This window comes from Neovison vison, chromosome 5 (assembly GCF_020171115.1).
Source record: "Neovison vison isolate M4711 chromosome 5, ASM_NN_V1, whole genome shotgun sequence".
Taxonomy (NCBI): Eukaryota; Metazoa; Chordata; class Mammalia; order Carnivora; family Mustelidae; genus Neogale; species Neogale vison.
The window spans coordinates 137,391,939-137,464,027 of record NC_058095.1 but is presented as its reverse complement, the minus strand read 5'-3'; the positions used below and the strand labels follow the sequence as shown (position 1 = coordinate 137,464,027).

Below are 72,089 nucleotides of genomic sequence, written 5' to 3'. Positions count from 1 at the left end.
AAAAGCTACTACTATTATCCTTACTGAATAAAATGAAAGTGGCAGAGGAGGGGGAGGCTTTGAAAGCAGGATAAGATTCCTCATGACTTCCCTTGTGAACGCGGGCCTCAGATCAGCCTGCAGTGGACATCAGAGGGATTCACGTTACCCCAGTGTGATAAATAATGAAACACAATGCATAATTGTCAGCAAGTTCTTAGAACCTTCTCAGACCCAAGCTACCATGCAGAATGCATTACCTCAGGCTCCACAGGGTCACGAGGGAGGTAACCAAGTGTTGAGAGGAGTAAATAGACAGCATTGTACCAAATTCCTGTCGTTATAACAACCCTCTAGAAAAACTGGAATTCCATGTTGCTCAGCTGCTTTCCCGACTCTGTTGGGACACAATAAATGGACTTTGCAAACAGCAATCCTAAGCATGTAAATTTAGCTTCTACTCTTAGTTTGACCATAGACCTGACTGCTTAACTTGTGAAATAAATACTTTATCTTTTATTCTCACCTAAACTGAAAATACTTTCGTAATGTGGAAAATGCATGAGAAAATGAAATACTTACCAAAGAGAAGTAAGGACACGGAAGGCCCAATTATGTTGTAGCTGTTTAACCATGAGGGACTCTGGTGCCCAGAACAGAAGCAGAACTGAGTGCTTCTGTTGAGACAAATGTCTAATTCTCCTACTTTGGGGACCAGGGAGATATCATAACTTTAAAGTCGTCCCAAACTATGGACAGGTGAGGGAAGTCTGCTTCCTGTTCCTCCTGCCTGTTCAACTTCGAGGGGGATGTGGGACCTGAAAAAAAGTGAATGTCATTTCTCAAAGAGCCCAACTAGTTTTCAGGAGCTGTTCACAACTGTATCCATCTAGCAGTGTACAGCAGTTAACACAGCACCAGCTCAGGAGGCAGAAGATGTGAGAATGGCCGTGACTCACCAATGACTGCCTGATTATGTGACCAAAAACCTTGGCTAATTGTCCTATTTAAGATCATTCTCCACTCTTCCTTAACTCCCAAAATGCATTCTCTTTATTTGTTTTGTAATAATACAACTTATAATTATTTTTACTTCCTTACTTGTCTCTACCTCCAATACATAAATTACATAAAGGCAGAGAGCATGTCTGTCTTGTTCAGCTTTCTGTTTTCCAGTCCCTGCCTGGCACTTGTCTAGTACAAAATAAAAATTTAGTGAATATCTGTTGAATGAATGAGTGAATGAGTCTTTGAACTCATTTTTCTCACTTGTGAATTGGGGGAAGGGAGGGTACAATCTGCTTCACAGGGTTTTTATAATATCAAATAAAATAATACATCTAAAGCATATTAGGAAGGAAAAGTATGATGAAAATGAGCTGTTGTTACTATTTACTTCACAGGAACATCTTCTTACTCCAGAGAAAATAGAATTCCTTTATCTATAACCAATAAACAAATATTCTTAATGTTGTTTACTGTAACAGAGGGCTGCTAAACATAGGTTTCTGGTAAAGTAGTGTTCAAAATTTTAAAAAATAGATAATTTAATTACAGTAAGCAAGTAGATGGGAGAAAATTGCTTATTAAGACTTTAATTGATATAGTATTTGACTTAATAGAATGCAATACCACCATCAGGCAATCTATTATCTGAGTTCACACACAATTCTTGATGAACTGAGAGAATGAAGTTGTACTACCTACGGCACACCATCTTTTTGTCTCACGTTTATATAAAAATGCATTTGGATGACTTTTTAGTCAGAAAACAGATATTCAATTTGAATTCAGTATCTCTTTGGAAAGGAAAGACATTTAAAATACAAACAAGTTTTTTGTTGTTGTTTTGTTTTGTTTTTTTGTTTTTTTTTAAAGATTTTATTCATTTGACAGAGAGAAATCACAAGTAGGCAGAGAGGCAGGCAGAGAGAGAGAGGGGAGGAAGCAGGCTCCCCGCGGAGAAGAGAGCCCGATGCAGGGCTCAATCCCAGGACCCTGGGATCATGACCCGAGCCGAAGGCAGAGGTTTTAACCCACTGAGCCACCCAGGCGCCCCCAAACAAGTATTTTTAAGCCACATTTGCTAGTGGATGGACTATTTAAAGATTTCCTAAGAGCTTTGAATAATAAGAAATTATTTGAATAATAAAAAATCCAAAAAAATCTTTGTTGTTCCTTTGGGAATTCAAACTATCTAGGGTTACATAATACTACTTCAATACATATGTAGTTGACTGTTAATAAACTGCACAAATGTCACCCTTTCAACTAGACATTCTCAGAAGAAAACATAAATATCTAAGATAGGAAAATAATTTTATTGCCACAACAACCCCAGCCAGATCTACACTTATCTATGTTGAAAGACCAACTGCGTAAAGAAGTTCCAAATTTTATTTTTAGGAGACTATGAGAAAAGCATTCCAAAGGACATCCATGGGACATTTCTCCCACATTTTTATTTAAAACTGTTTCATTGCTTGAGAGTTTAGTCATTTTGTGCATTCTGAATAATATCATTTTGAGAAATGCTTATTGCAATGAGTTGTATTTTATCATTAAAATCTAGTTTGAGTCAATTCCATTCCATTGAAGAGAAACATTTATTGAGCACTTACTAGGAGTTAAGCATTGCTCTAGATATGGGATAGGGGATAGCACAAAGACGTTTGCACTGTAGTGGGAAGAAAAATATATACTTGATGTTGGGACAATGTAGTTTGGGCACTACTTCAATGTCCTCAAACTGAGCACATTAAGAAATACTTCCAGGGGCAAGTCCATCTTCCCTGTGTCCTGGAGGCCAGATTCTTACTCAGCTCCATATGGTCATTATGATCAAGCAATCCCATCACGTTCTCTAACAAAGCATTTCCTGATTACATTTTAAAAGCCCATTTTCAACATTTCGATCTTTACATTTCCCCCTCTCATGTTCTCCCTACCTATGTAATGATTCCAGGCACAATAGTTCCAACACACGCAAATCAATAATCTATTTCCTCACCACTCCTACTTTTCATTAAAGGAGCTAAAAGAACAAAGTTTGGTTTGCCTTTGGTTTGCTTTGCTCTCATGATTGCTACTCGGGTTGCTGGAACCTCCAGGACACATTTAAAGAATCCTGGAGTTCTGGACAATAACAGAATTATATTTACTAAGCCTCTGCCCAGTTCTCTGGTTATTCTCATTGCTGCCCTCTTCCCTCACTTGACTGTTTCTCCTCCTGTTCTAAGCTTTGATCACTCTGCCTACACACAACTGCAGGATTCTGGGACATTCTTGTCCTCCTCAAAAAGGTTGAGAAACATGAAACATGAAAAGAGTATTTTTGACTAATGTTCATACTTATCTCTAATGCTTACCTTTCACAAAAGCTAAGATCAAAACATTCTTGGCTTCCGACACTTTGCACAGCAACAGCTAATGGTGGAATGAAGCTGAGAAAAAGTAGCCGGTGATTTGAAGTTGTGAAAACTGGCAGCCTAGTGATGATTCCAGGAGGACTGTAAGGAAAATGATAAGCAAAACTTCTTGAGCCTGAGGACATGTGCATTTTTTTGGAAGAAAGATCCATAGCTCTCATCAGATTCTCAGAGCCGTCTAGAACATGGGAAAACGGCTAAGAGTTAGTTGATCAGAAGTCATGATGCTCACGTAATTCAGAGCTCTTAATCATCTATATAGTGATCCATCTTTCATCAAGTCCTTTCAGTACTTATTTATTTTTTCTTTCTGGTGTTAATTTTTGCCTCCTACTATTCATGAGAGCAGCCCAGGAGCCAAAAAGCACATAGGTGATAGCAAATCTGCATGAGACTCAAGGAATGATGGAGGGTGACAGAAAAGAGACTTAACTACAGAAGGACCTATATTATCCATGCTCTTCTACATGTCCCTTCATCAGTAATTTGGAGTACCTGCAGAGGATCATATAGTTCCTCTTCCCCTGAACAATGCTTTGCCTCCACGAATATTGCCCTTCAGCTTCAAGCAATACACAGCCATCTTGTAAGTATATATTCTATACTGCACCCCCTCAAAGCACTCAGATCAGATGGGAACAAAGTAGGAAGATGGCAGTATTGTGGAAAATACACTTGAGCATAAATCTTCACATGTACATGGAGTTCTTCCACCACAGCATCACCTCAGGATGGCTAATTGCTTGAAAGCCTTGTGGAACATCTTCAGAACTCATTTAGACTTATTAGTACAAAGCAAAGGTTCTCAACATTGGCTACATTTTGGAATCCCCAAGGGAGTTTTAAAAAGGGCTGACACTAACATTCCAACATGAACATTCTGATTTAATTATGGACTAAAGCAATGGTTCTTACTCTAGGTCATGTATCAGAATCCTTCTGGCCTACATAGTATTATTATCCCCAAATTAAAGACTTAAAGATTTAAGTGATGCTTTTGCTTCTCAGTTTCATAGAATTTGATGCCTAAATAAAATTGTAAATTACTAGTTAGCACTGACTTTCAGGACAAAAAAAAAAAAAGCCAGAATCCTGACCCTTATGTCTATAAATGCCAAGAGTTAACTGCTTACCTCTAGTGAATATGTTAAAATACCTGTCTGTTAAATCTGTTTTTTGTATCACATGAGTCCATTGCCTTCCAAACCTCAAAGCCCATGGTGAGAAAGAGACTTTCCTTCTAAAAGTGTATTTCTTTCTTACTTCCCCCAGTAGGACTACAGGAGAACACTTAAGATGCAATTCAAAGGAAACTTACAGTGACTCAAAATTTCTAGAGAAGTAGATTCATGTTTAAAGAAAATGCACACACATCATCCAGTCTGTACTGACAGAATTCATTGTTTATTGATTTATCAGTATTATCACAACTGAATCCATATTGACTGGAAAAAATGTATTCACCTGAATCACAAAGATGCTATTGTTGTGGTCTACAATGTCTCCCCAAAGATGTTCATGTCCTAGTCCCTGGTACTGATGACTATGTACTCTTACGTGGTTGAAGAGACCCTGTAGACATGACAAAGGTTAAGAACCTTGAGATTGCAAATCATCCTGAATTATCTGGATGGGCTCAATCTAATTGCACGAGTCAGTAAGTGTAGAAGAGATAGATAAGGGGACGTGAGAGATGTGGTTTGAAAAAGATTCTACTCATCCTTGCTGATTTTGAAGATGAAGGACAGAATAACTAGCCAAGGAGTGAGGGCAGCCTCTAGAAGACAGTAAAGGAACACAGACCTGCTGACACCTTGATTTGAGCCCAGTGAGACTTCTAATTTACTGTACAACAATAAATTTGTGCTGTTTTAAGCAATCTAAATGCGTTGACCCTTTGTTCTGGCAATAATAGAAAACAAATACAGATACTGTCCTTGTTCTGCCATCAAATCACTGTTAACTGAAATCTTCACCATTAAAGAAATTTTCAGATCACAGTGTTTTCAACTCTAAGTGGAGATGATGTTGCAGTTTTCAGAATAAATATATCCCTTTATTACTTCTGGTGGTTTTTATTAATTATACTCTACTCTTTACACCCAACTAAAACGATCATCAGTTGTAACACCAGTGGTTATATGGTCATTTGTTTAAATTCAGCCATTATTTGAACTCCATTTTTATTGTTATTTCAATGGTCCATTGAGTAAATGTTCACTGAGGGCCTGTACCTGCAAGGCATTTCCATTAGATATAGATGGAGGATTCTAACCTGTAATTACATATTCCATAAAATAGTGTTTTTGATCCCAAATAGAAGAAACTTAAGCCATTATCTTGAATTTTTCTAAGTTCCATCTATGTAGCTAGGACTATTGAATGGTTAGTAGTTTCTTCAGCTCTTGTTTATTTAAAATAAGAATATGTACCATGAATTTAAAACACTCATTTTACAACATTGATAAATTTTAGAAAATAATAAAAATGCAAAAATATTTTGAAGCAAAAGTTTAGTAAAATTTATTGTGACCACTGTTGAATATTAGTGTGGCAAATTATATATAAAAATAAGGGAGCAGTAGGTGAGGTTATATACAGGCAGAATTGGTTGCATATTGATGTTGGGTAATGGATTTATTGGGGTTCATTATAATCTTCTTTTGCTTCTGTGTAGGTGTGAAATTCTTCACAATGTGAAGTTTTGAAAAATACTACACATAAGAAAGCATGACCATGCATTTTTTTAGTTAATGCCAATTTATAAAGACTTTATTTATTTATTTGACAGAGAGAGATCACAAGTAGATGGAGAGGCAGGCAGAGAGAGAGAGAGAGAGAGAGAGAGAGATGGAAGCAGGCTCCCTGCTGAGCAGAGAGCCCGATGCAGGACTCAATCCCAGGACCCTGAGATCATGACCTGAGCCGAAGGCAGCAGCTTAACTCACTGAGCCACCCAGGCGCCCCAGTTAATGCCAATTTAAAAGAAAGTTGAAAACAACTAATTTTTTCTATAAATTGATTCTGAAGTCTGTCCTCTCCTTTTTTATTTTACCCATCCCTCTAAATAAGATATTTATTACTTGGTCCCTAGATTCCTGCAACCAACTCCTACCTAGTACCCTTTATTTCAACATCTCCCCAAATCCATCCCTCTACAACAGTTGTGCTATGCTTTATGCTATTCTAACACTGATAAACATTTAAAGGATATTTTGTATGTAAATTCCTCTATCTTATTTTTAAAATTTTCCCACCCTTTTGGTCCAAACTCTTTATTTCATTTCTGTCTAACCCAACAGATTCTAGAAAGTCCAGTTTCTTTATTGTTCCAAAAACGCCATTCATTCTTGTCGTACATGGACAATCTTTCTCCTCTCTATGTATTCTAATTCTACAAGTCTCATAAGATTGATTCATTTCCCTGAATAATTATTTAATTTTTGGACATTGAAATAAGCAGATTATAATATATATATGGATATATATATAGAGATATATATAAGCAGATTATATATCAGATAGATGTATAAATTCAATAGATTATATATATAAATAAGCAGATTATAAAAGATATATAAAATTATATCATCTAGATTATATATATATAAATAAGCAGATTATAAAAGATATATTTATGGATGTATACACACACACACACACACATGATATATATACTTTTTATCTTAATAGGTCTATGGTATTTACTTAATTTGACCAACTTTTTTGACTATCAATTACTAAAGAACTGGTCATTTAATTAAGCAAAATGAAGGGACCTAATAGAGTTCTTTGCTTTCTTCAATCTACTTTTTGGCATTAAATCTAAACCAAACCTGATAAATTCTATAATTTTGAGGTATTACATAGAGGTAGTGTTTTACTTTTTGATTGTTTCCAAGTATCTCTAAAGATAAACAAATAATAAAGATGATGAAAAAATGTAAGATAGATGTTTTTATTTCTTTCTCTTACAGTTTGGAATCCAATGCCCTTTTGAGATGTTTTTTTGCCTGCTGAGGACTAAGGCTGCCTAGAAAGTGTTGAGCTGGCTGGCTCCCTAAGCATTTACTTTGGGGCCATTATCCCTGGTACAGTGCTTTCCAGAAAGCCCTACTTGGGTTAACCTCAAAGGAATGCAGTTTGCCTGGGGCCAAGACCTCTGCAACACATCCATGAAAATCAGCAATGTAACTGGGTATACAATATCAATCTACAGAGCAATACAAGGGCCCCTTGATAAGATTAAAAAAAAAAAGTCTTAGGTCCAGGGCATCATGAGATTCAGGGTAAAATTGGATTTGTACTTTAAATTGCAATCATATTATCAAATAGTGGGTCTCTGTCCTCATTACAAGATTAATACAGAATGTTTGTACTCTAGAAATGCTAAATATTACAGTACTTTATATCAAGTTAAATTGGCTTTACCATTCTTTGCTTTACTTGAAGACTTGGCTGCTCAAATAGACAAAGACGTAGGAAAATTTGTGAACAACCTTGGAATTTATGTGCTCATAGGCTACTTTGGAAACCTCTATGTAGTCTGGGTGTGACTTCCACACACAATTTAATAAGATCCCTCTCCCTCATTCCCTTCCCTTTTGTTTATAAACTCTTCCTTTAGCATCTCTGAATTACTCTTCTTTTTCCCCTACCTCTTTCACTTCAAAATGCTTTCTCCATTCACCCATTCATAGGGTTTTTTAAAGACTATGGTCCTTGACCCAAGACCCAATAAGTTCTTCCACTCTGCTCATTTTTTTTTAAGATTTTATCTATCTATTTGACAGAGAGAGATCACGAGTGGGCAGAGAGGCAGGCAGAGAGAGAGAGGAGGAAGCAGGCTCCCCGCTGAGCAGAGAGCCCAATGTGGGACTCGATCCCAGGACCCTGAGATCCTGACCTGAGCCGAAGGCAGCGGCTTAACCCACTGAGCCAACCAAGTGCCCCTCTGCTCACTTTTCATTTCTTTTCTACCTGATCTACCAAGCACCCCATGTTTTCCCAACCAGCTCTCTCCTGGTCTCATTCCCTACAGTTTTGTGCTCAGATAACCCTGAGATACTTTCTCACTCTTACTCTCAATACTTATTCTTGCTGGTGAGGATGTGGAGCAACAGGAATTCTTATTTACTGCTGATGGAAATGCCAAATGATACAGCCACTTTGGAAGACAGTTTGATAATTCTTACAAAACTAAACATACTCTTACCAGGTGATGCAGCAATCATGCTCTTTGGTAATTATTCAAATAAAGAGAAAACTTACATCTACACAAAAACCTACACACGCATGTTTACAGTGTATTTATTCATGATTGTCAAAACATAGACGCAAACAAGATGGCCTTCAATGAGTGAATGGGTAAACAAACTGGTACGATGGATACTTTATTCATTGATGAAAAGAAATGAACTACCAAGTTTACTAAATAAATGAGGGAACAAACGAATACAATGAAAAACAGTGTGGCAACCCCTATGTCTTACCTCCAAAAGTGTATTTTTTCATCTTTGTGAGAACACTATAAATAATAAAGAAAGTCCAATTTCTACTCTGACTTCCACTTTCATTAATTCCATATCACCAACAATTTGACTGTAGTTTTCTTAGCAGTAGAATGTAGAGTCATGACTGCCACAATTCCTGAGATTGAACAAAAGAAACCAGAACATCAATATTTGTAAAATAAAGATACTTAACTCACATAGACAGGGGCACAGTAGCTATTCTAAACCTTTTTTTTTTTTAATTGCTTTGTTGTTGTTGTTGTTTTTAAAGATTTTTATTTATTTATTTGACAGAGATCACAAGTAGGCAGAGGCAGGCAGAGAGAGAGAGGAGGAAGCAGGCTCCCCACTGAGCAGAGAGCCCAATGTGGGGCTCCATCCCAGGACCCTGGGATCATGACCTGAGCTGAAGGCAGAGGCTATAACCCACTGAGCCACCCAGGTGCCCCTATTCTAAACCTTTATTTCAATATTCATTACACTACGCAGTCTTTTTTTTTTTTTTTTTTTTTGGCTTTAAAAATATTTATTTATTTGAGGAGAGAGAGCAAGCAGGTGAGGGGGAGGGAACAAGGGAAGAAAAAGAGAGGGGGAGGGGCAGAGAGAGAAGCAGACTCGCCTGCTGAGAAGAACCCACCCCCATGTGGGGTTAGATCCCTGGACCCTGAGATCATGACCAGAGCTGAAGTTAGACACTTAGCTGACTGAGCCACCCAGGCACTCCAATACAGTCTTGATAAGCTCCTGCTTCATTGAGAAGATAGAAGCCATCTATCAATGTGAACTCCTTCAGTTCCCTCATTATCTATCATCCATTGAAAATCTCCTTAAAAACCAGTGGCATATGAAGGCAGGGAGAATTGCAGAAGTAACCGACACTGAGCACCTTCTCAGGTACCAAGCACTACACTGCACAATTACTCCCAAGCTCCAATAAGAATGTGGACCTCTGGGAAACTATGTGGGCATCCAACCCAAGGTAAAGTCTATTTTTAGAACAGAGATTTGAGCCAAATTTCTTGGACTACCAAACCCAAGTATGTGATTTCCACACCATTGACTCTATTCTAAATTTTTTTTTTAAAACCCAAAAGAAATGTACTTTAGTCAAAAGCAAATCTTATTTCCACCTTTCTAGAAGATTTTTATCGAGAACTTCAGAGACTTGGGCGAACTGGACTAGTTGGTCACTGAATGTAATAGTAAATGTGACTTGGAAGGCACCACTGAGTAGTCCAGTTAAGGCTTATATATTTTTAGGACAAAAGCAGTTAAGTATTCTCTCACAACTAGTAACCACTCCTTTCTAATTGCTATTAAGAAAGTAAGAAGTTTAAAAAAAATAAAAAAGAAAGAAAGTAAGAAGTTCACCAGATATTGTTGGCAGACATATGTTTAGAATGTTCTATTAAAAAATTTTGAGTTGGTTATCCAGATAGGAAATCCAATTAAAAAAAAAAAAAAAGCAAAACAAAACAAAACCCCAAAACCCAACCTCTTTATTCTAAAGACAGCATTAAATCAATGAAGTTATCATTAGTGTCATTATTACTATTCATGTGGCCACAATAACAAAGGGCTTAAATAAATCCCAGTTTAAATACATATTCTTTAATCTGTCACACTTGGAATTGTTTCCAATGTTGATTTTAATAGAGTGTCTTTTTATTTAGAAAAGCTTACCATAATTATGTTGAGGTCTTTAAGCATGGTCTTAAATTGCCTTCTCTATCCTGCATCCCCATAGGACTTGTTTGAAATTTTCTTTCAAGTAAATGTTCATTTTAAAGAACCGTTTCTCACTCTTGCATGTGTGGCAGTAAATCATTTGTATAAACTTGAAACAGCCTGGTGTGATTTTTATGGAAATAACAGTGGCAGTTCAACAATGGAACCCAGGGTGGGAGTACCGGCTGTTATAAATACATCACTAATAACGTCAGTGCATTTCCCTTGTCTTCCACACAAGTATCTCTGGGGAAATAGCAACTCTGCTACATGCTAACCTGAATTCCTGTCATTGTACCCTACACCTCAGTCTCTCAAGACTCGTACTTATGGCTTATGGCTGAGGTTATCATCTTAGTGAGCCACACATGGTCACTGGCATAGATTGGAAATCAACAGAAAGGATTTTCTTTTTCTTATATAGGAGAGACAAAGGATTCATGAGCTCAGCAATAAATCATAATGAATCAAAACAACTGAGCAGTAGGACAAATCTTAGCTGGAAAAACTGGAGGTTTCCAGGGAAAGCAATATTAAATATAAACCCTTTCCTATGTGTTGATAATTATATTGGCTTCACGATTCTAAATCACTGAAAGTGATGACAAATCTAGCTTTACAACAGGCCAAATGCATCATTTCCTTCCCTTTCCCCTCTACACCACACCCTCCCCCACGCCAGCATTTAAGAAAAAAGCTGAGGACAGCAAACACAACCAGATTATACTCTACAACTTCAGTCTTGCTTCTCCGAGATTTTGCCTTTTTTCCAGGTAACAACTGTTTTGTAGGGAAGCAGGTGTATGATTTCTCTGACTGCGGACTTTGCTTTCTGTGATGTTTCTACATGGATACAGTAGTTCATATACTTGTAGCTTTTAAGAGTCTTACTTTTTAATTATCAATGCTTTGCACATGGTTCAGGATACATGGCACATAAACCTCAGGGAATGACTAGTAATGCCAAACAGTGATAAAGCATGACTATCTGATTAACTCCAACAATTGTGTCATATCTGAATCTGGTTCTGGAGCCTGCTTTGTCTCTTCAGACTGCTTTTTTTTTTTTCCTTAGTTTTCCTGTGCCTTATAGTTTGTTTGTTTTGTTGTAGCTAAACATAATATATCAGATAATAGGAACTGAGAGAAATAGGCCTTTAGTGTGAGATTTTTGATTAACCAATTCAGAAGCTGGGCTATCTTTAGTACTTGCTGTTACCATAGGGGACAGAGGATTGAAATTCCCCTCGTATCCTTGATTCTTGTCTCCTCTCTTGACTTGGGCTTCCCTAAGTATCCTTCCTGAAAGACATTCTGACTTTTGCAGCTCTCAGCTGTAATTCACTGCTGTTAATAGGGAACTCGGTTTACGCGACTTCTCTGCTAGGGAAGAAGATACTGGCTATGCCTCTCTGGATTTACCTACCTCTCCAGATTTTAGTGTGTCAGATTGTCCTGTGATTTATCTGATGGATTCTAGAAAAGTTGTTGACTTTCACTTTCTTTGCCTTCCTCTTGCTGTTAGGATGGGAGTAATGACTTCCAAGCGCTTTTCAAAATATTGGCGCTGAAACCGTTAAGTCCACCTATAGTCTCGGAAATCAGCAAATAGGTTCATTTGTTTCTTTAATTTTGCTTTTAGCCATAGCAAGAAGGATTTCTAGGTTTTCAAAGTTAAAAATGAAAATCAAGTATATAAATGCGTGCACACACAGAAACACACACACACACACACACAAATCATTAAACCTGAAAATCTCTGAGATCAAAGGTATCAAGACAGGACAGTACTATCACACCCCCTAGTTGTAATTCAACACCCTTCTAAGACAAAGAGCATTGAGCTCACAGTAACCCCAAAGCATTCACTCAGTCATTCAACAGCTGTACCCCCTCCAAGATCTCACACTTGGAAATTTCCCTACCACAAAACCCTTCAGCCCACTAACACTTTCACTTCTTTACTCCAGGCAGCTATATCCTGGCTTTTTAAATGCACTCCATGGCCTAGTAGTTAGGTTAAATTCATCTTGGTTTCTAGGGTTGACTCCCACCCAACTCGTAAGCATCAATCCTCTAATATCTAGCTACAGTTGATGATTTGTTGTTCACTAAAATATGCCTTTGCTCTTTCATTCATGTAGCTTCCACTGTCTGGAAATCTCTTCCACTCTACCTTTTGAAGTTCTATTCATTATGAACCCACTCAGTTCTGTGATTTTCTGTCTATAAACTACACAGCCCTTTACTTATACCTCTATTATGTACTCGCCATATTCTGCCTTTTATTTAAATTTAAGTGCACCAACTTTGTCACCTCTAGAAAGTGAGTTCTAATTTCTCTAATTTCATGTAATTATACATGGTGACTTATATGTGGTAAAAAAAAATCATCAATCTAATGAATTAAACAAAGATATTAAGTTTATACTGGGAACAGTGAGTTACTAAGGCTCACTGAGTTACAGAATTTCAGAGTTAGGAATTGCAGCATGTCCAAAGCAACATATTAGATTAATACATTCAGGGAATGGGTGCTACTGATAACAAAATCCCTGTTTTAGATTGGTTCAATATCCAGAGCCAAGAATTCTCTAACTCTCTTTGAATGACATTATTCTCGGAGTATTGTTGCTCATGCTGGGACTCCCTGAACAGAGAGCCCAATGTGGGGCTCGATCCCAGGACCCTGGGATCATGACCTGAGCTGAAGGCAGAGGCTTTAACCCACTGAGCCAACCAGGCGCCCCCTCATAGGCCATCTTTTTCTTCAATCACACAGCCTGATAAATCTTCCCTAAGTTAACTCCCATAAGATTAGCATTTTAATCATCCAAAAGATGAGGAAATTTGAAATTTTCAAGATTTCACTTTGTCATCTGTTTAATTAAGTGTGGAATAAGACAGGTTTTTCCGTGAACACTGTTTAGATCCTCTTAAGTGATCAGTTAGCCTGAGCTTGACCACCTCTAGTGAGTGTCAGGGTTTCATCCTCTCAGGTTTTCTGAAATTTCCTGTGTCTCTATCAGATTTGTTAGAATGTAAAAGAGAAGTTCTATTATAGAAATGTTAGCAAAGTGCTCTAACTGTCTTTTTACAAACTTTGTAGAAAATATTAAAAGAAAATTTCTAGAAACTTTCTAGACAAATCTATTTGCTTATTCAAAAACAACGACAAAAATTATGGATATGTTTCAGTTTGCTGGAATCAAGAGATAAATAAATAATGAAGCTGGAAAAGTTCATGGAAGAAAAGTTAAGATAATGAAGGGGAAGTTGAGGTTTCTGTGAGGAAAGGCCAAAAATAATTAGATATCATAAATCTGGAATGATAAGGGCCAAGAAGAGGATGAGATAAAAATGCATAAAGTCACTAGGTTATTGAATAGACCAAACATGACTGAGTGACTAAATTTTAGAACAATAAACTAAGGAATATCTTTTGAAGTTTCATTGAAATCAAAAGCAGTACTAGTTAGGAAATATTTAAACTGGTAAAATTACCTCAGTAGACCCACAGGGAAATTAAATAGGCTAAGCTTGAGTTTCAGTAAAGCAATACATGAAGTCTAAGGATTATAAAGAAAGAGATGAAATCCATGTGTATGTAGGAAGTGTCCATTATGGAAATCACTCCAAACGGTTAGATTTCTCTAATGCCATGGATTTTAACAAGAGTTGAGGCCCTACATAGATATTTAATCTGATGAAAGATGGATCATTTAATAGGTTCAAGTCTATATACTAGGGATAATTTAGGTAAGTTAGTGTTCTCAACTGTTGTATCTACATAGTAAAATACTGCTCTACAGGACAGACTGTTACACATTTTTAGGCAAGTTTATTTGTTTATTTTTTTAAAGATTTTATTTATTTTAAAGAGAGAGGGGGAGAGCACACCTGGGGGGGAGGGGGCCGAGAGAGAGAGAGAGAGAAGCAGACTTCCCGTTGCAGGGCTCCATCCCAGGATCCTGAGATCAGGATATGAGCTGCAGGCAGACTCTTAACACACTGAGCCACCCAGGCACCCCCATTTTTAGGCAAGTCTAGTCAAAGAATAGTTTTTGTAGGAGAAAGAGAAGTATTTAACCAAAATGTAATAACTACAATATGTAGCAATTTTTTAAGTCAGGAATCTATTTCTATTTTAGACTGATGTTGCCTTACATGGCCGGTTAGCCATTTCCATCAATGAAAGAACTTTTATACAAGCAATGACAACTTATATCAGGCAGATATTTTCAATGGCATAATACTCCCTAAACTAGTATTATCCATTGATATGAGTACTGTAAAATAATTTGAGGGTAATTAAGTCTGTTAAGAAAAAGTTTGTATGATTTAGAAAACAACTAGTATTGGTTTAATCACAGTATTTCTGGAAATGCTTCCAGTCTCAATTTCCCTTTCTAGTTGATTTGAGTTGGCATCTGCCCAACTACTTAGATATCTTCAATTAATAGAAAAAAACTTAACTATATTTCAGTTTTTATCTGGATGTTAGATAATACCTGGAACCTGATGATTAATCAATAAGTATTTCATGAATGCATGAATAAATTAATGAATAAATAGCTGTAGTAATTGTTAATGTCAACATGGTGTGCGTTTCACAAGAATTTAGGTCTGTATGTGAGAATTTTAAGACTGATGTGCTACCAGAATTTAAAAAATTATCTGAGGAAGAGAGTCACATACCTGTATTGAGTGATCACAGTGTCCAATTATCTCATTTAATGTGCACAGCAATTCTTTATGAAAAGCATAATGGAGGATCTGCAATGTACAAGACACTTTGATTCATGACCTCATTGATTCTACCAACAAATCTGTGAAGAAAGTATTATTTTGCCAAATATACAAGTGATGACACTAAAGCCCAGAGAGATTGGAAAATTTGCTGCAGGTCACCCAAGTTAACTACGCCAAGTTCAGGATTCCAACCTAAGTTCTCTGTCCATAAGAATAAATGTTCCACAAGTTAAATTTTGAAGTTCAACCTTTCCATGATATCACAAGGGTTTTGAAATCAGCATTTGAGTTGCTAGCATTTTGAAATCACTACAGAAACAAACATTTCCAAAAAAGGATATTTCAGAGCCTTTAAAATAGCCCTATCATCAACATTTCTTAAGTATACATAATGCAACAGAAGAGAAATTTGATGTTTTAATACTTGGCAAAACATCAAAGTTTGCTTCTTTAATGTGATGTATCTTTTAGTTGGTCATGACAGATTTATCACAACTGGATATTTTCCAAAAGTCATTATACTTCTTGATCTATTCGTTTTAATCTTGGAGAGATTTGAATTGAACTCCAAATTTGTATAATTAAAACATTGAAGTTGAGATCTGTCTAAAAAAGGACCGAAAGAAAAACCGTTTTGACAAAAAATTAATCATTAGAAAGATTCACTTAATAATTTGGGTTTTGATTATATTCCTTGTCTTTTCCAGTAAGTATGTCAGTGGAAGACCGACAAGGAAGCTGTGAATAGATGTTGACATGCAGTGTCAATGAGAGTATGATCAAAACATTTGGTTAAGAACGTGGGATTGGAATCAGATAGATTTGTCTCGGGTTCTCAGTCTGTCACTTACTTGCCCTATGGCCACAGGCACGGATTTGCCTTCTCTGAACATCAGTTATCTGCATCTTTAATGCTGGGGAAATACCTACCTCACAGTGTTTTTGAGATAAGACGCCTGGGTGGCTCAGTTGGTTGGACGACTGCTTTCGGCTCAGGGCGTGATCCTGGAGTCCCGGGATCGAGTCCCGCATCGGGCTCCCGGCTCCATGGGGAGTCTGCTTCGCTCTCTGACCTTCACCTCGCTCGTGCTCTCTCTCACTGTCTCTCTCTCTCTCAAATAAATAAATAAAATCTTTAATGAACTAATACAGATAAGGAAATTAGGTGACTGATACATCATTGAGATGCCACTCAATAAAGGGAAATTACTTCTATCATTATTTTAAACCTTCCTAAATAAGCGACAGAGAATGGTGTTTCTCATATCTCTTTCATAGGTCCTAATAAATTGGATAGAGGGAGAAACACTGAAAAGACTGGAAAAGAGGTCAAACTGTCTCAGATATCCACTCTACTACAGAGTCATCTGCATCTTTGAGCGTTTTTGTCCCCATCACGCACCCCATTCTGGTTTCTCCCCCTCATGCTTATACCCTCTTCAGCTTTCCTTTTCTGAGATAAGTAATACCTAAACTTTAACATTTCTGTCCCTACCTTTGGTTCTATTCCTACCTTGTTCTCAATGGCTCTCTCTTCACATTTTCCTGATAATCTAATTCACCAAGATAGTTACATCTGTATTTCAAAACTGGACACTGATGTTGTTTTGTTTTATATTTTATTTAAAAAATGAATCTTCCAGGACACAGTTGTATAAAAATTAGCTTGTGAGCTGATACCTCTTATTAAGGAGAGTTATTATTGTATGATCCAAGCTCCTCTAGCCATTATATCTAACTAGAGATGATTATTTATAGATGATGATGGGATATTTAACTCCTATTTACTAAAAATGTGGAAATTACTTCATTTTATGGAGAAATAACCAATAATCCTCTATTTTCAGGGTAGAAAAACCCCACATGGTTTCTTTCTCTCATTTTTTTTTTCTTTAGCTCTTAAATACTGAGAAAGCAGCTCTTAAAAATAGGGGCAGAGACAATACTGAAAAAGCACTAAAAATCAGATATACAGAAGTGCAAACAAATGTCACCCATTTGAATAACTGAGAGACTCCAAGAAGCATTCAGAAGGGAGTTTGATGCAAAATTGCTGTGAAGAGTCGGGAGGTAAATCCTAATTGTGTCAAAGATTTGTCACAAAGACATATTTCAGGATGAGTTAATAAACAAACATGCCGATGGATAGCAATGGTAAGATCATGGTCAAGTGTTACTAATAAGGTAGAAATTAGTGAACAGATTCCAACTATTTCCTACATGCTTATTTCTTTAAATATTTGTTTTATAAGAGGATATTCTATGCCATTTTGTGTTTTCTCCACTCAGATGTTTAACTAATTTTATTTTCAATTTTTATAAGCTGAGGACAATTTACTGTTTTATCAGGGGAAAAAAATCTACTTGTATCATGGGTCACAGAACCTATGTGGTATGTGAGCTGAGAATTCAAAATAAAATTATAGAATGATAAGGGAATTTCCCATTTGAAAATTACCTAATACAAATCTTTGTAGGAATTTTCATAAGAGTTTCTTCACAGTGGAAGAAACATCTTAACATCTTAAAGGCCAGAATCTTCCAAATATCATTTATGTCCTACAATGTTGTGTCAGGTCAGGTCTCTGTCCCCTCATAACACCCTAAACATAGCCACCCACTCTTCAAGTTGAACCTTGATCAAAGGACTCACATTTGTGATTGGACATGGTTTTCCACCAAAGGTAAAGAAGAAAGAGAGAACCTTTGAAATCTAAAAATTTTCAAATATAGGATATAATAAAGATACTCCCAAATATGAACTTAATTAGCATTATATAAATTGATTATCTTGCAGATAAATTGACTTTTTCTCCACATATTTTAGTAAGTGATCAAAAGTGACACAGAATTCAGTCCTGAAAAGAAGCATCATCTAACTCAACATGCACCAAAATCCACTAGCCAACAATAAGAGACAAAAAAATCCTCATCAAACCAATGAAATAAATAAGATCTAATGACTGTGGGAGTCTGCAAGCTTCTAACCAAGAAGGAAGTGATCCTACATAAAATGTTAGCAGAGATATGAAGACGCAACAAAGGACACATTAAGAAGACTGTAGTGGAAACTCCTGAACAGCCTGGACCACGCCTGACTCCATCTTATTCCTACCGTGCATTTGGATAGTTAACACTTGTTTACTGGAAGCATGGTTAAAAGAAGAAAATGGGGGAAAGGGGTCTGAGAGGATGGCACCCATTAATTAGCTAGTCAACCACTGCCCAGGTTCAGAAAACAGAATGATATTAAAAATAAATGAAAACAAAAACTCCCATCTGTGTGGTTTTGGTAGCTATAATAGTTGGAGATCTTCATAACTAGTTAAGTTGGCTTTATTGGTTTTATTGATTATCCAAAGTACTCAGGACTAGGTAGAATCTACTTGCAAACTGGGTTTTCCCAGATAAGAAATGATCATTCCAAATGGCAGGGCATGGACTCTAACCTAGAGTAGATACAGAGAGAAAAATGCAAAAGAAAACATATAAAGAAGTAATATCCAATTAGGAACAGTGACATAAATAATTATTACCCTGACAGTCAGAATGGTCTCAGAAAACACTCAGAATAAATCAGTGAATGAGTCGAATGAATATATGAGCTGGAGTCAATTCAACAAGAATTTTATTAGGAATTTAAGCATCAAGGAAAAGAATTATTATATAAAAAACAAATTACAAAGAAAAAGTGTAGCAAACCATTCCTTTCTCAGATATGAGATGTGATTTAAAAACTGGTAACCAAGTTATCATTCAAACACCATCCATGCTGATGTTCCCCCAACCCACAATGAGGGTAACCCAACATACAAAACAAATACACACATTCATTTTGTAATCCACTAATATTTCTGAGATAAATACCTCCTCCCAAACCCTAGAAAAGAGATATGCTAATAACTACTACCTTTAAATTTAGGCAATTTATTCACTTAACCAATATTCCTGAAAGCCTACCATATGCCCAAGGCACAATGAATATGGTGATGCTAGTACTGTTCTTACTCATGGCTTTTGTATCACTCATAATTATTTTGACTACTATATTTGCCGAAAGATACCATGCTGAAACTAATGTTATAGTTTTGTAATTCTGTACAAAACTGATTTTGTAAAAATACTCCACTATGCCAAGCCCAAGGAAAATGAGGGCTATAGCTAGGCTTCAAAAAAGTCAGGTGGATAAACTCAAAATTAAAAAATATCTTCCCCACCTCTCTCAGCTAGTTGGCTACATTATCTTAACTGTGCACTGGCTCCTGTCATTTAATAGAGGACACCGAGATCACCTACGAAAAATTATTTCCCTGATCTATTTAAAACAATAATCATCACTGCAAAAACAACAACAAAACTACAAGGAGGCATTGCTAGGACCGCTTGGGTCTGGTACTCCCCCATCAGTCAGCGACGGCTACCAAGGGAGGGTCATATGGTACGAAATGGACATTTGGATGATCTTGCCCTATATGTTCAAGACAGTTCCCAGAGAGGAAGAGACATGTGTGGGTCAGAACGGGTCACCAAAAATATCAATTATAATCAGGTTGATTAAAAATTGGGTTTTTTTTTTTAAATAAATGCCTTGCTATATAAACTTTGAGAATCATCAAACTGTGAGGAGAGTCAGATTTGGGGTCAAGACTTTAATTATAAAGTCCAATAAAAGTAGCCCCTACATCAATGTTTTTATAGTATTTAAAGTTTCGTTTTATTTTAGGCTCAGTTGTGCATGTAAGTATTTTAGATGTCCTATTAAAAAATAGAAATCTGGCTTTACATAAGGGCTTTAAAAAAACAGACTGGAATTAGTCAACAACTATCATGACATTGGGCAGCAACTATTTAGATGCTGCTTGTCAAAAACAGCATCTGGAGACAGAATTTCTGTTTGTCTTTGGCTTACAAAAATCATTATTTTGCTGCTAAATATAGGCTTATGTATAATACACATTTAGTTTTGGTCTTTACCTTATAAGGTAAAAGTAGGTGTGGAAGTGTCATAAAATAGATAGTGTTACAAATTCCACTGGCACCAATAATAAGACCCAGCTGTGCATGTTTAACTCCTCAAAGACCAAAGTTTAGGCACTGCATGCGTTTAGCAAAGTCTCTTTATTTCTGAGAACAGCTCGGAATCACTAAAAGCTCTTTTTTGGCACATAACAGATGAATCAATAAATGCTGGTTTTTTTAAAATAGCTTTTTGTATGTACTTTTCAAAAGTTAGTAAGCTACAAACTATTAAAATTTCTGACATGATTTTGGTCTCAGATAAGTCCTAATGTGGACGGTCTATCTCCACCATTGTGGAAGTGTCTATTTGAAACGATTTCTCCATCACAACACTATTGTCTTCCTGAGAACAAACATCCAAAGTATGAAGAAATCATTTATACTAATTTGTGGTGCCATGTTATAGATGCTTAGTAATAGTAAATATAAAATCTTCTGAAGTAAAAATCAGAACTGATACCATTGTGCTCTGGTTACCTATATATTCCTCTCCAAAAGTATCTTATTGGGAGAATACTTCATGCACAGTAGTGCATTTTAAGAACTCACTGAAATTAACAAGGCATCTGAATCTATAGAGCTTCATAACTGATGCTAAATATGCTATTTATATAACTACTTTTCACCGCTCTCCCTTTTCTTGATGGGTTTTCCATTGGTTATTGTGGAGTTGGTCATAAAGACCTCGACCCGTGGAATAATCACTGAAGTGGTCAGTCTTTCTCATTTCATGATTATCATATAGCTGCTCATTAAAAGAAGGCACGCCAGCACAATAGCCAATACCAATGATTGTGCAGATTTAGCTATCAATCAATTCATAAATACTATCAAGCATATATAAGCAAGCTCTTGCTAGAGACTCCTTTATGCAGTTTGACAAGTATTAGAAATTGTATAAATAAGAATGATCTCTGGTATTTCCTAGACAGTCATTTGATTCCAGGCACCAGACTGAATGTTTTACAAACATCATAGAATTTAAACTTTTCAGTGGAGGCACTAGTCTTTTTTTTTTTTCTTTTTTAGAGAGAGAGAAAGAGCAGTGGCGGGGAGCGGGGGAGGGCAGAGGAGAAGGGAGAGAATCTTAAGCAGGCTGCATGCTATGTATCCCTCCATCCCACCAGCCAGGTCACCCACCATGCAACCCGCTATGCATGGAGCCTGAGATGGGGCTTAATCTCATGAGCCTGAGATTGTGACCTGAGCCAAACTCAAGGGTTAGACACTTAATTGACTGAGCTGCCCAGGTGCCCTGGTGGAAGCACTTGTCTTATTCTTCCTTTTACTCAAGAGAGGCTTCTCAGCTAAGTAAATGACCAGGATTTAGAGTTGCCACAGTTCATACTCTTTTCCCTTTTCCAGGCCATGTACCTTGAAAAGGGTCTTGCATCTCTCCTGCTTCTAGTCCAGAGGTTAAAAAAGGAAGGTTGTTATCAGAAAGGCATTGGAAAATTGGCCTGCCATACACAAATCACTTTTAAGGGCCTTAACAAATATCTAGCCCACATCTCTTGGAACATTGATGTCTCATTCCTCCAAGATAGATAGATCTTAGTCCAACAACTTAATGGCAAATACTAGCCATAGAAGAGAAAGTCTATCACAATGTGCTTTAAAAAAAAATAAAGGTTGCTTAAGAGAACAGAAGCTATATCATAAGACCAAGCTGAAGCCAATATAATGCTAAATATCAAAGAATATTCATACATATATACATATGAAAAGGTACATCCTACCATGACCAGACTTTATATGTTTATCTTACCTTCTTCCCTGACACATTTGTCACTGGGAAGATAGAGTCCTATATATTTTGGTCTTCTCACTCACATGCTATGAGAATTTCTAATAATCAAAACACTTCATGGTATTAGGCCCCACATTATATTTGCTCATGCCACAGATAAGACTTTTGCTTGATTATTTCCCTTGTCAGCCACTTCCAGATATCGGCTGTTAAGAAGCAGCACAATGACAAGGACAGGAAATGAATAACTAGCCTTTTGACCTTTGTCAGTGTCTGCACCTTAACAACCTAAAATTTAAAGCTGTTGCTCGTTGAAATATAACTGACTTTTTCAAATAAAAGTGCTTGTTGTTGGATCGATCATTATTGCCTTGGATCCTACTTCATCATTGCTAATGGACAACCTATAAGTAAATTGACACAGAAATTAATTTAAAAGTTGAAGGCTCAAAAATGGTTGTCATTGTTCAATTAAGCATTAGAAATATTTTAAGGAATCCGTAGGACATTGTACTTCACATAATTTGGTGAAAATGTTACTAAGACAATGACATTTTTGCCTTTGCTTCTTATCCCTACAGCAAATTCAGCTTTTCCCTGGAGTAAAGGTAAGGACAGCATTGTTCTCAGACTTTATTTTCTCTTGATTTCCCCAGAAGCTGTGCTATGTCTGGAATTCCAAAGGAAAAAGGGCATTTTTGTTTTTCAAGCAAATTCATTTGCATTTATATACTTCAGATTAAACAATTTAAATACGTGTTTTTAGAGCTAATTTTAAGCCAAAACACACTGTCCATGCCTCCAGTGGTAAACATTTTCAGGAAAAGACATTCCCCTTGAAAACAAAGCTCCTTAAAATATCATGTGCTCTAGCTAATTTTACACCAAAACAAAACAAAACAAAACACTGTCATGAAAAAATACATATAAAATATTTGGTAACAATACTGAAGCCACCACTGAAGTTTTGTGGTGAACAAAAGAGATGAAATATTTCCTTAGAATATTTCTAGTTGGTAAATGAGGACCACCAAAGATCAGGTCACTTGATTCTTGACACAAGATGGTGGTTAACATTAAACCTTTGAAAATATGACACACTACAGCAATATACAGTATTAAAGCCACACATATATGTATATATAATAGAAATGATAACTTATTTATCCCCCAAATTTTTATGAAAGATTAACTTAATTGCTTGTTTACTTGCTTGCATATAAAAGATTAAATATACCTAAATAACTCTATTGGTTTGCTTTTTTTTTTTATAAATACTTGACTCCCTCACAACATACGGATTACTCATCCTGAATATTTACATGGATGGAGGGATAAAAGAAGAAAAGAAATTATGACAGTCTTAGAATATTATAGCTTTTACTCAGGATAAACTTTATCCAAAGCATCCCAGTGATGATAATCATCACCTAGTTTTTCAACTACCTTGGAATTGGAAAAATATTATGAAAACTTTTCTATGAAGTTCTCGATTGTCAAATTTACTAAATGCCAAGACAAGTCTCTTATCAAATTGTCCAAAAGGGGGAATTTGTCCTAAATTTGCCTTGAGGACCCTCTGTGCCACCCCAGCCCCCCCCGTGGCCCTTGACCTAGTTCATAGACACAGACTTCCCCAATCCTCACCCCTCCCCCAAGATGGGTCAGCTAACACCCTTAGTGTGCAATTTCAGGTCTGCCCAGTTCCTACACCAATCCAGAACAAGGCAAGATATAGTTGAGGAGCCTAATCCTCAATCTAAACCTGCCTCAATTTAGAAATCTCTAAAGTCACTCCAGCTCCCAGATCAAGGACCCTTGATCACTGCCCCCACAGTGATCCTTGACTCTCAGACTTCTACCATCAAGAATGGAGAACTAGTTAATGAAGAACAACCTTTCTTTTGAAGATAAAAGACAGATAGATGATAAATAGATATTTATCTTACATGTGTGTGAATATATTTTAATTAGCCTGAAGCCATCAAAGTGTTACTAAAGCAATGAATTTCCCAGTTCTAAGAGAACTGGGACACTGGGAAATTCAGAGAAATGAGCCTATCATTTTGAGATTGCTTTTGTTGTCCCAGGTATTCAGTCCTAAAAAGAGGCAGGGCCAGGAAAACAAAAGTTGGAGTCCAGGACACATTATGGGTGGGAGCCCTGGTAAATGGCCCCATTTTGGGTGTGACTCAGAGGTGTTCTTTCTTAAGAGTCAGAAGTAAATAAGCTCTCACAAGGGCTGAAACTCAACTTTAAATCATGTGCCAACAGCATGCACATAGAACACCAGGGTCTCCACTGCCAACCCCCCACCTGCCAACCTCAGGGCAAGTTTTGTTGAAACCCTAGCAAATAATTTCTGCGGATAAGTTTTGGTCCAAGACTTTTTGCTCCCCAGTCCCTACCTGTGTTTTCCTGCTTGCCAACCTCAACCCATCCTCTCCCCAGCAGGCTGATGCTTCCTGCTCACCAAACTTGGCCAGTGATTGTGGGCCATCTATGGCCCAGGATGACACAGTGAACTTCTCCACCACCCACTGAGCCACAGTGACACCCTGCACCTTGGGGAGGAGCCCTCCTTTCTTAATGTTGACCTACGTTTGGTGCTATCGCTCAGCCCAATAGCATTCTTCAGAGTTCTCTTAGTAGGTGTCATGGCAGCCTTGAAAACGGCTCTAAATCACCCCTACCTCTTTGTCCATACCCTTGTGCAATCCCTTCCCTGAGAGTGTGAGCTGGACCTAGTGCCTTGCTTTAGTAAATAGAATACAGAATAGGTGATGAGATGTCACTTGCCATTTTAGCTTACAGAAATACCGTGAGTTTCATATTGGACACTGTCTCTCACTCTCTGGCTTGCTCACTCTGAGGAAAACGAGGTTCCAGGCTGTGAGCTATGCTATGGAGGAGTCCACATGGCAAGAAACTGATGTCTCTAACCAGTGTTGGCTGTGGCCTGCCAACAGCCCTATGAGTGCCCTTGGAATTGTATCTGGGGTGGGGAGGGACACTGAGTGAGCTGGAAGTGCATCCCCCTCCAGTCAAAACTGGAGATGACTACAGTTCCACACAGCCCCTTTGTGGTCCTGGTGGGAGACTTGGAGCCACAAATAAGCCATCCTTCAGTTCGCCTCTACTGTATCCTCCCAGCCTGCCTGGTCTATGGCACCTACACCTCGAGGAGTATTCTCAAACTCCATTCTCACATCATTCGACTACTGTCTGGCTATAGAGTGGAATTAATTTTCTACCCTTCCCCCCATCCAGCAATTCTCTTTACTTTCTCAATAGGAAAAACCTGGTCTCGAGAAAGGTTCATAAGTGTCTTAGTTCGTGAATGTGGAATTCCAGACATCAGGAAGTCAGAGGGAAAGGTATGCATTTGGATGGCAGTGAGGAGAAGTGGTAAATCTTCTCAGAAGTCCTGATATTAGCATACCATATTATCAAGTCCATCACAGGCCACACTGCCCAAGGGTAAAACCCTTCCCATCGCAACAGCCAAAAGATTTTCTTTTCTCATGAAAACTCTGGAAGATCCTTCAGGAGTGTTGCTGCAATTTACATTGGAAATTAACTTACTGATTTGTTAATTTGTTTGGCATCAATCTTTCCCACTGTATCAGAGTAGGAAATAAGGGGGGGGGACTGCAGTTTCAATCCTGATACATTCAGAGATAGGTTTATTATGTCATTTTATATCTTAACCATTCACGTTTTTCTATTTGATGATATTATAAGCTATTTTCTGAAAGAAAGTTTACTTTAAAATATAAATATTATAATTGCAAAATGGTACACTGCTATGGAAAACAGTATAGCAGTTCCTTAAAAAATTAAAACTTCTGTATTATCAAGCAATCCCACTTCTGGGTGTGTGTCCAAAAGAATTAAAAGCAGGTACCCAAAGAGATGTTTGCACACTCATGTTGGAGCTATTATAACAAAAATACCGTAGACTAGATAGCTTTTAAATAATAAGACATTATTTATTTATTTATTTAAATATTTTATTTATTTATTTATTTGAGAGATAGACAGTGAGAGAGAGCATGAGCAAGGAGAAGGTCAGAGAGCGAAGCAGACTCCCCATGGAGCTGGGAGCCTGATGTGGGACTCGATCCCGGGACTCCGGGATCATGACCTGAGCCGAAGGCAGTCGTCCAACCAACTGAGCCACCCAGGCGTCCCAATAATAAGACATTTATTTCTTACAGTTTTAGAGGCTGTGAAGTCCAAGATCAAAGTTTATAGATTCAATATCTGCTAAGAACCTACTTCTTGGGGTGCCTGGGTGGCTCAGTGGGTTAAAGCCTCTGCCTTTGGCTCAGGTCATGATCCCAGGATCCTGGGATCGAGCCCCGCATCAGGCTCTCTGCTCAGCAGGGAGCCTGCTTCCTCCTCTCTCTGCCTGCCTCTCTGCCTGCTTGTGATCTCTGTCCGTCAAATAAATAAATAAAATAAAATAAAAATTAAAAAAAAAAAAAAGAACCTACTTCTTGCTTCATAGACCACTGTCTTATTGTATCCTTACTTGGTGGAAAGCACAAAGGAGCTCTCTGAGATCTCTTTTATAAGGACACTAATCCCATTCATAAGAGCTCTACCTCCCAAAGGTCCCATTTACAAATACCATCACACTGGGGATTCAGTTTCAACATGTAAATTTCAGGGGCACACAAATATCCAGTCCATAACATATATTCATTCTAACGCTATCACAATAGCCAAGTGGTGGAAGCAACCCAAATAGCCATAGACGGATGAATGGATATACAAAATGTAGGAAACATGCAGATGATGGACTATACGGAATATTATTCAGCCTTAAAAAAGGAGGAAGTCCTATCGCATTCTACGATATGGGTGAACCTTGAGGACATGATGCTAAGTGAAATAAGCCAGTCACAAAAAGACAAATACTGATGGCTCCACTTACAGAAGCTATCTAAAGTACCCACATTCATAGAAGCAAAGTACAATGATGATTACCAAGGCCCACAAGGAGGGACAAAAGGGGAATTGTTAATTCATGAGTACAGAGTTTCAGCTCTGCTAGATGAAAAAGTTATGGAGGTCTATCACGCAACATACTTACCATTACTGATCAGTATACTTACAAGTGATTAAGGTGGCAATTTTTTTACCACAATAAAACAAGCAAACAATACCAATGCGGGTGTTCAAAAGATGAACCATGCATCTGGATTTGCTATTGCTATCCCTTCCTGCTATGTGGTACCCAGTATCTCTGCAGTGGCCCCTCAAATACCAGCCTCACACCCCCCGGCTACCCTTAGAGGAAGCATATCTCCTGTGCATTTCCTGTAAGATCATGTGAACAATTTCATTTGGATAATCCATAGCTACTGAAGCCTTTTCAGAATCTCTATCTCCACAGGTAGCAAAAAATGTTCTTCCCAGAAGGCCTGAAAGAGAAGAGGCATTTTCCTGTACATGCATCTCTAAGAGACATCCCTAGAAACAGTCTGATAAAAGCTGGGCACAGCTTTGAAAGCCCCTGACGATCCCTCACCCTGATAAAAAGACACCATAACTCTGAGTTACTTGTTTTGGATGAAGCTGGAAATCAAAGTACTTGTCTTATGTACAATAGAGAAACTTTCAGGAATATCACCGGTTCCCTTGACATTTTGGTTCAAGTAGCTCTATCTTCCTACAACTAGATCTTAAAAAATAAAAAACTTTCTAAAGATGTCAGCAGATTTTGACTAAAAAGATTCCATTAAATTCCAAAGCTTAACAATTGGAGTTATTAAAAATAACTCACTGATGGGGCACCTGGGTGGCTCAGCCAGTTAAGCATCTGCCTTTGGCTCAGGGCATGATCCCAGGGTCTTGGGAGCAAGCCCCAGGTTGGGTTCCCTGCTCAGTGGGGAGTCTGCTTCTCCCTCTCACTCCACCCCTCCCCCCGTGTTCGCTCACTCCTCAGTCTCTCTCAAATAAATAAGTAAAATCTTTTTTAAAAAACCTCACTGATAAAATACACTTTTTTTATTATTTTTAATTTAAATTCAATTAGCCAAGGTATAGTACACCCTTAGTTTTTGATATAACATTCAATGATTCATTAGTTGAATGAAATACAATTGTTTTCTTAAAAAAAGAAACCTATTGTGACAATTCTCCCTTTTTGTGCCTTCTAGCATATTCTATGTTGTACTGCAAAGAAATTTTCCTTTCTTTAAAGAAGTAGCCACTCTCCTTGATTCAACAGCAGATTGTTAAATCTCCAAGTTTCTCCTTCTTTTCCATTTCTAACTTTTCTATTTCATACCCTTTTGGACACTCCCTTAGGATATTATATGAGTGGCAGTAAGAAAGATGAAATTAAAGAAAATAAAAGTTAGGATGACCCAGAGATTCATCATAAATCATTTCCCATATGAAATCACAACTCCTAGAAGGAGAGCCTTACATATGATAGAATTGTTCCAATAAAAAATACTGCTGTGTTTGGTCCATGATTGAATGGCCTGAGAGTAATTTACATAAATGTCAAGGGTGCGCTGATGGAGCAAGAAAGCACAGGTCAGACTGCCTGCTTAGATTGGAATTCCTAATTCATTTTCAAAGTTGTGCCAGAGAGCTCTTGTGACAGGCTGAAGGAGTTTGCAGGTCACGTTATGCTCGTTTTTTTTTTTTTCTTTTGTTGATGCTGATATTAAAAAATACATCAAAGGAGGAAGTATGAAAATTATTTAAGTTATAAGCAGGAGAGCAAATTCTTTAATTAAATCCTTAATTAAAATAGACCAAGGCATGAAGTAGCTGAACTACATTTCCTTTCTCAGACAGGAAAAAAGAGAGTGTGACCTTCCCATTTCTCATATTCTCTATAAGCAGAAAATAACTAATTACATCTTATTTCTAATTACTTTAAGTCTATCTAATTTTCATGACTATGGGAGCGGGCATGGACTAGAACAAGGCACTATCAAGCAGTCATTGATACAGTTTCAAGTCTTAGATTCTTTCTTTTATAAGCACACCTCTAATTTATGAATTATGTTTCAGTTACAGAAACTGATAATATGTATAAAACAGGTTGAAAAGGCGGAAAGAATGTCTTAATAAAAATTTTAATAGGAACAGTGACCAAATCCAAACATTCAAATTTTGCTGCTTTAGAAGAGTAAATACTTTGTCCAAAAGCCACATTAAGTATGGGTCCCAGCAGTGTACACGTTTGTCAAAACTCTTCAAGCTGTGCACCTACGCCCTGTCCATTTAACCATACCTAAAGTATACCTTAATTTAAAAAGAATTGAAAAAGCATCCTCAACCCTAAGCCCCAAAGAGCTATAGTCACATAATATAAGAGAAAAATCCGAGAAAAAGAAATGCTCAAGCTGTTTGCCATTGATTGGTACAGTCACTTTAAATCTTTTTTATGCCCTTACTTCAACCACTATTTGATCATTGGATCTGTTCCTAAGGGAATGTGTGGAGAAGCAATTGAACCAACTCTTTCTGTGTTTTTCACACACCTTGTCCCTCAGCATTCATGATTTAAAGAATGCAAGGTAGATTTTGAAGGGTACATTCATATCAAGGGGATTACATGAAAGTAGTCACTTTTTTGTGGCTAAAAGGGCTTTTCTTTGTTCTCTTACCAGGGGAAAAGATTTGCTTTGGGCAAGCTCCCCATGGCAAACCTCTTTGAGGAATGAATTCTGAAGTGCATTCAACCATGTCTTCATGACCTTGTAGTTAAAGCATTTAAAGGGGATAGTGGGACATTGTCTTTTGCCATCCTTTCTGTCTTTGATGGGTGATTTTAGCCAATCTGGGATTTTGATATACTTCCTAGAACACTTGAAAAAGTATCTTTGTAAAAGCTTTGTAAAAGATTCCACATTTACTAAGTAAACAACAAGGACAGAAATCCTTAATAAACGCTAAATTCAAAATCAATTCACACCCAAAAATTTTCAGGAAAAGATTCTTAAAATGTGATACCTTTTTTTGCTCATATTTACAAATTAAGTTTACACAGTACTTTACTGGTCAACTTACAGTTTATCAATAAGTGATTTTAAGACATAAAGTGAAAAAACCTCATATTTGTAGTAGTATGGCCCAAGGCATGAGTAGAGAAAGTAAAATGAAAAAGAAAAAAAAAGTTGAGTTGAGCACAAGGTCTCACTCTGCCGCTTGTCAGGCTGCTCTCCCATCAGACTGACCTATGAGAGGAAGAAGTATCTTAAGACATCACCTGATCCTTTCCCTCCATTTTACAAAAGGGGAAACTTAGACTCAATTTCTGTTATTTGATTAAGGTCCTTCATGAGGATCAAATAATAAATTGTTGAAAAGGTCACCTTTACATTTTCACTCAACTTAAGGTTAAACTTCAACTGAGTATTAGGATATCAAAAAAAAAAAAAAAAACTTTCTCAAAATAAGAAAAAAACTCTTTAGACTGAATGTCATTACTTTAATCAAAGGTACAATCTGTGTAACCAGATAGCCTTGGGTCCAAATCCTGGTTCCACAACTAACCAGCCATGTGACTTTCGGTGAATTTCTGAGACTCTGTTTCATTTCCCATAAAATCATGAAAAACACGTATGTCAAAGACCACTGGTGGGGAGGGTCCAAGTGAGATCCTATGAAATGAGGTGTCTAGTACAGGTAGTGGGACCCACACATAATATGTAAACAGTATTATGTTTTAAATTCCAGAGGAGGAACGTATATGTTTACTTTAAAATTATTTGGCTCTGCTCCGGACTCTTATGACTAGAATACCAAAATATAACTGAATAACTTGAAATGTCATTATCAGACCTATAAAAATTATTTCTTGAGCACAATGGTGGCAGGTACTGTGATGGTACAGAAAGAACCTGTCATTCTGTTTCTGTCCTGAAAAAGAAATCAATTCACATGAAACCAGTAGTGACCCATCAAAGTCTCATGTGATCAAGTGCTCTGTTGTGTTTAACAGTCTTAAAAGAAAAGAGAGAGATCCCAGTGAGGCTCAGATCACCAGCATACCTGATTTTACTACACTTACTTTAGTGCCCTTCCCAGATGCTATGTTGAAGGCAACCTTACATCCAGCCGGTCTATTGGCGCCATTTTTCAAAATCTGTTTCCTAACTTCCTGTCTCCCTGTCACATTTTGGCCATTCTCATAATATTTCAAGCTTTGTCGTTATTGTTACATTTACACTGTTGCAATCACATGATAGAATTTTATCAGGTAAAGAGTTGTTTCTTAGAGATGAGCAAAGAAAGTGCTTCTTGAGAAGGAATCAACTCCTGGTGAAGATGTTGAAATGACAATAAGGGATTTAGAATATTCCATGAACTCAGTTGACAAAGTAGCAGCAGGATCTGAGAGGATTGACTCCAATTTTGTTTTTTTTGTTTTTAATAATTTTTAAATTTTTTATAAACATATATTTTTATCCCCAGGGGTACAGGTCTGTGAATCGCCAGGGGGGTTGGGAGAAGGGGGGTGGGGTTTTGGACATTGGGGAGGGTATGTGCTTTGGTGAGTGCTGTGAAGTGTGTAAACCTGGATTGACTCCAATTTTGAAAGAAGTTCTACTGTGGCTAAACTGCTGTCAAACAGCATCACACGCTATCGAGAAATCATTCGTGAAAGGAAGAGTCAAGTGACGTGGCAAACTTTATTGTTATCCTATTTTTAAAAATTGCCTCGGCTGCTGCAGCAGTCATCAGCCGCCTTCCTGATCAGTCTGCAGCCATCGACATCTCCACCAGCAAAAAGATGACTATTCGCCAAAAGCTCCAGGGTTGACTAACATTTTTAGCAGTAAGGTATTTTTAAGTTAAGGTAATAAATTTTTTATATATAACACTATTGCACACTTTATAGACTATAGTATGCTATAAACATAACTTTTATATGTACCGGAAAACTAAAAATTTCATTTGGCTCACTTTATTGGGGTATTTGCTTTATTGAGGCAGTGGGGGGTCAAACCTGCAATATCTCTGAGGTGTGCCTCAGCATCCAGAACCGAGTGCACAGAACGTGAGTGAAGGTGCTGGTAAAGATGGGAGAATGAAAGGGACCTCATCTGCAGGGGCTCCATGCGTAATGTACGAGGAGAAGGCTTGTGTAAGTCGGGCAAATCCCAAGCAGCAAAACATTCATACCCCAAATACATCCATATGATTCCTCATTCACATAACATTTTATATTTTTACTTAGCTATGAAGCAAGTGAATGCTGACCTTTTTTCCCAGACAGGGAGGATAAGTACTATGCCCAAAATAGCCAGGTTTGGAATTAGCACTCACACCCCTAGACCACATTTCTCATTCCTTTAGCCTTACGCTTTCATTATGTTCTTTAGACCATATTTCACACTTAAAGTTCACCTTTTTAAATAGAAATTGACATTCCACGTCTGCTTTCCCAGGAAGCGTTGCACAGAAGACAAAAATCTAAAATCCTTATCCCGTCTATAGTATTAATTGGCTGTGAAGCCAAGAATGAACCCCCTCATCTCTGGGTGAATTACTACATGGAATAGTTCCTCCTGAGCATGAAATTTTACAGTCGGAATAGGGATTTAGCCGAGTGGAGGACAGCAGAGTAATATTCAACGTTCATTGCACAACCTGGATCTGACCTGTTTTACACAATCTTTGGGTAAAACTGCCAGTCCCCATTGTTTCTCTCTACCCCATAAAAACTGAGTTCAAAAGTGGATAGGAAGAATTGATTTTATTGCCCTGCCTGATAAAGAAAAAACACCTTGCATGTGAATGGCAGCTTTCTGATTATTCCTATGTCCCCTATAGGTATCCAATCCCTCAACAGTATACAAATTCCTGAGAGGGCCTGACAAAACACTTGAGGACATAGCAGGAAGAAAGGAGAATGGCAGCTGCTAGGAGAAATGATGGAGGAATTTTAGTGCTCTCCTAGGGCGGGGACAGGGCTTGAGAAGGAAGAATCTTGCCCTCCTGTGTTTGGTGTGATGTGGACTTGAAATCTGCGGGCAAATCAAAAACAGCAAAGAGCAGAGCCCGCAAATCTACCAGGTCTATATACCAGCCCCGGGGTACTTAATGGGAAAGCGAACTCACACTCCTCATCAAGAGTCCAGGTAAACTTAAATACAGAACCCTGCTCGGGTCTGGAGCCCCAGCGCCTCTCCGGGTGCGTGAAAACTTGCCCTTGGTTTAGGAGGGTCGTTTGAAGAACTCAGAACTCCGACCACCAACAGGCTGTCGGGACGCGTCCCTGGCCAGGGACTGCCCTCTCCGGCGGGCAGCTCCTGCTGATGCTGTCCAGGCATCGCCCAGGGGAAAGGTTGCAGAGCGGTCGGAAGGCGCGGGAGGAGTCTGGCGGTGATTGATGGGGAAGGGACGCATGAATAAAAGTACTTGTCTAGGGACAGCAAGGACCCCGACCGAGCGAGTGTGGAGGCTACTTGGTCTGGCATTCCCTCCGCGTTTCGTCAGAGCCAGACCCGCCCGCGGCTGAAGGGAGGCGTGCTCGCCCCCGGAGCGGGCTGCAGGCGAGCTGCGAGCAGAGCTTCCCGGGAAGGAGGTCACCGCTGGTCGCTCTGCGCCTGGTGCTCCCGATTCGAGAGGTAAACACTCTGCCTTGGTGTGGAATTAAATCAGTGATTGAACCTTATCCTGGGGCTTCAGTCTGGGTTAGTAGTTGGGGATATATATATAGTATATCTAATTTTTTAAAAAGATGTCTAGAATACAATGAATTGTATTGTTGGAGTAAAGGAGGTTGGAAGAGGAGAGCACATGAGAGTCAAAAGTCACTTTGAGGGGACAGACACTTGCGAGTTAATGCTGCTACTCCCCCAAGTCGGACGAGTTAAGTGTCTGAGTCAGTCGGTACACTCCGGGGGGCGCGGGGGCACTCCGGGCGCAGGCAGCTGGGAAGTAGCGGCTTTCACTCGCCCCGGGGAGTCCTGTGGTTCAGACACCGGGAATCTGCGTTCCCTGGGGAGCGAAATGCAGATTGGCGTCTGCGCTTGGCCTTTAAGTGCCTTGATTCCCCAGTTCCCACGCGTCTGTAGCCAGAACGTACGTGCTTCCTCGGGGCACACCAGGGAGCTCAGAGCTCTGCCTCGGACACCCATCCTTTTCGCCCTGGCACACCCCTTCCAGAATGCCCCGCGCCACTGCGAGTCACTTATCCCTCGGGGGAACGCCAGGGAGGAAAAAACAAAAAAACCCAAAAAACACAGGGATAACTGGAGCGGGAAGGACAATCGACGGGCGCAGGAGGGTCACGCGCACCAGCTCAGCACCGGCGCGCAAACTTGAGTTACATTTGCGCGCGGGTAGTGGCGGCGCGGCTGCGCTCTGCCGGAGCGGAGCAGGGGCGTGGCTGGGGTAGCTGACCCAAGCGTCCTGTCTTTCTTCCCTTGCTGGTCTCCAGACTCAAAGCTGCAGAGCAGCCACCGGACGCCCACTGGAGCAGGCAGCAACATGCAGCTTCTGCTAAGCTGGGGCAGACGCGCCCTGGTGGCGTTGATCCTCGCCTGTGGCGTGGCGGGGGTCCAGGGAGAAGAGCCAGGATTCCCGCCGGCCGGGACTACTCTGCCACTTCTGGGACACGGAGAGATAACGACGCCCCCCACTGAGGTTTCCTGGCTGAGGGGTTCCAACTCCAGCGCGCCGTGGTCCTCTGCATCTCCGCAGATGCATAAAGCAGGAAGAACACCTGGAGCCCCTCGACGCGCCTTCTCCCCTCCCCCCTGCGAAAAATCCTTTGAGATCAAGGAGACTTTCAAGTATATCAACACGGTGGTGTCCTGTCTAGTGTTTGTGATAGGCATCATCGGCAACTCCACACTGCTGAGAATCATTTACAAGAACAAGTGCATGCGAAACGGCCCTAATATCTTGATAGCCAGCTTGGCTCTGGGAGACCTGCTGCACATCATCATTGACATCCCCATCACTGTCTACAAGGTAAAGGGTTAATATCTTTGGGAGGGTACCTAGTTAGGAGGAGGGAGATGGGACAGCCTTTGGGGGACACTTACTCAAGAAGATCCATCGCCTCCTAAAGTTAGTATCACTGGAAATAAATTCCCTACTGATCTTCAGTAAACTTAGGCTAAGCTTAGATCAAATGTAGTCCCCAGCCCAGCAAGATCAGCATCACTTGGGAACTTGTTAGAAATGAAATTTTAGGGCCGCATCTCCAGCCTGCTGATTCAGAAACTCTGGGATGGAGTGCAATAGTCTGTATTTTAACAAGCCCTTTGTGTGATGATGATGAACTGTAAAGCTTGAGAACCACTGGTCCTGAAGTATTTATATTCAGTCCCTAAACACAGCTCACTGGGTCCATTCTCTCTGCAAAGGTATGGTCCGTGGATCGGCAGAACTGATATCACCAGAGAACCTGTTAGAACTCCAAGTGCAGGCCAGACTTGGAAAAGCAGAATCCGCGTCTTAAGTTACTTAGGTGATTCATATGCACATTAACCTTGGGAAGCACTTTTGTAGAGGGCCCTGAAAGTAGAGGGGCTGGAATGGGTTTGGGGGGAACAAATGGGTTAGAAAAGACCCAGACTAGTGAGTACACTAACACAGTTCACCTGCTGTGAATGACTGTATTGTACCGACTCTTTATCACATGTCTACAGGGGGCCAAGCACTGAAATGGACTTTTGACAACCCACAAGTAGGTATTTCTCCATTTTTACAGATGACTGATAAGATGCTCAAAGTCTTATAGTTAGTAAGAGATGGAGGTGGGAAACAGATCCAAATCTATCAGGTCCAGAGTACAAGTTGTACCCCCCCACACACCCATTACCTTGTTAACAAACCAAAGGCGAGGGGTGGGTGCTTTCCATATGAGGTCTTTAAGGCTTTCAGTAGCTAGCATTACTGTGATTAATATGGGCACCAGAGGAAACAGGCAGGGAGAGCTAGAACAGGACATACACCCCCACATTATTTGACTCCAGGTTGCTTTGGAACTCTAGACACATCCCAACATCTCTGGGCTTCAATTCCCTCGAACCTACAATGAGGCTGTTAGAGCCCACTTACTGGGGTTTTGTGGTGCTAAGAAGAATAGCCTAAGTGAAAGATCAGGAAGATTCTAAAGACCCATGCAAGTATGTGAAACTCTCCTTACCCATCATGATCAGCAACAGAAAGCCATAAAGAAGAACAGAACCAAAGTAAAGGAATGGGAAGGTGCTTTGGAAATTTTCCTGAAGGTAGTCCAGGGCTCAGTACAAGGGAAAAATATGGCATGGAGGGCTAGAAAAGCATGGGGAGGGAAGTTCAATCTTTGTTGAGCCATAAGCTATAAGCCATGCCTTTAAGTCCTAATCCAAATAGCCATTCTTTAAGAGAATTTTAGCAATTTCTGAAGTTTAGAAATAGGATTCAGATTAAGATCCAGGCTCTAGAAGGAAACACTCCCACAAATGGGGGATAAATAGAAGAAATCCTAAAATCCTGCATGGCAACCTGTTCTTCTGAAGTCTGAGTGTTTCCTGGGAGAAGCACCATCTGAAATGGTTCCCTTAAATGCAGTGACAGTTCTATTAGAGCCAGAGGTGACACACTTACTTCGTTTGGGAGTCCCACAGGCCAAGTCTTAGCCTTCCAATTTGGCAAAGGATTCCAATTCAATTCACCAAAGTTAACTTGAGAAACTGTAGAGTACAAGGTGTTGAGAAGTAAGAAGTGTTAAATGAGAGCTTTCTGAAAAGGGAGATAGCAGTCTAGGTTTGCTAGGCTTGCAGAGAATCTTGTGAAGGGTCTCTCTGGGGAAATCTCAGAAAATCCCATATGTCCGGCTCAGTCTCTGAGTCAGAGACCTTCCTAAGTCAGCCAGCAGCTCAAGTGCTGAGTGGAAGATGGAGTTGAGGACATTTTCTTCTAGATGTGTTGCTTCTAGGCCGGATGAAATAAGCTTTTCCAGGACGATCTTACTTTGTCTGTCTGGTCAAATGATTATGCTCGATCAACCAGAGGATATCTGACTCCCAAGGGGGCACAGCTTTTACTTTCATTTCAATTTTCTTTATGATTTCCCTAGGAAATTACATCATTTTGCCTGTAACCATTCAGTCCGTTAAAGCTGTGTTTTTACTTCTGAAGTAAACAGACTAATGAGTCATTACAAATCTGGCCATCTAGTCATTTATGTTGGTCATAAACAAATCCATCACAAAGAACAAGGTCCCATTGCCATGTTTGCCAACATGGAATCCTATGTGGGAGCCTTTGGTTTATTTTTATGGTGTTCATAAATATGTGTCACTTGAAGCATAATATAATAATAATGGATGCCAACTATTATGCACAGGTTCTCGGTTTATTTCACGAAATCACTGCAAGAAACCCTCTGGAGGATACATTGTTGTCATTCCTGTTTTATGGGAAAACTACATGTTGGAGAGGTGAAGAAGTAACTTGCCCAGTGGTACACCACTGGATAGTGATGAAACTAGGGCTCAAATGCATCCATCTGGTCCTAGAAACTGTGGTCTTCCCTGACCCTCTGCACTGAGTGAGCTCAGGCACAGCATGCCCTTCTCCCGCATGGAGTATTGCTAGAACCTCATTTGAGTACACTGGTGGGATTATATGATACGATAACACACAATAGGATACTTGGCGTATGTTTTCAGTTCTCATCTGAGACATTTGAAGATTTCTCTTTTTTTAAGATTTTATTTATTTATTTGAGAGAGAGCACTAGTAAGGAGAGGGGCAGTGGTAGAGGAGCAGAGAAGCAGAGAGAAGCAGACTCCAGCTGGGCAGAAAGTTGGACTTTCTGCAGGACTCTATCCCAGGACCCAGGGATCATCACCTGAGCTGAAGGCAGTTGCCTAAGTAACTGAACCTCCTAGGTGCCACCCCCCCCATTTGAAGATTTCTATCTCCTGAAATCCTCTTCAAATGTTCTTTAGTATATAATATGGATAATATCATTGTTTTTCTGGAGGCTTTATTTACCAAAACACCCAATTCAGACTAGTTAAAAGCTATTTATGCCCCTAAATAACTGTGAAAACATTTAAGTAAGTTTTTAAAAATGCATTTAGAATTTCAGCATGCCAAGGTATCATACTTAGCACAAAGTAACTTAAGTGAAATCAGTGAGTTCTAATTTTGTTTTTGTGGGGTATTACAATTCTCTTTCAGAATTCAGTTCACTGTATATATTATATAAAATATATATTATAATTAATATGGCATATTAATTTTATATATCTATATATAAAACATAAACAAATTTTCATTCTTATTCATACACACACACACACGCAACCAACATTCACAAAATTCTGGGGGGTTTATAGAACCCACCCAACCCATCTGTTGGCACACCCAAGGGACCATAAACGTCAATGTGAATCTATTACATTAATCTAGGGTTCAGTAAATCCAGTGTTCAAAAAAGTTGGCAAACCCCAAACTATCATAGTCATTGCTGCTGCTGTAGAATGAGAAACAACTTCACAGGGAGGGGCTGCTGTGAGATGCTGACAAACCTTAGGCTATAGATCTCTTCTTCCTTGACTCCTTCAAGGGACTGGGTCTCTGGAAACTTCCAGGTAGAGTCCGTCTTCTTATCAGGTCTCTTGTGTCGGAGAGGAAATCCTCTGACGAAGGCCAGAGAGGTGTTGGAGGACACCCGGCAGAGAGAAGCTGTTGAAGTGCCTCACATACTCACCTAAATATGCTGAAAGAAGAGCCTGGTTTACCCTTCTCAGCAGTATATGCTAGGCTCTAACATGCCACATTCTATCAGGCTATCCAGGTGAAAATGAAAACTGCAGTCATCCAAAGAGGATATTCAAAGGTCTCTATGTCTATTTCTATATGTATATATGTGAACACATAAGTTCATATATAAATGGATAGGTGAATATCATTTGGCACAGTGCCTGACATGAGTTAGCAAAGAATAAATGTTACGTGTGTATGGGTGTATGAATAAGAATGTAAATTTTGGGGTTTTTTTTCCAGCTTTTGCCATTATAAAAGTAACTACAAATAATATATTTATACAAATGGCTTTGCATACATGTGTGACCATATCTGAAGGGTAAATTTCTAAACTAGAACTCCTGAATCAAAGGATATGTGCATTTGTGATTGTGATAGTTCTCTCTACATTTGTGCCCCAGAGGCATGATAGTCCTCTTAGTCTGAATCACTATTTTATGTAACATCTCCATACAGATATACATGTATTAATGTCTATCTCTAATATATACATGGGTCGCCATGCCGGCATGTACATGGTCTATATCTATATCTGAACCAAAAGCCAGGATTTGTAAATATCTGATGTGAGGATGGATCTCTTCTTATTCACAAATTGTGCCCTTCCTGTGTAGACTGCAGTGAATACGGTAACCTAAGTGCCTGTTACTGATGAAAACCCAACTAACTAAGTTGTAGTAACCCTGATGTCAAAGTTGCCAAAGCTGTGCGAAAAGCAAAAGAGCTGGGCATACTTCCGGATGCTGTGAAGGTTTTATGTTGTGGTTGGTTGGTTGGTTGGTTGGTTCGGTTTGATTTAGCAGTGATATTTAACAAAGCTTGATGGCAAGTTGAAGCTAAAATTTATTTAACTTTTAACTTCTCAAGCAATTAAAAATTCTTGAGCAAATAATAAATTTTTAACTTATCTCTGGATTTTACTTAACACTTTCAATCTGTGTTATATTGTCATGGATAACTAAGTTAATACAGTTAATTCTTAAGTCGCACTTCCTTTATGTGTAAGCATACTGTATTTGCAAACAAATTGGCTTGTGAACTGTAAAGACAGGAACATTTGTTTGATAAAGATCCACATTTAATTGTGTCCAGTGATGGTGGAGAGCCATTGGATGGCTTTGTTATTCAGATTTTCTAGGCGGGGCACCTGCATGGCTCTGTCGTTAAGCACCTGCCCTTGGCTCTGGTCATGATCCCAGGGTCCTGAGATCAAGCCCCGAATCGGTCTCCCTTCTCAGTGGCAAGCCTGCTTCTCCCTCTCCCACTCCCCCTGCTGGTGTTCCTTCTCTCACTGTTTCTCTCTCTGTGTCAAATACATAAAAATCTTTAAAAAAAAAAAAAAAAAAAAAAGATTTTATAGGCTCTATTAGAGGCAAAAAGCCTGCCTTCATACTTCTGAGAGGCAAAATTGCTGATCTTTAATGTTTAACTAGTTAAAGTAGGATACACCTCACATTTAAACTCTGGCATGTAAAAACGTGGAATTGCTTCACTGAATGCACAAATGAGTTTTGAGTGAAGTGACCTTGTCAGGTAATCAGACATTTCCTGCTTGCGACACTATCTTTCTGAAAAAGCTTACCTTTCTCACTTCTAGTCCTACACTACTTCCAGTACTTAACAAGTTTGTGTATGTGATTACTAGTTTCATAGTTAGAAGTCAAAGTCAATTGAACACCATCAAATTTAACTTTTGAAATTATAATTTTCTGGTCAGTAAATGGGAATTTATGCACATAGAACAATACATGAAGTAAAAGTATCACTGGATAGGGGAGTCTGATTTCCTCTAAGATAGTAACACCAATTAAGTTATTGAGATATTTTACTGAAATTTTTGTAGAATTTAGAGATGTTCTAGTAGAAGTTCTTGAACCCAAATATAACCTAGATACCTTGAGATTCATTTACTTGATGTGGAAAAAATGTTAAGGAGCACCAATTCAACACATTTAAAGAATTAGCTTTCTAAAGGTACTAATAAAGAGTTAAACTATTAGCTCTAAATGACCTAGAATCAACTAACAAATAAAACTAACACCCCAATATCCACCTAGCTTAGTCAACAGTCAATACATGATAGATGATTTTTTTTTTTAATTTATTTACTTGACAGGCAGAGATCACAAGTAGGCAGAGAGGCAGACAGAGACAGAGAGGGGGAAGCAGGCTCCCTGCTGAGCAGAGAGCCCGGTGCGGGGCTCGATCCCATGACCCTGGGATCACGACCTGAGCCAAAGGCAGAAGCTTTAACCCACTGAGCCACCCAGGCTCCCCAAGATAGATGCTTCTTGACAAAAGATGTTATACATAAATGTAAGGACACTGGACTTTTCTTTCTCTCTTTCCTTCTTTTTTTAAGATTTTATTTATTCATCTGATGCGAAGAGAGAGATCGCAAGTTAAGAAGGCAGAGCGGAGGCAGGCAGAGCGGAGGCAGGGAGGGGGTGGTGGTGTTGAGCAGGCTCCCCACTGAGCAGGAAGCCTGATGCTGGGCTTGATCTCAGGACCCTGAGATTATGACCTAAACTGAAGGTAGAGGTTTAATGGACTGAGTTCCCCAGGTACCCCAGGACAGTGGACTTTTCTAATCATATTTTTTATAACTGCTTAGATGGGAAAAGGAGGATATTTGCTCCTCATCTTATATGAGGATATTAGTCATAATTAAATAATAGGTTAATAGCATAATTCAAATAACCCAGAAACTTGAGATTTCATATTCCCAATTCACGGTTCCATACGTGGACTCCTGTAACAAAATGATTGGCAAACTCTCGGCCGTGGGTGATCAAACTTCCCTAGGTTAACCTTGTGCTACTTCTTGCATTTGCCTTTGATCTGCCACTTGGTCACTCCATAAATCCAAGCCTCTTAAAATATCAGGGCAATGTTCCTTTCAGCATGGGAAGGCTTATCTATCAAAGGCTTTACATCTTTTCTTTGCTCACTTTAAATGAGTCGGTCAAGATTGAAGATATTTCCATAGCTATACAAGAGGAGGACAGAGCCAAGACACTGTTGTTTCCAAGCCAGGGAGCCACGTTCTTCATTTCTCAAAGAAAAAACCATATAAGGTTATGTCCGTGTGGCTAATATGCTATAGTTGATTATTTTTAGAGAAACATGCCAAATGCTAATAAGTGATTAAGTGCTTTAAAGGGTGTTGACAGATAAAGCCCAAGTTGAAATAAGATTCAAGATGTAATTTATGATGTGAAACATTCTCTTTCAGGACTTCGCAGAGTTAAGACGAGATGGGTTATGTTTGGGAAACAGCCGAGTGTGGTGTATTGGATATTGGATATACCTTAGCCAACAAGTCCTCTCTTCTTAGATTTCTGTTCTTCCCAGTGCTTTTATTTTAGGGATTGATTATTTCTCTTCTCCTATAGACCCTCTGGTGAAAATGTAAACGAAAAAAGAAAACAGCCAAAGTGAGGTGGTAAGAGAGAAGGAGGGTCATGCTTGAGTCAGAAATGTATTAGCAAAGTGGACTGACGTATTTCTTGCCCCTTCTCTGACCCTGACTCTCGACCATACCCAGGCCTCCTGACTTGTGTCCTCTCTCTACTTCTTTCCTCGTTAACTCCATTGTAGGTTCCAGAAAGGAGGAAAACTATTCTCTGGATGTTTACATTGTACAAATCTTCTCCCCGCCCACATTCAGTATTTCCAAATTATTTTAAAGAGCTTTTAGATTCCATAGTAATCAAGTCTTCTCGTCCTATCTTACCAGTGTTCCCTAAGATCATCTCTGGATAGAATGCAATTTAAGACATGAAATGATTTAATAAAGTTTGTGCAAACTTCACAAAGTTTGCAAATCTCTTTCTAAGCCACGAGACCACTGAGTTGTAATTCTTGCTTCTTCAGGTGTCCTAGGGATCCTAGAAGATATAGTTCAGATAAGTAACTCTGTTAATAAGCTAGGTTTAGGAAAGAACATTTCTTAATGCTCTTTGTTGAATTCTTCAGAATGTGTAATGTGTCTGAGTTTTTAGGCATAAACTATGGATATGTTAAGTTCAGATAAGAGGAGAGTAGCAGTCTATATATTGACCTGTCACAGACTTGGAAATAGATTTCACTGTAACACTTAGGAAAATATATTTAAAGTGAACTTAAATTTCTCCTAAGATATTTATTTATTTATTTATTTTTCTATCTCTTTGCTTCTCCTGGAGATTTTGTTTCAAGAAACTTAATTCATCTTCATGGACTCATCATTCTATTTCGGCAAGCCATAGGAATGTTTCCAGAGTGGGGAAAACCCTGTTTTGTTGGTGGGCATGCAAAATTCCCAGAGACAGAGCCTCCGTCTTTTGCAATGCCAGGAGGTACTGCTCACATTGTGGTCTGTTTAAGTGTCATCCCTGAAGGATAAGCCAGCATTATTTCTGACCCACATATTTCTAATCCACATGACTTAATTTTTAGTGTTTAGTGCATTTTAGTGAGTGCAGGATGGAATTTGTAATTGATATTTGTCCCTAAGGGCACAGGTACACTATACATCAAAAAAGTTATTTTCTACGTATTTGACCATCAGCTTACTTTAAATTCTGTCCCTATGTGTGATTTTAAAAAGAAATGGAAATCCTTGAATGAGGCTGTTCTGTCTTTAAAAAGTCACTTCAAATCCAGAAAAACTCTTACCAGCTCTATAAAACAGAGAAAAAAAAAAAATGAAGAATACACCCTTTCCCAAAGTTGTGAAACACGACCACTCCATTCTCTACCTCTTTTGACTCTTATTGTAAAAACTTTTCTGTAATCCAGCCATTTGAAGGCAATATACACAGCTTATCACAGCAATCTGGCCAAGTAACCCTGGTGTTTACTCATACGCTGCTCACCCAGCCTCTGAAACAATCATCTCCTACAGCATCTCCACGCTTACGTCACTCATCTCCATCAAATTTACAACTAATGCTCCTTGTAGGATCCCATGAGACAGTGAGAAATGGTAGGTTCTGTTTTATGTCATTCATTTCCCTGGCAGCTTTGAGGAAGAGAGGACGGAAAGGAGTTTCTGCTTTTCACATTTTCTAGCCTGCTTGGAATGCAGAACTCTGAAAAGAGAAGAGCCACGCATCATCCTCAACCCCTTAACGACCCTGGCTTCATGTGTCAAGAATACCTGATCTGGAAGGAAGAAGGAAGGGCAGGGATTGGACAATACAAAAAAATAAATGCATAGCCCTCTCTGTTCTCTAAAGAATTTGTTTCAGGGGCACCTGGGTGGCTCAGTGGTTAAAGCCTCTGCCTTCAGCTCAGGTCATGATCCCAAGGTCCTGGGATGGAGCCCCGCATCGCAGGGAGCCTGCTTCCTCCTCTCTCTCTGCCTGCCTCTCTGCCTACTTGTGATCTCTGTCAAATAAATAAATAAATAAATAAATAGAATTTGTTTCAAATATGAGAACTGAAAGTTCATAACAAAAATGTTAATCACAAGATTTCTGTCTTACGATCACATTGATTCTTTTCATCTTTCCATGTGCTCGTTCACTGCTAATCAACAAGCTTTTAATGAGTCGCCACTGTGTGCTAGGCACTATGCTGGACATTATAAATGTTACAGAATATCTGAAACAAATAAACAGTTAAAGCTCAGTATATCCTCTTAAGTTAAAAGAGAGAGAGAGAGAGAGAGAGAGAGAAGATAAGAAAATAGTATATACATGGTTAATGAGGCGATTGAACATTTATTAGTGTGAGACGGTTAACTTTCAAATTTCCTGACTTTATGGGGCTTGATTCCTTCAGGCATTAACAATGGTATGTATTAACAGGGTTTTTTTTTTTCCATTTGATTTCTCAAGAGTGTAATTTTTAATTAAAAAGAGAAATGAAAAATGTAAATCCCTCAGCTGGAGACTTTGTAGGACTCACTTAACAATACTTATAAAGAAAATGTATTTATTTCCTGTTCATGCTGTTTACCCTTTTAGAAATTAAGAAAAAAACTCCATAATATAAAAATAACTTCTAAATATAATTTAAAAATAATGTATTTGGATGCCATGGACTTTTTCCTTTCTTAAACTGCTATTGCAACATAAAGTTATAAAGTTATGGTCATCTTTGAGTAGAAACCTTATAATCAGTATGATCACGTCTTTTTTCAATCTAGTGTTGATTCATTTATTTGTTTTTATTCATACAAAAGAAATATTCTAGGGGAGCTGTATAAGCCGTAGGGGAAAGGGATCAGCACAAGCGTGGACTCTCATTTGTCAAATGGACACCACTTTGCTCTAGGACATAACGGTAAAAAAATCTCTTTGTTGGATGAGCCATCACAACGTGAAAACCAGTAACAGTTAATGGGAGTATTTTCTAACTGGCTCACATTTAATAAATAGTAGGTAACATGTATTCAAGTTTACTTTTAAGCAGAATCTAAAAATTTAATTCATGTCACAGGGACCTAGAAACAATACAGAACTCTAACATTGACTGCAATTAAGGAGACTTGTTTGATTACATACTTGATTTGTTGTGTTCAGTAATCAGATCTTGCCCTTAGGTTTTGTCATTGAACGGGGTAAAGTCTCAAGAAAAAACGAAACATAAGGAATAAGAGGTTGTTATTGCTGGATTTAGAGTTAGAATTGCTTCCTCTTGCAATAAAAGGAACCAATTTCCCCTACAAAGAGGAAAGCTGTATTGTTGGGCTTCACATTAGGTATTGGATGTTGATTTTTGTCAAAAAATAGCAAAATAATTAATTTCCAGTTATAAAAATCTCTAAGAACATTCTTTTTTTTTTTAAGATTTCATTTATTTATTTATTCGTCAGAGAGAGAAAGAGAGTATGCACAAGCAGGCAGAGTGCCAGGCAGAGGCAGAGAAAGAAACGGGCTCCTTGCTGAGCAAGGAGTCCAATGTGGGACTCAATCCCAGGACGCTGGGCTCATGTCCTGAGCCAAAGCAGCGGCTTAACCGACTGAGCCACCCAGGTGTCCCCTCTAAGAACATTCTTTCACCAAATGTAAAGATGGCGTCTTGGTGGAGAGTGATTTTTGTTTTTAAACTTAAGTAGCTTTCCCTCACCTTCATTCAGGGTTTTGTTTACCTCTGAACAAAAGGTTGATGTCTTTACATTTTAAATAAGCTCCCAGCACTAAATTGTCCAAGACTTATTGGAAGCCTTTAAAACTAAGATGAGCATCAGTAGTGGGCCTGGTTTCTGTGACTGGGTGTCTGGCCTCTCAGTGTCTCCAGAAGGCCTTCTGATGGGAGAGAGGCAGGGTTTGCAAAGTCACCCTTCTCATGACAAAATAATAGAAGTGACATATGGCACTTTGCCACTCATCTTTTGTGGCTCTCAGGAGCTACAAAAAGTAATGAAAGGCTGAAAGCTGATGAAGGTTAATACTCCCTAGTTTACAGTTCCTTTCTTTTTGGAGGGGTAGATTAGAAAATTGTAGTCCCTCAGTTATGATTAGGTTTCTGACTATCTCTGTGCTGAACTTGAAGAGAATAGTTACAATTTTCAGTTTGTGTATCCCTGTGTCCTATGATGACCTGGGTCAGAGGTTGGGCTGCAGGCCTCCCAGTGGTATGAAGAGCAATCACCCAATTTCTAGGCTGAGCCAAAAACAACAGTAACCTCAACACAGGGCCTAGATTCAGTGCAGAGCCCATTTCCATTGGCCAGACTTTTTCCCTTCAGTGGCCTGCACACTCATTCATCTTGATTCATTTGATGGTTGTACCTATGGGAGGCTAATATTTGCATATTTGCATATAGTTTAAGAAAATAGGATATTTGAAAATTTCCTAAGTTTTAGATATTATATGAATAAAATAGCTAAGTGAGGGCACCTGGGTGGCTTAGCCTGTCAAGCACCTGCCTTTGGCTCAGGTCATAATCCCAGCATCCTGGGATCAGGCAAAATCCCCATGCTGGGCTCCCTGCACAGTGGGGAGCCTGCTTCCCCCTCTCCCTTTGCTGCTCCCCCTGCTTATGCTCTGTGTGTGTGTGTCAAATAAATAAACAAAATCTTTAAAATATTGTTTTTAAATTCAAAAAATAAAAGTATCTTAAAAATTAAAATAAATAAAATAATGAGGTAATTAGGAGAAATTTACTTCTGCATCTAGATATTTTACCATTATCTGACACATAGCCATGGGTTTACAAATACTCAAATTGATTTGATTCTAAACCATCATTTTTCTCTGGTCAGTTTCGCAAAACCTTGTATAGACTCTAGAATCAGACCATGTGGGTTCTAATGTGGATCTGTTACTTATGCGAGTAATAAACCAAGTAAACCAAGGCCAGCTCCTATCTCTCTCTGACAAATAAATAAATTTTTTAAAAATCTTAAAAAAAAAATATTGTCTGGATAATTTATAACAAACTAGTCTGATAGAGTCCCTGGAACTGTTTGAAACCTTTTTATTCTTAGGTTTCCAAGTTCTTTTAAAGTATCTGGAGTTCATAGTTGGTTCAGACCTGAAGTTGCCTGTGTCTTCCCCCATTTCAGTAAATGTCTCCATCATTCATATGGCAAACCTCTTAAAGTTTCCTGACTCCACATATCCACCCCATCCTAAGTCTTGCAGGCTCAGTCTTTCATCTACAACCCATTCTGTTCAGCCGCAGGTCACCACAGGCTCCAGCTTACCACAACCTCGTATCAAAGCTTCCTTTCTTGACCCCACATTCTATTCCACATTGAGCAGCTACAGAGATCATTTTCAAAACATAAATAAGAGTGTGCCATTTCCCTGTTGAAAAACTTGCAATGTATTTTTTTGAAAAATTATTCCAACTCCTTTCTCTACCATTTCATCTCCTAGACACTTGGCCTGGATCACTCCACTATAGCCTTGATAGCCTTCTTCCTGTCCTTTCAGCTCACTAGACTTCTTTACTCATTTTTACCCCAGGTCCTTTGCACTTGCTCTTTCCTCTATCCAGAATGTTCTTTGCATGGCTTACTGTCTTATTTTAGTCTTGTCCCTTACTTGCACATTGCCTCTTCAGAAAGACCTTGTTGAGAATCGTATCAAAAAATTACTCCAAATCCCACCATACTCTCTTCATAGGACAATACCTGGGTGACACCATATAAAATATTTGTGTTTCTTTTAATCTACCTCCCTCACTAGATTATAAACTTTATGAGAGTAGGAAGTTTGCCTTGTTCATTGATATGCACCCTATACTCAGAATGGGGTCTGGCACATATTGAATGAATGAATGAATGAGCAGAATTCTGAGTTAACTGATTAATCCAGAAGTCACAAGTGGATACTAGTTGGGCCACAGATACATTTTTGTTAATACAGTGTTACATGACAGTGATGTTTTTTTTAAGATTTTATTTATTTATTTGATAGAGATCACAAGTAGGCAGAGAGGCAGGCAGAGAAAGAGGGAGAAGCAAGCTCCCCACTGAGCAGAGAGCCCAATGCGGGGCTCAATCCGAGGACCCTGGGATCATGACCTGATCCAAAGGCAGAGGTTTTAACCCACTGAGCCACCCAGGTGCCTGTATGACAGTGTTTTTTTTAAAAATGTGAGTTAATTGACAACTTTTATAATTATGAGGTTTTATATAAACTCCAACTTTTTTGACTAAATGCAAGAGAATTTTTTTGTTTGGGTTTGGTTTGGGTTTTTTTTTTTTTTTTTTTTTTAAATTTCTTGGCAAAAATTGCATCTTGCTTTTTAGCAACTTCTCCTTTTAGATGTGATTTGCCCCACACCCCGCCACTCTCTATCACTGACTGACACCACTAACCTTCCTACACCTGGCTCCCGCTTCCCTTCCTGCTTGGCCATATAGATTTCCAGGACCCTAGATTAAGCATATCTGTGTAAGTTTGCCAACATCTGTCCTCCATGACAGTGTAACTTTTCATACCTAATTTAGAAATGAAATGGGTCTCATGTTGGAGCTCCAAGGTATATTCATACTCGACTCATTTTAGCCTTTGGTGCCATAAGTATAATAATCACCCAACTCGACACACTCCACAAAGAACCCTCTCACTAGTGAAAGGACAGAAAGACCCATTGTGTTTCAAAATAATTTTCACTTTGGGAAGATTATTCTTTAAAACATTTTTTTTTTTTTTAAAAATCAATTTGAAAAACTTCCCTTTATTTTCAAAACCTCATGACCACTCAATCCAGATGTTTACCTAAAGTGATTCATTAACCAGTGTGAGGCACCACCCAGTTGTATTAGGAAACAAAATAACTGTGTTTAACAATAGACGATTGCAGATACATATGTATAATAGCAAGAACTCTTGTCTTTTGCTCCTTGTAGAGCTCGTGCTTCTGTATTTGGGGGGCTTGAATATTAAGCATCTGCTACACGGCAGGAGGTGTATTAGGTGGTTGCATAGACCTTATTCTGTCTTATACTGTAGGGATGCTGGAGTGCGAAAATGAAACAAAACAAACAAGTAAATGTTATAATCCATGCAATAATTGTTGATAGGTGCTGTAGATAAAAAGAGAAGTGGAGTAGGGCAAGAGATGGGTACCGGACACTTTGCCGTCCTAACAATGTGGCTACCGTAGGTCATGTTGAAAATACTAGCCTTGAGCAAAATCTGAGGAAGGCAGGGGAGTTTGCGGAGTAGATCTGTGGGGAAAGAGCCTTTCAGAATAAGGAGACACCGAGAGTAAAGCCCTAAGACAGGAGTGTGTCTGGGGCGTTCACGGAGCAGTGAGTAACTATTACTGCTGAGCTACTGGGTGGTCAAGTTGACTACAGTAAATAGTAAGTATACAGATGGCCGCACTGTTCTCTGTAGGAGTGGTCTAGTCTCCCCAGCTGAGGAATGTTTATCATCTGTTTTTAACATTTATAGTCTCTATTTTGGTTTGGCCATGACCTGAGCACGTGAGACTCCATGGCAGTATAAGAGATGTTTGCAGGGCAGCAGGGTCCGTCTTCTAAGGGGAACTTACAAAACTGACCCCGGTTGGCCCCATGGTCGAGATCCTGACCCTAAGCTACTGTGTATGCATAACAAATTCTCATGAACTGGCTGCGTTTTCATTATTCCCAACCACTGTCCTGATCCATATATCGAACACTGGTGCTTTTCAAAGGAGTAGTCCATGGGTAAAGCAGTAAGAGCTGGAATTGCTTTCCTACGCCCACATGCTAATTACGGTCCACTAAGTAATGCGGTTCAGAGGGCACTGTGTGAGTATCTCCCTCACGGACCTTCATGTCTTCTCATGCAGCTGCTGGCGGAGGACTGGCCCTTTGGAGTTGAGATGTGTAAGCTGGTGCCTTTCATACAGAAGGCCTCCGTGGGCATCACTGTGTTGAGTCTGTGTGCCCTAAGTATTGACAGGTAAGAGTGGATATTTAAGCCAGCTATATCCTGAACACGAGCTCAGGATACAAGTGATTGCTTTGTTACTTAGAAAATAAACTATGTAATTCAATGAAACAGGCTCTGCCAGCTTGATAGATAATTCTATTTTGTGCTTCAGATATCGAGCCGTTGCCTCTTGGAGTCGAATTAAAGGAATCGGGGTTCCAAAATGGACAGCAGTAGAAATTGTTTTAATTTGGGTGGTCTCTGTGGTTCTGGCTGTCCCTGAAGCCATGGCTTTTGATATTATAACCTTCGACTACAGAGGACGTTACCTGCGAACCTGCTTGCTTCTCCCTACTCAGAAAACAGCCTTCATGCAGGTGAATTTTGCCTTTTCCTTTCCTTTCTGTTCTTGCCTTATAAATATTTAGCTACTTTCCCCCAACCTTCCCTTCTTGGGAAGCTATTGATTCATGACTGTCCTTGGCATAAATTAAGAGCGTGAGTCCCAGGATTGTGGGGAGAATGGTGACTAATGACCCATGCTGCAGGAAGCTAGGTCACTACTTATGCAAGAATCCCCTGGTGCCCAAGGATACAGATAAACCAAGTTCACCTGAGAGAATCGATCTGAATTTATAGCTTCTCTACTCAGCTTGCCCAGAAGGACTGACAACTACTGCATGTTCTGCGAAAGACAGCACAGCGGTCATCAGAGGGAGCGGATGGCTCAGTAAATGATTGAGCGGAAGATGGCCTGATGTGGATGGATTCTGCACGGCAAGGCTGTCCTCTCTGAGAAGGGAGAGCTGCTGTTGCAAAGAATTTTTCATCTTGGCCATTTATTCAAGAATGTTTATTCACAAAATAGGGGGACATGGCAATGCTGGTACTTGTCAGCATATCGTCATTCAAGTGTAAAAGGCTCTTCGCACCAGGATGGGTCAGGAGAAGTTAAAGCACTTGGTCCAGGTGTCACAAGGATTATTTTCTATTTTATCTATAAGAAGACCACATACAAGTTTAGGGATTACATATATGATGGTAATGAAAAGAATTAAGTGAGACATTAATGTGAAATTGAGAATGAGATTGCTGACTTCTTGTTTTATCAGTTAAAAGGGAAAAGTACTGCACAGATGACATAAATTCTACTCCAACATGGATCTATTTGGAGCAAGAGTTTAAAAACAAAGCAAAAAGAGCAGAAATAGAATAAAAGGCATGAGTCTTAAGCAGCTTTGATTTTCCAATTATAAATTAGATTTACACATTTCTTAGCAAAATGATTTGTACAGACCTTTCCACATCAATTTTTTTCCAGAAAACAGATTTGTTAAAAAGTGAAACCTTCTCTTAAACATTAGGGCGTCTTTACATATTCAGATATGGTATTTCGCATGAATACATTATAGATATTTTGCTTATGTGAAGGCAAAAATATTTGGAATACTACATATTTTTTTAATTTTACCCAACTGCTTAAATTTTTGTACATAATTACAGCACACTGCCTTAGAGAATTAAAATGCTCTTTAGGGAAAGTTTGTTTCATTTAGTGTAAGTATTTAATTATTTGTTCAGTAGACGTGGCCTCAAAGATTCTATACAGCCTCTATGAAATGGATCTACTTTAGAAGATAATTATTCCTTGATGAGTATATTGTTCGTTTGTTTGTCTTTTTATTTAGCACTTGGTATATAAGATTTTTTTTACAGAGGAATGATAATCATGCAATTCTCTTTTTTTTTTGCCATAGTTTTACAAGACAGCTAAAGATTGGTGGCTGTTTAGTTTCTATTTCTGCTTGCCATTGGCCATCACTGCTTTTTTTTATACCCTGATGACCTGTGAAATGTTGAGAAAGAAGAGTGGCATGCAGATTGCTCTAAATGACCACTTAAAGCAGGTAAGAGAACAGAAATATGTGCTGACTCATGATTACAATGATGCTTATGAATTCGAAAATTATTATAGCAATAAAAATTATTACATACTGAAGTGTATTTCCTTTTTCTTGCTTCTGGTATTTTTTGAATACACAAAAGAATATCTTTTTTATTCTCTATCTAGAGATATTCTATTCTACCGAATCTAAAAGGATCTAGAAAGAGCCATTACTCTTTAAAGATGAATCTGAGGTCAATTTAGTTCTAATTCACAGTAACTATTCAACTTAAAACTCTGTGTTCAGGATTTTTACAAATACCACGGACTTTCTGTAAACAATATTAAAGGTTCTGTTTGGGAAGAGAGAGACCGCTGTGATTATCTGAACCATCTATTTAGTCTCTGGCTCTGGTTTTATTTCAGAGACGGGAAGTAGCCAAAACAGTCTTCTGCCTGGTCCTTGTCTTCGCCCTATGCTGGCTTCCCCTTCATCTCAGCAGGATTTTGAAGCTCACTCTTTATAACCCGAATGATCCTAATAGATGTGAGCTTTTGAGGTAAGAAACATAAAATAGACAAAGTTTTTGTAGGTAAATGCCATTCAGAAGTTTTTGGGTTTTAGTTTAGTTTAGTTTTGTTTTGTTTTCCATTGATCCCTTTCATAGCAGAGAGAGTACCATTTTGCTAGTCTTTAGGAAGCAATTAAGATTCCCATTTTTGGTCTTCACCCCTGTTGTAGGGGAAAGAATCAAGGGGACTTGTGAGAACACTGGAAATGGAGAGGCAGAGCTGTCAAAGTGATGAGTGGGCGCCACAATTGGAAATTCCACCTCGGAGTCTCCTTTGCACACTTTGTGAAGCCTTCTTAGCAGCTGGCCTCCACACTTCAAATGAGATTTTATTGTTTAAAAGAGAACTGGGCATGGGCAGAGGGGCTTGCTAGCAGAGAGAAACAGAGGGAGAGAGACAGAGAGAGAGAGATCATCCTTAGCAAAGACCAGTGATAAAGCCAAAAATTAAGGATATGAATAACTTTTTCCTTCACAAAAACTCCAGAGTTTGCCAAGAATGCATGCGTAAAGCAGTGTATTATTCACAGACATATTTGGGTCGTGTTTTGCAGCTTTTTGTTGGTATTGGACTACATTGGCATCAACATGGCTTCCCTGAATTCCTGCATTAATCCTATAGCTCTGTATTTGGTGAGCAAAAGATTCAAAAACTGCTTTAAGGTAGGATTATTTCAAAATAAAAAGCTCTTTTTGGCCTAGCATCAAATATAGCCTTCCCAAACTATTCATACTTCTATCTAAAGAGATTTAGTAAATTGTTTTACAGTTTTCCCTTGCATTACATCATGAATGATTTTTTTTTAAATGTGGGTTCTGCTCATAAATCACTCTATTTGATTTCCACCTATAAATCCTCCTCAGCTAGTTTCCACCACCTCAACCGATCAGTGGCACTCCTAGAAATGCTCAGAAAACTAGCAAAAAGTACAGATAGTGATTTCTGACAGATATCATCTGATCAAATAAGAGCTAAACATGAATGAAATGCAAAGTTCCCATCTTTTGGGAGGTTTGGGACTGCACAGCCTGGTTTGGATTTTAACTCATTTAGTTATAGTACTCATTTGGAGTGAGAATAGCAAGCCAAATGAAGACATTTAATTGAGGTTTTGCCTCCTCTTTTCCACCTTGTTTGTATAGCAGAGATGTGCTACTTGACATGGAATATGTGTCATTATTCTCGATTTGGCCACTTGCGTTGTAACATCCATCCATCCATTCATTGACTCCTTTAACAATCTAACATGAATGAAATAGTCCCTTCCCTGATATGGGCATGACCCATTTGTCCCTGGGAGTTCACTCCTGGAAAGAACTTGGCTTCCTTGTAAAACTAAGTCAGTCTCATAGACTCATGGATCTCAGAGCAAGAACATTCATCAAGATCAACTCCCTCATTTTATAGCACAGAAAACAGTGGACCTCCCACTTTCTTAGACATATAGATTATCAGAAAGCAAACAGTACAAACAAAGTTTTGGATTTAAAAAAATCCAAGAAAAGAAATTGGACAAACAAAACTGAGACACTTGTATACTTTATAAGTTATTGTGTGATAATGTTGAAAAGGTACATGACCATAAGATGTGCCTAACACAAACCAGCAATACAATACTAAGTTCATTGACATGCGAAGATGTTTGTGACACCATCAGGTGAGAAAAAGCAGGCTATGGACTAGTACATACAGTACAGTTATATTAAGATAAATCATACACACACTTCTACAAACACACACATATACAGTCACGTGTATGGATGTGTGTAGTATTTCCATTTGCATAGGAAAATGTCTTGAGTTATATATTTATCAGATATTATGAGAATTTTTCAAGTAATCAAGAGTAAGTATCAAGCCTTAAGTGGCTTTTCCCTTTAAATTTAATGAAAAGATGAGTTTTCCTAATAGACATTTTTTCTGTATTTTTATTATTATTTTTGTAAGATTTTATTTATTTATTTGATAGAGAAAGATCGCAAGTAGGCAAAGAGGCAGGCAGAGAGAGAGGAGGAAGCAGGCTCCCTGCTGAGCAGAGAGCCCGAGGCAGGACTCGATCCCCAGGACCCCAAGACCATGACCCGAGCCAAAGGCAGAGGCTTTAACCCACTGAGCCACCCAGGCACCCTTTTCTGTATTTTCTGGTTTAAAAAATTATCATATATGACTTACATAATCATATATTGTTAAAGGGAAGAATAAGAGAGCATGGAAAGAAAGGGGCTGAGAGCTCCTGACCACGCCAAGAAAGTCAGAACCCCAGAAAGTAGGAGGAGTGAACCCAGTGTCACTGGTGTGAACGAGTAACAGGTTCTTTTGCTCTGCACAGTCATGCTTGTGCTGCTGGTGCCAGTCCTTTGAAGAAAAACAGTCCTTGGAGGAAAAGCAGTCGTGCTTGAAGTTCAAAGCTAATGATCACGGATATGACAACTTCCGTTCCAGTAATAAATACAGCTCATCTTAAAAAGAAGGCATATTCACTTAATGCCACATTCTCTATTGTGGACAGAAGTCATTAAATCAAGGAGGTCTTTGCCAAAACAAAACAACCGTGCGCTTGCACAGAACGATGTAAGAATGTAAGAGTGATTCTTCTCTTAACACTCACAGTGACACATGACATTCCATGAGCTGTTTACAGCAGGCGAAGAAAAGCAGGGAGAATTGGGAAAGCCTCATCATGAAAGCACTTAATTTTTTACAATCAGCACCCAGAGTAGCTCTTGATAGCTTCCAGTATATTTTGCCCCACTTACCTTTAAGCTGAGCTCACTCTGCATTCCTATTAAAGAGGTTTATTTTTTAAATTAATGTGAATCTGATATAAAGGAAAATGGTGTTTTTAAAAATGGCATTTTTAAATAAAGTTTAAATGACTCAACTTAATTTTTTTTTTTAAATCCTTCAAAAGAACTTTTTTATTCATGGTGTCACACCATTGGTTAGGTTATAAAATGTGAAAGCAGGTTAGCTGGTATATTTTTCTGACATGAGAAACATATTTGAAGGATCAGGAGGTAGTATCAGAAAGGGAGATTGAGGTTTTCGAAAATCATTAACGTTTCTGCGTTCGGATAAGATCAAATGTCACCAAGGGAAAGAGAGAGGAGCTATGGAATGCAATCCCAAAAGACTGCTTTGAAATCTCCCATTCATGTACTCTGCAAAGAAAACGTTACCCACAATTTTGGGGGGATTATTAAAACATTTTTCTTCTTTCATTATTGTAGTCCAAACACTATTTGTTTAGTTTTGTCATCTGTCAATACTTAGCTACGATATAGGACATGCAGATGATGATACAAAGGGCTGGCCCCAGCGTTCACACCTTTACGATGGAGAAATGTCAGCAACGCCATCGTGGACAGCATGCGTGGTGCCCGGAGCCGTGTCCGCACGGCCCAGGAGAAAGCAGCATTCTCTCCCACAGACGGTAGTTAAAATTGTCTCTGGCATAGGTCTCATATGGTAATGATAATACTGTCTTTTTAAATCACGCAGATTAATCAATTTAACAGCTACCTGTAAAGCTTATTACTAATTTTTGTATTCTTTTTGTAAATAACTACTAGAAAACAGTTCTCAACGTGGTGCTTTTTTGTCACATACAGGCAAAACTGCCTTTTGGGACTGTAAGAGCTCCTCGTGCCTTCTTGCCTCATTCTTTCATCTCCCCAGCCAAGTGCCTTAGGTTAACTTGGTATGATATGTGTGTGAAAATACGTCCAAGAGAGAATGGAAGGGAGAGGAAATGAGGTGGGGTGAGAGGAAACCCATGGGGACAGATTCCCATTCTTAGCCTGACGTTCGTCATTGCCCCGTCACATCAATGCAAAAGGTCCTGATTCTGTTCCAGCAAAACACAGCTCAGTGTTCTCAGAGTGGCTCAGGAATAAATTGGGCCCAAGAGCTTTAGCTCCGTCTTAAAATATAACAGTTTCTACTTTTTTTTTTTTTTTCCTTTCAGTAACCCTGGGCCACATGTTGGAAATGAGCTAGCAGTGTAGCTGTCTGCCAGCATTTACTGTGATAATACAGTAAGCCAAAACCCAACAGTGTGGCCCAAAAACAAGGACAATAATTAATTCACATGCCACATGGATTCTATTTACACATCACTCACAATCTTGTTTATTAGTTTCTTCCCAATCACTTTTTCAGACGCTTGTCAACACAAAAGACATGTCAAACTTTTATTTTAAATTCACTTTGGGTGACGAATATCTTCACAGTTTATTAATATATTTTTTTCTCCTACTTAAGTTTTAGTACATTTTTATTACCATGGACTGGGTTTTGGTTCTTCCTCCTCCCTTACATCCCAGTACCCTTTTTTTCTCCATATCAAACTGTGGTCTGTAATCATCTTGCCAAATTTTGGAAACTGCACACGAAGAGTATATACATGTACTATTTATCAAGAAGTTGCATTCAATAGCTTTTCTAAAAATGTCTGATTTCAAAATTTTAGCATACTGATAAAAGTTGGTAAGAAACAAACATGATCTCTTTGACATGATTAAAACTGATATGGCCAAAGGAATACAATTTATAGCAAAACATGGAAATGCTGTAGTGAACTTTACAAAATTGTAACATAAGCATGTAAAATAATTATCTATTTTGTTTTTCTGTGGCCACTTAAAGTGGCAACTACTGTAGTTGCTGATTCATTATTGTGTAAACAAAATCAATAAAAATTTAAATTGTTAAACAAAAAAAGGCCAGCTTATTTTTTTTACTGCATAGGAATGATTTCTTAAATACTAATTGATAAAGTACTGAAAGATAATACAAATGTTACAAGTAGACATTATTTATGTTAAGCATACAATAATCAAGGAAATATAAAAATTGTTAAATTAAAATGCCAGGTTTCTGGTCTCCGGGCTGCATTGTCATTGTTGTCATTGTTGTTTTAGTGTTGAGAGTAACCAGATATACATACAGACATTCGGTGTTCCAAAGCTGAATATCTGGATGATAGTTTCCAATGGCCCCTCCTGTCTTTCCATTTCTGGTTGCCTGACTTTGGAGCATTTCACCAGTTAATCATTATTGTACCAAAGATCAGAAGTGAAAGGTTGAAATGAGATTTGGGGATTCCTCACTTCATTTCACAAGCTTCTTTTGAGTGTTTACTATGTGTAAGGTAGGATGAGATTAATAAAATGCAAGTTTCCTAGGAGACAAAGTAATAACAAAATTTTAATACAATCCAAAAGGAAACAAGCAGTAAATAACCATCTACTGAATGCTCTCAAGGTTCATGTGCTATGTCTCTTAGCACATAATCCCTTTCTTTGTCTGACAAAAACCAGCCTAGTGTTCCAGAGGTTTCTATGAGTGACCCCTGACCTTTGCTGAATTTCAGCTGCCTAATCTCAGCTGAGCATTAGAGATAGAGAAGTTCAGAATTCCTGTGCTCTGTGAGAAGTAAAGGAAGGGCAAGCAGAGGCAGTACCCTATGTGGGTCACCGACAAGAGTCTCGCTTCTCTTGAACAGTTAGTTGTGAAGTTACATTAATAATGATAATGCATGCACATTTTGTTAGAGTAAAAGTAGGCTGAATAAATAGAGTTTAGATTCTTGGAAGAAAACCAAAAGATGTGGTATCCCTATGAAGGAAATATCCAGAAATCATAGAGGCCAAGCTTGTGAAAAGCAATAATTCTGGATGACTTGCTTTCAGTCATTGGCCTCAGAAGTGACTACATGAAATAATCAACAGGTTGAATGAGTATATCCAAATTGGAAAATCCCAGTAGACACTTCCAGGATTCAAGGTTCATGTGAGCACAAGGAATAACTCTACCATGTTAGGAAGGCAGCAAGTATAATGGAAAAATCACCAAAAGAAAAGGTAAGAGAGAGAGAAAGAAAGAGAGAGGGAGAAAGAAGGAAGGAAGGAGAGAGAGAAAGAAAGAAGGAAAAAGAGAAAGAAAAAAGGAAGGAAGGAAGGAAGGACGGACGGACGGACAGACGAAAGAAGGGGAGGGAGGGAGGAAGAAAAGGAAAGGAAAAAAGGATATCCTTGATTGGGTAATATAAGTGACCTCAAAATGTCAGTGAACACCACAGAACCTCAATTTAATTATGTCAGGTTAATATTATAGTTATAATATTATAAAATGTAGATATTAATATCTCCAGCCTAATTCTTAAATCCACAAATTTCTAGTGTACTTATCAGTGTACCCTCTAAAATACAGGCATATGCAAATGAAGAAGACATAATCCCGACCTTCTAGAAACTTACAATCTGGTGGGAGAGACATACAAATAAATCAAGCAGCTAATAATGTGTTATAGGTCCCGGTATATAAATACACACATAGTGAAAACTAGGGAGTTTAAGGAAACTCACCAGAGGAATTGGTACTTGAGTTGAGCCTTAAAGGAAATTTGCCAAGCAAAAAGTCCATGGCACAGCTGGCTAAATGACTACCGTGGGGGAGAAACTGAAAGGGGTAGACCAGCATGGCCAGTTCAGGGAGAGGGCTTGACCTCAGCATGCTGAGGGAGGGCTGTGACAAGTGGGGCTGGAGAGACAGGCAAGCCAGAAGGGGCCTGTGTTTCATGTAGTGGGGTTCGCCCTTCCCCATAACCAGTGTTTCTCAAATGTCTGAGGACTGCACACTGCAGGCTTATCCAGAATGTCTATTTACAACACAGACTCCTGGCCTCCAACTCTGATTCATAACATCTAAACCTCTTGGGTGGGGCCCAGGAGTATTTAATCTAACATTGATTTCAAGTAGCTCTTATGGATCTAAAACTGGGGAAGACTTGCAATGTGGATATTTGTGAAACACTGGGTATTTTAGACAAGGAGTAACAAAGATGATTTCTGTTTTCATAAGACTACTTTGGAAGCAGTGTAGAGTATTGATCAGAGGACCAGGAGGCAGAAAGCAGGGAAACAAGATAAATAGCTCCTGCATTTGATGGATCAGAGCTGAGGGTCTGAGAGAGGAAATGTGTGGGGATATTGGAAATAGGGCCTGTCAGCTGAAGAGATAGTCCTTGTGACATCCTGACAGGATTGATGTGGGAACAAGGCTCAATTTAGAGGTTTCTGCCTAGAACCCATTAACTTAGATCAGAGTTTAGCAAACTATAGCCCAAGGGCCAAATCCAGCCTGCTGGCCTGTTTTTGTAAATAAAGTTTTATTGGAACACAGTCACACCCATTTGTTTACACATGGACTGGAGTTGCCTTTCACAACAGCACAGCTGAGTAGTTGTAGCGGAAACCCTGTGGCCCACAGAGGCTAAAATATTTACTATCTGGTCTTTACAGAAAAAATGTGCTGACCCTTGACGGATAAATAATAACAAGGGAAAAGAGAGGCAGCAATCGAACCGGAGAGAAGGAAAAGAGTTCTGAGGATGAAATGAATTCTGTTTGGGATATAATGAGCTTAAAGGTATCATGGAGCTTCCACAGAGACGCTTAGGGGATCTATCTGGGTTAAAGAGGAAAATGTGCTTAAAGTGATTTCGAGATACTAAATAAACAACAGGATGAATGAAATGTTGAAGGAGAATCAGAAAAAGGAAGGGAAAAAGGAAAGAAGAGATGGAGAATAAAACAACAGGGGTCACGAAGGCAAGAGGAATGGGCAGAGATGAGAAATTCAGAAGAAGCTGCAGGAAGCAAGGCTGACCAGGGCCGCAGAAGTGAGGGGGAAGCCAGGCAAAAACACGGGTGGGATGTGACTCAGAGCAACAGGAGAATGAAAAGCAACTTTTGAAATGGGCAATTCCAGACACATGGGAGCCCTCCTCCCCAACACCCAGGGCACATGTGCATGATGTATGGGACGATGTATCTTTGGCTCCTCAGCTCCCATTCACTTGGCACAATTTTCTAGATAGATCATGTCACTGTAGCAGTAGAGAAGGCTAAAGCTTTGGTTAAAGATAGTATTTTAAACATGTAAGCTTTTTTCCTCATCCTCCTTCCAAAACTCCATTAAAATAACAAAAAGCAAAATGAAAAGGTATAAACGCACAAGGACAGAGATGAAAGGGCAGATACCAGCTGACTAGAAATATTAACAAATTTGTGTAAGATAAACACCATTTGATAAAGGACAACTTGTTCAGATCTCAGTTTTCTTTCTTTTTTTTTTTTGTTGTTGTTGTAGTTTTAAGATTTTATTTATTTATTTGACAGACAAAGATCACAAGTAGGCAGAGAGGCAGGCAGAGAAAGTGAGGGGGAAGCAGGCTCCCTGCTGAGCAGAGAGCCTGATGTGGGGCTCGATCCCAGGACCCTGAGATCATGACCTGAGCAGAAGGCAGAGGCATTAACCACTGAGCCACCCAAGCACCCCATAATTCTGCCTAGGAGGCAGAAGTGATAGGATTATAGCTCAGAAGTGACTCAGGAATTCGAGGTGGCAGTTACCCTTGAAAGCTAGGGACTGAAGTGAGGGCAAAAACAAAAGAACTGATTAAAAATCTAAAAGATCAGACTCTAGCATCCATCTCTGGCCTGTACAGTGGATGATTGTTCCCCAGTCAGCTAGAAGACATCCAGCTTATTCTCTGAAGAGTTGTGCTGGATTTTCCAGGGAATTGGTCACAGCAAAGACAGGCTGAAGGTGGAAATGAGGCCCCTTATTGAATCAAAAGGATTAAGCAAAGATCTGCCTGACAGACAGTGAGAGCTTAGCCTTCATACCCATGCCAGGCCAGGCGCTCAGAAAGGCAACAAGCAGCCTTAGACATGCCAGGCAAAAGATTGAAGATTCTGTTCTGAGCAAATAATCAGGTCAAGATATTGATATAGATATCAGTATTGAGATGAGGAAGGTTCTCAGCCACGTGGGTTGTACGCCTACTCCATTCCACCCACATAAATAGAATTTCCAATTTACCTTTTAGTGCTACACTTTTAAATATGAGTAAGCAAGCTAAAGACAGTAGACAATTTAGGAAAACTTCTGAAGTGAAAGACAAACCTGGAACAAACAAACAAACAAAAATGCGGGGGGACTGGGGAAACTGAAAAAGTGCAGGGAGTCCAAATAAAATTCAAGAAAACAAAAATTAATTTTCCCAGAGCAATAACAAATGAAGCAAAAATAGAATGCTATATGAACAAAAGAAGCGTTCAAAGATGGAGAAAGTGCTCTTGGGAATTGAAAATATGTTCACAGTAATAAAATACAATAAAATAAATTCAAAGTGAAGTTGAGGAAAGTAGAATGTAAAGCTAATCTACCAAAGCAGGCTTACGCAAACTAAGGAAGGAAATTAAGAAATCCAGGAAACAGGTGAATCCAGGACAGGAAAAACTCAAAACATGATTCCCAAGGTGATGGGAGGGAGGAGTGGATTATGTTCAACCCACCCGTCTACAAGGCACTCAATCTAGTTAGGAGCTGAAGAGCAAAGAAGGCATATCTCCAAGAAAAAAGTAGAGCAGAGAGATTGACCATTATATTTCATCATTTGTATGGGAGTTTATAGTTACATGAAAGCATCTAAGGATAAATGAATGGTAGTTCCATAGAAGAGAAACTAACAAAAAGTAATTAGGCCATTATTAATATCCCCCAATTATTTTTTTCTTGTAGAGAAAAAAATATATAAAATCATAGATACATGACTTGGATGTAAGCAAATTTTCTTTGCCAAAATAAACACACAAGTTTGTTTTAACAAAGATTGTGATATAAATAAATTGGAAGAAAAAGGGGAAAGAAAGCAGTATGTTATGTCTGTGATACAAGAAAGCTAAATCTTTGATTCCTATGATAAAAATCTAATCCCTACTTTGGAAAACAATGAGGAACCATCTAGGAAAGATGAAGATATGCTAGCCTAGGGTCAAATTTCTGCCCACAGAGAAACTGCTATAGGACCAGTAAATAGATACCAGAATATTCATAGAAGTATTGTTTGTTTCCACAAAAAATAGAAAAATCCCAATTCCACCAGGATCATTTAAAGAGCCAAATTTGGGGGTATATCCATACAATGGTATGCTCTACAACAGGCTTCTCAACCACAGTGCTATTGATATTTCAGGCCAGAAATTTCTTTATTATAATTATTTCTTTAAGTTTACAAATCTTATGACCTTTTCTGTGTACGTGTTACATTTCACAACTTAAAAAGCAAAGAGAAACAGGAAGCTTATAGATACCATCCAATGGAAAAATCAAGAAACAACTGGTTATTTATCCCAAAGATAAAAATGTGGTAAACCAAAGGGGCACCTGCACCCCAACGTTTATAGCAGTGATGTCTACACTAGCCAAACTACGGAAAGAGCCCAGATGGTCATCAACAGATGAATGCATAAAGAAGACGTGGTATATATACCTGGTAGGTTATCACTCAGCCATAATAAAATAATAAAATCTTGCCACTTGCAGCAATGTAGGTGGAACTAGAGGTTATTATGCTAAGTGAAATAAATCAATCAGAGAAAGAAAATATGATCTCACTGATATGTAGGATTTAAGAAACAAACAGAGGATCACAGAGAAAGAGAGGAAAAAAATAAAAGAAGACAAAACCAGAGAGGGAGACAAATCATAAAAGACTCTTAATCATAGGAAACAAACTGAGGGCTGCTGGAGGGGAGGAGGGAGGGGCAAGAGGACGGGTGGGGGGGATAACTGGGGGATGGACATTAAGGAGGGCATGTGATGTAATGAGCACTGGGTATTATATAAGACTAATGAATCACAAACCTGTACCTCTGAAATCAATAATATCAATTAATTAATTGATTTTTTAAAAAGAAATCAAGAAATAGTAATAAAGGGGCACCTGAGTGACTCCATGGGTTAAGACTCTGCCCTCAGCTCAGGTCATGATCTTGGGGTCCTGGGATCAAGCCCCGCATTGCATCTGCTCAGCAGGGAACCTGCTTCTTCTCTGCCTGCCTCTCTGCCTACTTGAGATCTCTCTGTCAAATAAATAAATAAAATCTTTAAAAAAAGAAAAAAAAAGAATCATTCTTTAAAGAAAATAGCAGTAAAAAATGTTCTTTAGAAATGGAAAGAAAAAACTATAAAAATATATGAAAAATATTTAAAAACCTAAGAATAAAATGAGAAAAAAGTTTTTATTTTAGAGGTGTGGGATTCATGAGAACAAAGGAGTTGAGTTAGGATCAGGAGGTTATTATTATTCTTTATAAGCATTTTTACAGTAAACCAGGTATATGTATTAGTTTAATAAATATAAAAATTAACTTTTAAATCTAGAATAACAGCACAGTGAAGCAGGTGGGCACATTTCTGGATTATAAGCTCGGTGGCCATGCTGGCTAGATTTTTTCACGCTTCTTATTAATCTCAATGGTGTTTATTATATGCTGAATATCTGGATTCCTTGGGGTTAGCAGAAGTATAAACAGGTTATTTAACTAAACAGGCAACATAGTAGTATTTATGTTGACTAAAGATCTACTAAACAAATAAATTCCAAAGCAGATTTTAAAGCTACAATATGTCCAGTATAATAAGTAGGCAAATTTGAATGCCTTCCTAAATAAATTCTTGCAAGTTTAAACTTGTTAGCAAACCTAAAGGAAATAAGGTAGAAGGAAACGATGGTGGGTAGTTGAAAGTGAATTTCACTTCCATACATTCTAGGTGATACTACAAAAACTATTTTTTCAAGAGGTTGAAACCGTAACAATCCATGGATAAGCATAATCCTAGGGCATTTTCAGACCTGGAAAGCCTGAATTCAGTTGCTTAAATTGACACTGTAGTCCAGTTTGGAAATTCATTGTCTCAATACTTCTTTAAAAGGTTGTGGAGAAAGCCAAGTGATAAATTTGACATAAGCACCACTGTTCATTTATTTCTGTTAACAGGTCAAAATCCATCACACAACATGGAGTTTGGTTAGAAACTCTGATAGGAAAGCACAGATGAACCCAGAATCAATGGTTCTTAGGGACTGCTTCCTAGGGTGAGTGATATGTGAATAAGCTGAAGTCTGAGAGTGAGTAGGAGTCTGCCAGAAGAGGACAAGAACAGGGAAATTTCTTCCAGGAGACAAGACAGCATGCACATAGCCTAGAGATGAAAGAGGATACGACCTGGGAAGGTGTGGGTTGGGCGGGTACCAGAGAGGCAAGGAGAAAATGACAGGTAAGAACAACAACAACAACAACAAAAAAAAAACAGTTCAGAAAGGGGTTTATACAGTGAAGTAAAGGGTTTAGACATGAGTAGCACTGGGGAGACACTAAGGGTTTCAATCCAGGGACGTGCATTTAGAAAGATCACCCTAGATACACTGTGGACAATGGAGCAGAGCATAGCTGAAGTTCCAAAAACCAGCTAAAAGGCCATAGTGATTTGAGTAAGAGACATTCTGCCCTAGACTGGGGTAATTGTTCTGGAAAGATGTAGCTGGATTACAGAGATACATGGAAGGTCAATAAACTGGACCTAGTAGTGAACCAAAGGGAGAGGAGAGAGTCAGTAATACATCCCAGGTTTTCAGCATGGATGATGCCATTCATGAGGAAACGCCAGTCTACAACTATTTAATTATTTTTTTCTTCAAATTTTTATTTAAATTCCAGCTAGCTGACATATGGTGTAATATTAGTTCAGGTGTAGAATTTACTGGTTCATCACTTAAATACAACCCCCAGTGTTCACCACACTTGATACCCATCACACATTTAACACACCCCTCCTACCTCCCCTCCTTAATTATAGAGAATAAACTGAGGGTTCCTGGAGGGCAGCCTGTAATTACTTTGAAGGATGAGCATGTGTGCATGTGCATGTGTGCCAGAAATGAAGAGAGAAGTATTTACATGAATTTGACTTGGCGCTTCTTAAAATGAGGAGCTTGTAAAACATTCACCTTTTTTTTTTTTTTTTTTTTTCTTGATACATGGGATCTTAAGAGAGTTTACATTAATGATGGAGGCAAACTGGAGAGGCTAGAGAGGAAGAAGTCAGAGATACAGAGGAAGGGAGATATTTGAGAGAAGAAAATTCTGAGAAAGTGTGACAAGATGGAATCATAGAAGGAGAGCTTGGGTTTAAACAAGAGGAGAAAAACAGATGATGAGGAGGAAAGAGAATTCTTGATTAATTTTGGTTCAAGTTTCTGTTTTCTCATCTTGTTGCTTCTAAAAATTCATTATTAAGACATATATAATCATATATTTACAAAATATACTTTGGAGTGATGAAATACATTATATTTAATTTGTTAGTTATGCAGAATCATTTCCTCATACATAAAAAACCATTTATCATAAGAAAAAAATACTTAATATTCTATAAATATTGAGTAGCAGTTTGAGTTTAAATTGTAAATTCCTTGCAAATTTGTGATAATGCCTCTTCTCTTTTGTAACCTCACCAGTCACTTAAATGTAGATTTAGATTTTTGTATGAGATGACTTGGATAAGCAGACAAACTCAACAATTAGCGACTGGTGACAAATTTTAAATTCTAGGTCACTTAACATAGTAAATATTAGTAACTCGGTTTTCCACTAAGCATTCCAGATATATTAAGAGCTCAGTAGCTTTTAAATTCTTTTGGAGAGAGAGAGTCTATTTTTCTTAAAAAGAGGAAATTACTTTTGACTATCCTAAAATTATTCCATGTATCAAACATGTCGAGTCTTAAGAAAGTAGGACAGAAGGTTATCTTCCATGACCTTCCTTTCCATTTAATTCTTCAACTTAATGCAGATGGTCTTCCAGCCCTACCATTCCAATGAAACACTTGTGTGAAGATCACCCAGAACTCAGTGATATTAAACTCAATAGGCATTACTCTGTCCTTGAGACCTCTTCTAAGCAGTCAACGTGACTGACCATCTCCCCCTCCTTTAAACACTCTGCCAGTGACTCCTGTGCCCCATGTCCCTGTTTTCATCCTGCTTCATTGACCATTCCTTCTTAGGTTCCTCCGGCTCCTGACCCAGGCTCTATCATGCAAGAGCCTCGGTCCCTGACATGTTCTTTACTCTCCCCCTTTCTCTTTGTAGCTGATTAAATCCATTCCCACAGCACTGAAGCAGCTACTGACTTCCACGCTTATATCATTAACCTAGCCCCCCTCTCTCCGCAGCTCCCCATTTCTCTTTACCACAGCCTCTTTGACATCTCTGTGTGGTGTGTGGGTGTCCCAAGAACATAAGAAGCCTGACATATCTAAAATAAAACTTTTCATTTTCTCATCACACCTGCTTCCCCCCCACCACTCTTAGTATGCTCCATCATGCAAAGAGTACTACAAGCTACCCAGTAATTCAAAGAACATTGATTCCTTCCTTTTCGTCAATTCTCACATCCAGTGCATTAGGAGCTCTATGCCTGGGTTCTACCCCAACATGTCTCTCAAATCCTTGTACTTTTCTCCTTCCCTTGCTTCTGCCTGGGGTGGAGGTGGGGGGGAACTGTCATCATCTGGAAATTGGATCTATTGATTGGTCTCCCCACTCCCATATTTGTAAAACTTTAGTATTTTATATGTATATTGAATTCATGTCACTACCCCTCAATAAATCCTCATTATATTTGAAATGAAATCCAAAGTCTTTTACATGAGCTATGATGTCTGCATGATAATAGATTTCTCCTATATTTCTAACCACATTTTGAGTCACTCTTCCTTTGGCTTTGCATCATCTAAGCACAGTAGTCTTCTTATGCATTCTCAAAGCCAACCACTTTTCTGCCTCAGGGCTTTTGCACATACAAAATGGTTTGGAAACTTCCTCCTCACCACTCCCTGCCACTTTCTGCATGGCTAGCTCCTTCTTTTGCTTTCAGGTCTCAGTTTAAATGCTACCTTCTCTAAAGGTGATGTCTGATCTAAAGGGACGTTTATATTAAGACTAGGAACAAAGGACTCTCCTAATAGACTCATTCTATTATTTTCTATCTGAGCATTTTGCATACTTCCTTCACAGCCCTTATCACAACTTGTGATTGCTTTATTGTTTGCTTAATTAATTTGGGGGTGGGAGGCTCTCCCAGGCAAATCTTTCTCAGGGCAGAGTCCTTGCCGACATTATTCCCCAGTTCATGGCCAAGTAATATATATTGAATGGGTAAAATATCTGTAAGAAATACTCTCTAAAATAATTTTAAGGCAACTATTTATTCAACCTTGAGTTTTCTTTTGTTCTGGACAAAGGTTTTTTGAAATCTTTCAAAAAATATCTTTCCTCTAACAAATTGCTTGTCGTACCATTCTTTCCTGAATTGATTTCTTTTCTTTTATCCATAGACTATAGTCAGTGAGAGCAATGAGAAGAGATATTCTGGTAGTGAATTTTTTCACTTTTCCTCAAGCCTGGAGGCTCTTCTGAGCTCAGTGGTGTAGGGAAACACCACATCTTACTTGTGATAAATAGAGCAACATGACCTGAACTCAGATCCCCTATATGAATAAGTGGTCTTTCTTTTATGGAAAGGAAAAGTGATTGATATTATAATGAAATAAGATATTTCTATTTTCTTCTGTAGAACACTGTTTGCCTACTACCCAGACAGATATCTTGTGTAATAGGCATGTCCTCTAACAAAACGTTTTAGGTTTGTCTTTACCAAGAAAAGCGTGAGCCAAGAGATCACTTTAGAGAAAAGCATTAGGCGGTTTGTTTCCAAGACTATTGCTTGTGAAATTATTGTTTGAACGTTGACTTTAAATTTTCAATCTGATGTAAACCAGTGTCAAGAGGTCAAGGCATAAAAAAAAAAAAAAAAGAGGTCAAGGCATAGCAAAGAGGATAATAAATTCAGATAAACCCCAATACATCCAAAACAAATTAGAGGCTATTCAGCTCACAAGCAGCAGTTGGGAACAAGTAAGTCAGTCTTGTGTCAATCCAAAGACCCCATCACTGTGTGTTATAATAACTTCCCTCTAATGCAATGACCACTTAAGGACAACAAATGAAATAGCCTGCTTTTCTTACCCCCAGTGTTTACCTCAAACTGCAGAATATCTTCAAAAACACTTCCATGAAATTATCTCGCCACAACCTTCAACTCTATTGCTGAGAAGAGTTATGAATTAGTCAAACAGATTTCAACTTTATCTTTTTCTAAATAAATTCCCAAGAAACTATCTGTGCCAGAAATAGGGGTGAGCAGTAGGATCACATGTAGTATCAAACCAAAAGGGAACAAAATCAGGATACTGCATGTTTTTTATCTCTTTAGAGATTGGTAATACATATGTGGTGTGCAAAGGGAGCTAATAAAAAGTGAGTGTGAAGAGGGGATCCTGGGTGGTTCAGTCAGTTAAGTGTCTGCCTTCGGCTCAGGTCATGGTCCTGAGGTCCTGGGTTGGAGTCCATGATCAGGATTCCTGCTCAGCGAGGAGTCTGCTTATCCCTCTCCCTCTTCCCTGCCCTCTCTAGCTTGTGCTTGCTCTCTCTCACTCTCAAATATATAAATAAAATCTTAAAAATAAAAAGTTGATACAAAGAAATACGTCCCTTCCATCCTATCTGCAAATCTTAATAAGTTGATCTCATAAAGCTATTAACCACTTCCAGCCACGGTCTGCACAAAATCATGCCTTTTAAACTGTGGTACTTATAAACTGAGCACTGAGAGGAACATTTTTAACCACCAACCCTGTCCTGCTTCTGCCTCGCTACATACACACTCACACACATGCACAAACATTCACATACTGTCACTCCAACCTCCAACTCATTAAATAATTTTAAAACCCAGCTCTGGATGAGAAAACACTGCACCCCTCAGTAGCTGCCTCCTTTATCCCGCAGGCTGCAACATGTTCATAAGTCTGATTTTTCTGAGGAAGAAAAACCCTTGAAAATCCTGTAAAGCCCTCAGTGTTTGATAAGCAGCAAATTTTCTGTTCTTTCCATTCATTCAAAGTAAGGCCTTTCCTTCTGATATAATCCATGAATTTCAGAATTAAACTTGCATAAGAACTTATTTAGCTCCAAATCCTATCAACAATCCCACACTAACCTGAATTGTGTCGTTTAAAATTCTCATTGGACCCCCTCAACAGACATCTCATTTGACATGCCACACAGTGCTGTGTACCCCAAAGTCCTCAAATCACCTAAGCCCCATAGTGATCTGTAGAAAGAAGGCCCTTCAAGCTTCATTTTGCAACTTGAATACCTTGTCCCCTAATGTCAATGTCATTGGAAAACATGATTTTTGGGTGAAAGAACAGATAAAAGTATTAAAGCAAAGAAATTAAGTAGAAACTCTGCAATCCTATATTGAATCCACAATATCCTTATGAACCCACAATGTATTTTCACTTAAAATATGTATTTTCCATTTTTTTTTCTACTAAAAAGGTCTTGAAAAAATGACCAAACATGGTATCAAAATGTACCTTAAGTGCACAGGTTATAATTTCTAAATATTAGTCACTGGGAAGAGTGAGGGCACCTTAGAGAAATGGATGACTCCCAGCTCTGAAGCAGGTTATGTAATGGTGGGTCTGGTACTTCTTGTAACACCAGAGGGCAAGAAAATTGTCAAAGAATTAGGAGCCAGCTTGAAGAGGTTCCCCTTAATTAAAGAAGTACTATCTGAACAATAAAGAAAGCAATGACTACAATGGGTCACAGCACATCAAATGTATTAAAAACCAATATATTCAAAATAATACCCTAAAAACAAAAATATCAATGGTTCTGTTCCACTTTATATGTATTTCTATTATATCACCATATTGCCTGTGTTTGTGGTTCCTGATTAAATGATGAGCTCCTGACATGGAAATACCATGTTGCATTCATTACTGTGTCACTGAAAGAAGGTAAAGAACCACTGCCCTGTAGAGGATGACATTTGTACTGCATCCAGCAGTTAGCTAGAATTTTTCACCCCAGAACTTCACTAGATCTACTCTTATCAAGGTCACTGGTGGCTACAATGTTGTTAAATCTCACAGTCAATGTTCTGCCCTTTCTAAATCTATCAACAGTACTTGACACAGATGATCACTCTTTCCTTCCTGAAACACTGTCTTCCCTTGGTTTTTGAGATATTATTCCCTTTTCTCCTCTTTGGTTCTTTTGCTGGATATCCTTCATTTTCCTAAACTCTAAACATTGGAGTACTCCAGGGATCAGTGCTCAGATTTCTCCTCTCCTCTCTCTATATTCACTTCTTAATTAATCCTTCCTCTTCCTCTGGCTTTATATTTTCTTGTAACATTGCTTGTCTCAACTTCCTGTATGAATTTTAGATTTGTATAGCCAACTGCTTACTTGATAAATCCACTTAGATGTTTAGTTGGTGCCTTCATATTAGCATGAACAAAACTAAAGTCCTGATATTGCCAACTCCCGTCTAAAACCTGCTCTTCCCATAGTTTCCCCATTTCAGTTGATGACAACTCCATTCTTTTAGTTGCTCACAACAAAAATCTTGAAGCCATTGTTGAATTCTCTCTCTCTCTCTCTCTCTCTCTCTTTCTCTTACATAACCAACTAATAGCCTATTAGCAAACCCTACTGAAATTACCTTCAAGATACATCTAGAATCTGACCACTTCTCTTTATACCCAATGCTAGTGTCATGGTCTAAATCATTATCATCTCCGCCCACTGCATCACTACAATAGCCTCTCTGCTTCTGTCCTCACTTCCTTAGAACCATTTCTTGGGATAAATCAGATCATCCTTCTCTGCTTAGATCTTTGCCCCCAACCACAAAAGCTTTCTATCTAGTTCATAATAAAGCCAAACTATAATTTTTACTCTCTAGGACCTAACTAAAACTACTTTTACTAAGGTTGCCCATGACCACCACCTTGTAAAATCTGAAGGTCAGTTTTCTGTCCTACAGGCACTATGTCTTGCTACCGACACATTCTCAACTCCTTCCTCTCTCCTTTCACTCATTGTACAGTAGCTACACTGTCTTCCTTACTTTCTTTGAACATGTCCTTAAGACTTCTGCCCAGGGCCTGTGTACCTGTTCTCTCTGAATCAGTATTCTCTCTCACATCCTGGAGCCATCTACTCAAATGTCAACTTTTCCACACCACTCTATATGGTATAGTAACAGCCTCTTGCCTGGTATTTTTGATCCCCTTGTTTTAGTTTGGGCTGCTCTAATAGAATACTGTAGGCTGTGTAACTTATAGAAAGCAGAAATTTGTTTCTGCTCTCTGGGACCTCTTTGAAAAAGGTACTAATCTCTGGCACGAGGGGGACACTCTTATTACCTATCATTTCCTAAACACTTCACCTCCAAATCCCATCACTTTGGAAATTGTTTCAATGTATGACTTTGCAGGGAACACAGTAACCCTAACACCTACAGTGTCTGGAATATGGCGGACATGAATAAATATTGGCTGAGTTAATCCATTCGCTCATCAAGTATGTATGCTCTGCCTTTCAGGTTCCAGG

General features: G+C 38.7%; 1 protein-coding gene across 1 annotated transcript; it reads left to right on the top strand.

Annotated features, from left to right (window-relative positions):
* The first annotated feature begins 33,671 nt into the window (after positions 1-33,671).
* On the top strand, positions 33,672-57,420 carry EDNRB (endothelin receptor type B). The gene is made up of 8 exons (XM_044249924.1): positions 33,672-33,778; positions 34,594-35,129; positions 50,158-50,270; positions 50,413-50,617; positions 51,998-52,147; positions 52,552-52,685; positions 53,252-53,360; positions 55,028-57,420. Exons 2-8 carry the CDS (start codon positions 34,644-34,646, stop codon positions 55,160-55,162), a joined length of 1,332 nt encoding a protein of 443 aa, XP_044105859.1. The 5' UTR covers positions 33,672-33,778; positions 34,594-34,643; the 3' UTR covers positions 55,163-57,420.
* Positions 57,421-72,089: the final 14,669 nt, after the last annotated feature.

Bases quoted from the DNA above. Each gene is read 5' to 3' on its own strand.
- EDNRB (XM_044249924.1), top strand. From the start codon at position 34,644: ATGCAGCTTCTGCTAAGCTGGGGCAGACGCGCCCTGGTGGCGTTGATC. The intron at 50,271-50,412 runs GTAAGAGTGGAT...TTTGTGCTTCAG, and splicing joins TGTGCCCTAAGTATTGACAG to ATATCGAGCCGTTGCCTCTT. The intron at 50,618-51,997 runs GTGAATTTTGCC...TTTTTGCCATAG, and splicing joins AGAAAACAGCCTTCATGCAG to TTTTACAAGACAGCTAAAGA.